The sequence below is a fragment of the Ixodes scapularis genome, unplaced genomic scaffold, assembly GCF_016920785.2.
Source record: "Ixodes scapularis isolate PalLabHiFi unplaced genomic scaffold, ASM1692078v2 PGA_scaffold0__279_contigs__length_252992795, whole genome shotgun sequence".
Classification (NCBI taxonomy): domain Eukaryota; kingdom Metazoa; phylum Arthropoda; class Arachnida; order Ixodida; family Ixodidae; genus Ixodes; species Ixodes scapularis.
The window spans coordinates 245,028,533-245,100,621 of NW_024609835.1; the positions used below are offsets into that span (position 1 = coordinate 245,028,533).

The following is a 72,089-nucleotide window of genomic DNA, read 5'->3' on the forward strand; positions in this document are numbered from 1 at the left end:
TTTTGCCTTTATGTCTTCCACGTCCTTATTTATGAAATTCATCCCCTCGTTAATTTCTTTTAGCTCTTTGTTTATCTCACGTAGTTCATTTCGGAAGTCCCTCTCTAATGACTTGAACTCTTTTTTTATTTCGTCTTTTAGTTCGAGGATTAGCTTAGTCATATCCTTCGACATTCTCAAAAAGAAGAAAAAGAAAAAGAAAAACACAACTATATTACGAAAAACAGCAGCAGCAGCAGCGGTGGCGGTACTAGCAAAAAAGGGAGAAACCAAAAATGTTCAGTGAATAACCTGCAGTGAATGCTCAAGTCGATTACGAAGATGCTCGTGCCACCACCGCTGCCGCCAAGTAAGACGTTGATGGTGAATGTCCGTGCTTTTGTAGCTTTACAATCGATGACGTGTACGGTGGCAGGCCAACCAGGTGGGCGAATGCTGTCTCTGATGTCGTGGGCGTTGTTTCAGCAGGCTCCTATCTTGGTTGCGGGGTGGTATTGTCAGCACTTTTCAGCGCAGCCAAGCGTTGTTGACTTCCGTAGACTCGATCGTGATCGACCACAAACCAAGGAACCTGCAGTGAATGCACAAGTCGATTACGAAGATGCTCGTGCCACCACCGCTGCCGCCAAGTAAGCTCTTAACGCCGAAGCTGAAGCGTCCTTCTGAATGTTTTTTTCTTTCTAATATTCAATTTATTTTTCACTTTAAGGGGACACTGACAGCGTACTAATGCTCGCCGAGGTTTTTAGTTGTACGTGACATATGAGAGCCCAACTACTCAAAACGAATTTGCTGCTCGAAATTTGGTTTATTTCCGCCCAAAAACCGCAGATCGATAACTGACCGGTTTAAGTCACGCTCACTCTTCTCCGCGGTAACGGGCCGTTTTCTAAGGTTTAGACACAACCACCAAATATAATCGAAGTCGTGGGTCATCAAAGGCACGCGCACAATATTAAAAATAGAAAAGAAATATGATACCCATCTTTTCTGGCTTTTAAAAAGCTGCAAGTGCGTTGTTTAGGGGGAAAAGGTATCACAGCCACGTGACTTTCGCGAACTCTCTCCGCCTCTAAATGTCCTCTTCCTCCCCAGTCCAGTTTCGGTTTCGGTTTCGAGCAGTTGCGTTTTTCTGTACTTTATTAAAATATATATGACGCTGTAGCAAAATATTGATTGGGTAGTCTTCTGACACCGTAAGAAATCGCCTGGCAAAAAATAACAAAAAAAGGATGGCAGGATCACTGAATCCGTTTTTGCTCTCCATTCAGGCGCTGCTCCTGTCCTGTTCGGCACAAGCACAGGTTGAAGTCGGATGTCCTACAGTGCTACGGGCATCATCTGCTTCGACGGCGCGAAGCCTTCGGACCAAAGTGCGGCATTCCATTTCGTGCTGCGAGGTTCCGAAACCAGGCTTGCTATTGCCGACTGGAATTCCTTACCCGCTCACATCGTCCGTGAAACTGATACCAATAAATTTTGCGACATTTGTAATTCCCATTTGTAAAGTGTGATCAGTGAACGTTTCTTTTTTTGTTGTCTTGCTGTTGACCTTTTATTTTCGCGCATTGAATGATGTATTTACCCCCCCTATGTAATGTATCCTAGTTGGGATACCTTTGAGGAAATAAAATCTGGTCTTATCTGATCTGATGAAAAAAAGTGGAACCCGTTTACAACTCCCTGTAACGCCGAATTTCTGCGCAGCTCTTGAGGAGGAGTAGGGAAGGGTACTAAGGGGGGGTCACGTGACCCCTTAGAGAAATTTTTAAGGTAGATTTAGCGGGAAAATTTTTCGGCTACATTTAGCGGCAAAAAGTTTCCGCTGAATCTAGTGGGGGAAATTTTTCCGCTAGATTTAGTGGGAAAACGTTTCCGCTAGATTTAGCGGGGAAATTTACCCATTATTCACCGCGCGGTTACGCCGACGGCGACGGGGACGCCGACAGCGACGCCGCTCAAGCCGGAAACGGGCGCGTAAAAGCTGCGCTCTAAAAAACCTTTTCGTAAAAAATATTTCAGGGCACGGCTACGGGCAGTGCGCGCAAAAGGCGATAATGTTTCTTAAGAAATTGGAGATAGTCAAGAGCAATGTCTGAGACGTTTGACATGAAATGACTCAGAACTGTTTTTGAAATAAATTCGCTTCGCCGAGCGAATAAGCGCATTGACTTTGTTGTGAAGGGCCCTAAATTCTGGTTGTAAGATTTGGTATTGTAGTGGGTGGCGGCGACTATGCCATGCCAACTCCTTAGATCTAATGGCAGAGAGTATGTCAATATTTAACCAACCTAGGTTTGTTTTGTGCTGCTTTAAGTATGTACATATTTGAGGCGTTACAAAACTGTGTCCGGAGACAAACAAGGGAATGGTAGATCTGGGAAGGACAAATCGAGACTTGAAAAGTGGCGCATTCGTAATTGGCTATGCAATTTTATGAAGTACGTTGGACAACTATCTGAATACGTGGATGTTAGTAATAGCGTCAACAGAAGTCGAGCCAGAAAATTCTAAATGGCAAGTCACGAAGTAATTGTCTGATATCTCTTGGGTTATAATTGCCGAGCTTGTTGTTTCTGATGGGACCCTTAAGTTTGTGTGGTTAATTGACGAACTTGAAAGCTTTTCGTTTAGGAATTCTTCGCTTGTAGGAGTGAGAATGGTGGCTTTGAATCCTTAAATTCGTAATCTGATAGCAAAGCGAGGTACTCACAGACGAGTGATTTCAAGGGCTTCATTGGGTATATGTTTATGTCATCTGAAAGACAAAAGATTGCATTTAATGGAAGAGACTGTAAAGAATATTGTAACTCGTTGAGAAAAACCAAATTCTTTCGAAAAGTGGGCGATAATTAGCCAGTAAGTAGATGTCTTATACGAAGTTAAATATACGCAGTGCTAATGATTCAGAAGACGTGAATGAAACTGTTATTTTGGAGTAGAATAATGAAGTTTTAGAGTATACCTCAATTCCATATCCGCGTTCGTTATCACGAGTGTAGAAGGAGCTGCTAAACGCGCGTCATAAAAAAAAAAAAAAAATCAACCTCTTTGTTACTAAAATTAGTTTTGGTAAGAACAAATACGTCTGCTGATGGAAGAACGAAGTTTACTGATAATTTATATTGGTCCCAGTGTTACCGAAGGCTTATTATATTATTATGAAATAAAGTGATTGGGGTATCCTGACTAGGTTGGAAGCTTTGAGAATATGAGTGGAACTCAGAGTAAGTAACCTTCCAAGCCTATACCATTTAGTCCAAAGCAGCAGCGTTGGTCGTGCGGTGCACTGCAGAATTTCGGTTATGCTTTGCGAAAAGCTGACCATGTCCATCCCACACAAATTTTCATCCCTTTTCTTTTCCTTTGCTTCGCGCCACCAGAAGTGTTTTTGTTGGCATCTGTGAGATGGCCCTTAAAGTGAATTCTAGGCTGAGATTCTTCATGAGGAAGAAATCTCAAGCGGCTGCGACAGGTCTGTGACAAGCATGTAGCGCCCTCTCCCGTCCGGCCGTCGATGGCCGCCTGGCTCGACGGGCAACATTGGTCACCGCACCAATAAACACCGTGGAGCGTACGTCGCTCCGGTCAGTCATCGTTTACCCCAACAACCAGGCTGCGTGTCGTCTCTTCTCGGCAGGTGCTTCGGCCCCCTTCGTCCACGTTCGAGAAGGATCGTGACACTGGCGACGAGGAACCGTGGCACTGGAGGCCACCAACGTGCACGGTTCGGCCCACGCCGCCGAGAGAGTCGGAACACCACCCCCCGCTGTACGGGAGGCTCGAGCCGTTCGAGGGAGATGGGTCCGCCTGGCCAGTCTGCGAAGAACAGGTCCACGTGTTCTTCCGGGCGAACGACACGCCCGAGGCGAAGCAACGGGACATCTTCTTGGCCAGCTGCGAGACCCGCGTATTAGCCTCCTGCTCGACCACCTCAAGCCGGCCACGCCACACGTCAAAACGCTGGGTGAGCTGCTCGCTACACTGCGCTCGCACTTCATCCCAGCGCCGTCCACGGTGATGGAGCGGTTCCGCTTCAACAACCGGAGCCGCCGGGACGGGGAGACCCTCGGGCTGTTCGTCGCTGCGCTACGAGTGTTAGCGAACACCTGCGCCTTCGGCGTCCAGTTGGACTCGCTACTCTGGGACCGGTTCGTCTGCGGCATCAACAATCCCGCCATGCAGACGCGACTCCTGGAACTCCCCGACCCCTCGCTGGACGACGCGGTGAAGGCAGCGCTGGCGATGGAAGCAGCAGCTAAGGACGCCAGCGAAATAGCGCGTGCGGCCGGCTCCCCGTCGACGTAAGCGGCGGTGAACAAGATGGCGGCAAGGAGCGGTGCCTGCAGCCGCTGCGGTGCTGCCCACTCCCCCTCACAGTACCAGTTCGTCCAAGCACAGTGCTTCACGTGCGGGAGAACTGGGCACCTCGCACGTGTCTGCCGAGGGGGGAGGACGAGCGGCGGCCAGCGGCAGCAGCAGCAGCCTGGTTCAAGCCCGGGTTCCAGCTAAGCCCGCGGCCAGGGTGGCCGTCGCAAGAAAACGCGGAGGGGACGAGCGGCAGCAGGCCCGGGTTCGTCTCCAGCCATGGTCCACGTCGTGGCCGAGGAACCGCAGATTTTCGACGTGTGGCACGCCAATAGACTTTCATCGTCTGTGCCCCCTTACTTGGTGTCAGTCGAAGTCTGCGGGCACCCCATCACCATGGAGCTGGACACGGGGGCCAGCGTGTTGGTCATGCCCGGAAAGCTGTTCAAGCGGACCTTCCCTGGCGTGTCCATCGAGGCGTCGGACGTCATGCTGCGCAACTACTCTGGGCAGGTTTCCCAGGTCCAGGGTTGGCCCAAGTCAGCGTTCGCCTTGGCGACAGGGAGGCAATCCTTCCCCTTTATTTAACCAAGGGGTCGTCGCCGACGCTGCTGAGCCGGAACTGGATTCACGCACTGGGTGTTCGGCTGTCGGAGTACCAAGAAGCTGCGCTGAACCTGGTGAAAGACGTCCCGAGCCTCCTGACCGACTTCCAGTCCCTGTTCCAGCCAGGGGTGCGCACCTTCGCCGGCACAACGGTCGGCATCCGAGAGAGCCCGGCCTCGGTTTTTCAAGCCGCGTCCGCTGCCGCTCGCCCTGAAGGACGGGGTTACCCAGGAGCTGCAACGGCTTCATCGAGAGGGGATCCTGGTGCCCGTTAAGACCTCCGAGTGGGCCGCACCAATTGTCCCAGGCCTCAAGCGAGACGGCCGCGTCAGGATCTGCGGGGACTTCAAGCTCACCATCAACCCCGTCGCTACCGTCGAGAAGTACCCGCTGCCTCGGATAGAAGATCTCTGGTCGGCTCTATCCAGGGGACAGAAGTTCTCCAAGCACGACCTTCGAGATGCCTATCAGCAGCTGGTGCTCCAGGATGCCGCCCGTAAGTATGTCACCATTTCGACTACCATGGGACTCTTCCTGTACACGCGCCTACCGTTCGGCGTGGCCTTAGCCCCAGCCATCTTCCAGAGGGAGATGGACAACCTCTTCAGGGGCATGAGGCACGTGGCGGTGTACTTGGACGACATCCTGGTTACCGGTACCGACTACGGGGACCACCTGCAGAACCTGCGCGAAGTCCTGACACGATTGCAGGACGCCGGTCTCAAGCTGAGGCTGGACAAGTGCGTGTTCCTGACCCCCAATGTGGACTACCTGGGACACATCATCTCCCAGGCTGCCCTGGCCCCGGCACCCCGCAAGATCGAGGCCGTGCTCAAGACGCCGAAGCCCAAGAGCAAGAAGGAGCTTCAGAGCTACCTCGGCCTCATCAACTTCTACAGGAGGTTCCTGCCCGACCTGTCGACGCATCTAGAGCCGCTGCATCGCCTGCTTCGTGACGGTCAGCAGTGGGCCTGGAAGAAGGAACAGGACTTGGCCTTCCAGCACAGCAAGAGTTGGTCCTCAAGGCTCCAGTGCTGGTGCACTTCGATCCGGCCAAGCCTGTGGTCCTCACCGTAGATGCGTCGCCGTACGGGGTAGGAGCCGTCCTGTCGCACCGGGGTCAGGATGGTCGGGAACACCCTGTGACGTTTGCTTCTCGTCGGCTTCATGCGGCGGAGCAGCGTTACAGCCAGCTCGACAAGGAAGGCTTGGCCCTCATGTCCGGGGTCCAACGCTTCCACCAGTACCTGTGGGGCCGGAAATTCAAGGCGGTTACGGACCACAAGCCGCTGCTGGGGCTGCTGGGACCTGACAATGCCGTTCCAGTGCAGGCCTCCCCTCGTGTGGTACGCTGGGCCTTGACACTGGCGGCCTACAGCTACAAGCTGGTCTACCGCCCTCGGAAGGACCTCGGACCTGCCGACGCCCTGAGCCGCCTGCCCCTGCCGGAGGTACCTGCTGCTGTTCCAGAGCCAGCTGACGTGTTCCCGCTGGAGCGGGCTTACCCGGGGGTGCTTACCAGGACTGCGGTGGCGCAGGCGACTAGCCGGGACCCGGTCCTGTCTCAGGTGGTGGAAGCGGTTGCCCAAGGGGAGGAGCTGCGTCACCAGGCGTACAGCCACAAGACCGCCGAGCTGAGCTTGGAGCAGGGCTGCCTGCTGTGGGGTTCCAGGGTGGTGATTCCACAGTCTCCGGGCCAAGGTCCTGCAGTTGCTGCATGCGGGGCATCCTGGCATTGAGAAGACCAAAATGGTGGCACGGTCGCACGTTTGGTGGCCTGGCTTGGACCAGGACATCGTGCACCAGGTGCAAGGCTGCCAGGTCTGCCAGGAGAGCCAGCGAGCCTCGCGCCACGTGGAGGTCACCCCCTGGCCGTTCCCACAGAGGCCTTGGTCCCGCTTGCACGTGGATTATGCGGGACCCTTCAAGGGCCACTACTTCGTGGTGGTAGTGGATGCCTTCTCGAAGTGGGTGGAGGCACTGCCAGTAACCAGTCCATTGGCAAGCTCGACCATTGCGGCGCTGCGGCAAGTCTTCGCGGCGCAGGGATTGCCGGACATTATTGTGTCCGACAATGGTCCCGCTTTCGCCAGCGCCGAGTACCTGGACTGGCTGCAGAAGAATGGAATCCGCCGGATACTGGTTCCGCCGTATCATCCTGCTTCCATACTGGTTCCGCTGTATCACCCTGCTTCCAATGGGGCAGCCTAGCGGGTGGTCTAGACCATCAAGGACAAGCTCAAGAAGAGCCAGCCCGGGGATTTCCGGACGCAGGTGGCCCGGGTACTGTTCCAGTACCGGACCACACCCATGAGGTCACTGGCCGTGCCCCCTGCGAGCTCCTGCTGGGCCGGATGGTCAAGACCTCCAGGACGTCTTGCATCCAGACCTCCGGTCCACGGCGCTCCTGAAGCAGCTGAAGCAGAGGCTGGCTGCTGAGCGAGGGTGCCGTCCCGGACCTTTGCCGGAGCCGGGAGCGTCGGTCTACGCCAGGAACTTCCGTCCTGGCCCACCCTGGTCTTCCGGATATGTGGTTTCACCAGCGAGTGCCTCGTCGCTGCTCGTCCGCATGCCCGACAGGACCACCTGACACCGGCACGCCGACCATGTCAGGCCTCGCTCCGGGACCTGGCTTGCCCCCTCGGCCGTCGCTTCAGAGGACCAGTCCGCAGGGGGACCAGCGACAGCACCAGTTGCGGCCAGTGGAGCGCCAACCAGCACGGAGGCGACAAGCGTCGCTACTCCTGTGGCACCAGTTGGACCGGTGCCACACGCAAATCCGCTCCCTGCAGCTCCACCGGGTGGAGCGCGACCGGTTCAAGCAGCGCTCGGCGTTGCCACACCCGGCCCGTCGACACCAGTACCCAGGCGGAGTACGAGGCAGCGAAGGCCACCTGACCGTTACTCGCCGGAGTAATCTTCGTCATCGACCGGCTAGGACTTGGAACGACCAGACGCCGAGTTGGTTTTGGCCGTGCGTGTTGTTTATTTGTTTATTTTGTTTTAGGAAAAACAAACTGGGGGGGAGGTCTGTGACAAGCATGTGGCGCCCTCTCCCGTCCACCCGTCGATGGCCGCCAGGCTCGACGGGCAACATTGGTCACCGCACCAATAAACTCCGTGGAGCGTATGTCGCCCCGGTCAGTCATCGTTCACCCCCACAACCAGGCTGCGTGTCGTCTCTTCTCGGCGGGTGCTTCGGCCCCCTTCGTCCACGTTCGAGAAGGATCGTGACAAGGTCATCCAAAGTTCTTTGATGGGAACCGAAAAAAAAAATTAACTAAAATCGGGGGAATGGCAAATTTCCTAGCAGACAGGCGGTGTGCAGCCTCTACATGAGTTTGCTGAAAGCTTTTAGGGTTCGATTGACCCGCTAAGTCGCTTTCAGTTGTTGAACTTTTAGCGCTTTATGTGTGCCACGCAGAGCAGCCCAGGCCGCTGCCAAGATTGCCATCTGCCGTACACGGGGGCCCATCGCGAACGTAGGCAAGGTGGTTCGCGCATGCGGCACGGCGGTAGAAGTAGGCGACGGAGCAGCGACCCTCACTGCTCCTGTAATGCTTAACGCGCATGGGGTGAGGGCGCGCGCAACATTCCAAAAACGTTCATTATCCACAAACCTAACAATAGTCCCCGTCAATGTGGGTTACGTATACATGCTTTATTTTATTTCACTTATTCAGCTCAAGGACAGTGTTGCGGATGCATTGCATGAGCGGGGATTTGTACAAGAAAGTATACATGCACAATAAAATAACAAAGAGAAAATATAAAAGTTAGGTTGACTAATGTTAAAATGGTATGCATATTGTTGCGCACACCCAGCCACAATCAAATCTACCCATTCTGCTTTGATTTGGCAAAAAGTCCACATTTACTCGTAAATAGCAGCTCATCTCGTTCAGTTCTCATGGGGCTAGGAGAGGATACCTGTCGGAAATACATACGAGTAACGGCGATGAGGAAAACGGATTAGTACTAAATGTAAAAGGTTGGAATGTCTATTGGTTTTCGATTCTTGGTAATATACGCGCTGCAGCTATGCATAATGACTGTTGGAAGGCAGAGTCCCGAGATAAATAGTATAAAAAAACGCTAGAGAAGTCAAGCCCAGACTTCGTTTTAAAGACGTCACACTTGTTTCATACGAGTGGTTCTCATGAATAAAACGGGCGGATTTATTTCAAACAGGTTTCAGACACTTGACTAGCTAACCTTGGTGCGGATTTTCGATTATATCTGCGGATTCCAGTTTTGGAAAAATGCGAGCTTAGTAGGCATGTAGACGCGCACTCAAGGAGGTGGGACACAGTGTACATTTTTCCAAAAAAGTTTTATAGTTGCGTTCATTATGACACGATCAATGTGGGCGCACCAGGTTAAGATCCGCGTAAATTAAGCGGCTAAGTCTTTGTATTGTGTCCTTATTTCTAGTTCGAGAGGTAGAAGGTTAATTGTATTGGTCTGATTGCAGGCTTGTATTTTTGTAACTTTCATTTGCCAGAATTCACTAGTGTTAAGAGAGTTTTAGTAGACTTTTTTTGCTTTCACGCTCCGCTCTATGGAAAGCGGAGTAGTCATCGCGCATGCGCGACCCGCTCTGGGAGTTGAGCGTGAGGCGTCAGCTCCGGTTTCCTCGCCATTTTAGGAAGCGTGTTCCACTCATATTAAAGCTTCAGTAGATGGTGTTTTTCTTGTATTTTAAATACAAGTATTTGAAATACGTATTTCAAATACTTTGTGTATTTTGCATTTGTATTTAATTACAAATTGGGTAATGTATTTGACGTGCGTATTTAAATACTAAAACATGGGTATTTCAAATACAATTGTAATTAAATACAATTTTGTGGGCGAAAATACATCCTTCAAATTTATTGTCACGGTCCAGAGCAGTAAGAAAGCTACGCTCCGCACCGAATGCAGTGTATCTCAATCAAGCACAAGCGTTTAGTGACCTTGTGATTACGGTGCTAGTCCAGGGTAAGAATACTGACGAAATCGACATTCACAGGCAGACTGGCTAAATAATTGCCTGTGACAACTTGTGATGCTTTCCAGCCTGATTTCCATCCATATTTTTGCCTGGAACATTCTAAATGCGCGGGTCGTCCAGATTTTCGTTACTGATGCGAGTTGCATGCAATACAAAATTCCATAGCTAGTGCTGCGCGTCTTGGTCGTCTCGGTTCTTTGTTGGACTGTACCAAAATGTAATCGACAAAAAAAGCTGCTTGAAGCTCTTTACATTTCCACCTATTACGTCCAAGCTGATAACATTTTTTTGTGATTATATTGTTATTACGTTACTCGAGCCTCGCACACTAACTCCCGAGTGTGCGATGCAAAATTAAAATGAGATACCCAGAAACCTTTTGCAGATGCCCTGAAGTCGCTGACGCAAATTTTGAAGAATGTACGTGGAAAAGTAGTTGGAGGAGACCAAATACATTTGGTTGTGTTTGTATCTTGTATTTAATTGCTTTTTTTGGAAAAGTAATTAGATTTGTAATTAAATACATTTTTGACGAAGTATTTTGTATTTGTATTACGATACATATTTGCATGTATTTGGCCCATCCCTGCTTTGGATTTATGTACACTGCGCCACACCATTAGCGGGAACAATCAATGTCCTGTTTTTTTTATTTTAACCTGAAATTGGAGGGGATCGTATCAACCTATTGGTGTGGAATAAAGCGCTGGTTTGGGGCATTAATCTGAGCGACAAAATTTCTGCTCTCTCAATAGCTGTCAAAGAAATAAACTGCAAATAAAAGCAATTTTATCGTGTTTGTATTAACTTTGGAGCGCAGTGTATGTATCTCCCTTGGGGGATGACATGAAACCATATTGCTTGGCTACACTTTTTTTTTACTAGTTTTGTGTGTCTTTGAAAGTGCGCGTTTATCGGCTTGAGCTCCTGCCTAGTTTCAGCCTCACTTGTGCTACGGTCTCTTCTTGCAATAGAAAGCCACGCAACACAGGCTACTTTTACAATGCTGAATTCAACAGTAACACTGTAATTTGGTTAGATGCAATATTCACACGCACATCTGAGAAGTTAAATGACAATCGTTAGTAAATGTTGTTTTATTAAAATATTTCTAGATGGCTCTCAGCCCAGCTGGACAAATATTTCGCTCAGTACAAAAGTTTGGATATGATTCACTGTGAACAGTTTACACATTCTAATATTGAGCAAAACAAAACAAAACGAAAGGGAAATGCATGTATGAGCGCCTGCATCACGCCCATGGTCTTCGTAGGGTTCGTCCAGCTGATATATTATGCCGTCTGCGCACATCTCTGCTTGGTACTTCACGACGAGCACCCTCTTGTGATTAGAAAAGTATGGTTTCTGATTTTTTGATGGACGGCATATGGGCGTGCTCTGCGGTCAACGAAACCCCAACAGTTGTCCGGCTGTGCCCCCTTGTTTTTGACGGCCTAATAAAAAGAGCAAAAAGGCACTCTTACAACACGGAAGTGTTTAAACACTACCAAGACATGTGATATGGGATTTGTTATTCATATAAGATAAAGCGCATTTCCGTGGTAGCGTTGTAAAAAAAAAATGAGTATAGTAAATTAAAAAAAAAAAGATTTAGTTGTTCCTTAATTCCGCTAAGCTCTGAGGCCGTCAAACTGTCCATGCGAGGCCCGCTACGCCGGTATTCAAAACGAAACTTCTGAGAAGCGTTTTAACTTCAGGTTATTGTGTTAAAGTCCAGCGTTCCGTTTTTTTCTTTTAATTTTGCATTGTTTATGACTGTCTGCTTTTCACCAGAAAAAAAACTTGACGTGAAATATTCTTTGGACCGTTTTTCGTAACTCTTTTCAAAAAACCACCGGGTAACATATTCGGCCGCCATTATTTAAGCATCGCTTTTAGTGCGAGACTTGTGACTAGAACCGAGTTCATATTTAGCATTCTATCTAGGAGCGAAGAGCTCGTGCCCAGGTCGTGCTAGGCGAGGTTCAATTTCTTTGTTTTGCTGTGTAAGTAAACACCGGGTTGTGTAGACAACAAGCTCGATAAGGCGCCCCCTATCGTTGGATCTCCTGCCCAATAGCCACAGAAGGTCCACAAAAACGCGACGACTTTACCGAAACCGTACTGGTTGCAAAGTGATACTCGTTGACTTTGTTTGATTATAATCTTTTGTTGCACTATTGGCGACGTACGCGGTCGAAAGCATCGCGATGGTCGGCCTTCCACGATTGGCTGAATGCTGATTATGACGTCAGCAAAGGAGTTCTCATGGACGGAAATAAGAGGAACGTGAGGACTTCAATTTTGACGGTGTTGACAGTGTTGGTTCAAGAACACAATGATTTCAAGCTTCCGCCATTCTAATTACAGACACCATCGAACTTGTTCGCAAGGTAATGACGTCACGAAAGGTAACCCTACGAGGGCGCCACCTAAACATCCCGCCGCTAATAGAACTCGAATGAAATGGTTTACTTTTCACGCGTGGGGCCTTCGCTTTACGTCTTAATTCGGCCTTTTTCAGGCTGAGGTCACGGTGAAAAACATCGACGGGTATTGAGTAAGAGCAGCCATTTTGAGATCTAAGCGATCACGCTAAGGACGCTGAGGGCAGTCCGCTTTGCAACTTGTGAAGCGGAGCGAACGCTCAGTCTGCTAACTAAACGCTCCAACTCAGAGCGGGCCCTATGCGCTGCGGACGATCCTTCTTGCGGAGCGTAAAGTAAAGCATAGAGGGTCATAAAAGTGGCCCACTAAAACTCAGACTGCAAACGCGCTCGTCGTGACTTGCCCTGACACTGCCCATGTACACCTTGTTTTTTCGTGCCGAAACAAATTTAAAGAATTGAAATATTGGCGTATCAAAAAGAGTAACTTTTCACCAGACAGGGCAGCTGGGCTAGAAACAAAGGAAACGCGAAAATTACGCAAACCATGCAGGGTCTAACTTGTGGGCAGAGCTCCAGTTTCGTGAGAGTCAACCACCTATGTTTGTTCATGTCAGCTAGCAGGTGGCTGAACCTCTCGTTGATGCGACCCACGATGAGGTTCACAATACTGGAGAAAACCGACGAGTTACGTCCAAACGCTCATTCAAGTTCGAACAGACGGTTGGGATAGGCCAGTCGACAGAGAGCCATGCAAAGCGTCTCGCCAGATCGGCAGCACAGTGCGCCGTTCTGACGGGTGCTGGGATTTGGAGGCCCGCTTGCAGGGCAGCCAGGTCCTTCTGCAAGCGGGATTGATTCCTAAAGGATTTCTACGCTGGCAATGTTCAGCAGACCGCGTTCGGAAAGGAGGCTTCGGCGCTTCATGGCATGAGCGATACAAATCATAGATTCAATGTCTCGTCAGCTTAATCTTGTTAGTAGAAGTCTTCTTGCTTGAGAACAGCGGGTATTCGTCGTGCAGGTGCCTTGCTAGCCTTGTGCAACAATGTACTCGTACTACGCAAAAGGCTGTACTCGCAATGCACAAACTTCGTCATTTTATTTTATTTTTCTGCTTGAAATACCTAAATCCGTTTCATTTTTAATTCGAGTAGAGCAGAAGCTAAATAAAAATTTAAAAAGAAAAATGGGTTGTGTTAATGTTTATATAGCCTTGAACTTGTTCTGCCTCAACGGGCGACGAGTCTTCCAGCTGTAGATGAGCAATTTAGCCAGTGCAGTACAACCGCTAGCCTGGGGTTTGTAATGTGTTCCACGCAGCAGTGATACACGACCGCACGCCAGTACGATGCTCATCCAGATCAAAACGGGCAGGGGTGGGGATTGAACGCAGGATCCCTGGGTTCTGCAGCGCGAGCTTTCGCTGCACGTGTCTCCGAGCTGGTGTGTGCTAGCCCACTCGGCCACCGATCCTTTTTTTTTTTCTTTATTGCCGGATTTTTGGCATTGTCAAATAGGCAGGCATATCGCTCAGAACATAGGAAACAGGGCAAGGCTAAACTAAACCAGTCCGAAGTGACTGGCGTCGGGAGCTAAGATTGTTTCATGAACAAAAGTGCCTCAATGCGCGGAAGCCCCTCAGGCTCGCACTTCTGTGCTCTGTTGACTTCAACTAACAAAGATACACCTTCACGAAAATATTCCCGCGCTTCCCGTATATTATTGGCAGCGTTTTGTACAGCCTTCGGGACTTCCAAATAATGTGCAGACCTAACAGCATAACCAGGTCAAAGGGAAAACCTTCCTCGTTTTTAACCGATAGATAACGATTTCCATGTGCATCTAGGGGGAGGCCCTTTTTCAGGCTACGTTGGAGGACGTCCCAGAAGATGACCCCATCCCAGCACTCAAGAAACACGTGTTCGACCGTCTCTGGCTTCTTCCATAAAAAGCAGTGATCCCCCCACGGTACAAAAAGTCCCCTCTCGTTTAGCCACGTCTTAACCGGCAGTGTTCCTGAATGTAATTTAAAGAAGAAAGTCTTCGTGCCTGCGGGCACCACCATACTCTTAACGCGCTTCAAGACATCTTGCCCTGGGCCCGCACAGTATAAGGCTCTGTATAGAGAACCTTATCCAATGTTTTTCGAGGAACCTCACTCAAATACTCAACTAAAAAAAGTGAAAGCCGTTTACAACTCCCTGTAACGCCGAATTTGAGCGCAGCTCTTGAGGAGGAGGAGGGAAGGGTACTGGGGGGGGGGGGGTCACGTAACCTTGGGGTTCACATGACGATTCCGGTGACGTCATAAGTGACGTCACTGATGACGTCATCAGCGATGATGACGATGACGATGCGGATGCCGGTAACGTCACCAGTGACGTCACTGATGATGTCATCTGTGACGATGACGTCATCGCATCGTCATCAGTGATGATGACGATGACGATGCGGTTAACATGACGTCATCAGTGACGATGACGTCATCGGGGGGGTCACGTGACCTTGGGGAGGGGGCCACGTGACCTAGGGGGAGGGGTTCGCGTGACCCTGAGGGGGGTCACGTGACCTCGGAGTGGTCACGTGACCTCGGGGTGGTCACGTGACCTCGGGGCGGTCACGTGACCTTGGGAGGGGTCACGTGACCCCGAGAGGGTAACGTGAATTGGAGTTACGTGACTTTGGATGTCACGTGATCTTGGGGGTCACGTGACCTCTGGGGGTCACGTGACCTTGGGGTGACTTTGGGGTCACGTGACGTTGGGATGACCTTGGTGGTCACGTGACCGTGCGGTGACCTTGGGGGTCACGTGACCTTGGGTGACCTCGGTTACGCCGACGCCGACGGCGGCACTGCTCAAGCCGGGAATGGGCCCCTAAGAGCTGCGCTCTAAAACGAGATAACACAAATTTACATGAGGCAACGACTTCCTTTAAATATCCATGAATCCCGATATCGAAGACGTGGAAACAATCAACTCATTCAACCTGCTTGCAAATCTCACTTGACAAACGGCGCGCAAAAAGAGGTCACTTTTGTCCCGAAAATACATGAACCGATTAACAACCTGGCGTAAAAACAAATGCATCAAACTAAGCCCTCCATTGCGTACGCGCCGGAAAAGATTCGTCCCACTTGATCGCTCCCACGTGGAGCCCCAGATAAACACTGCAAATACCCGATGCAATTTCTGCACATTTACCCGGGAGCAATGCAAGACTTGTAGAACGTACCACAGTTTGCTGACAAAAATAAATAGCAAGCTGTGGCCCGTGAAAAAATAGACAGATCATACCTCCGACTTTTTTCTACTCTTTCGCGAAGCTCCAACACATGCCGGCGCCAATAGGGTTCGCTGTCGCGATAATTTTCTAGAGGCACTCCCAAATATTTTATGGGGGTGGTCACCCTCTGAATGTTGGCAAACGAACAAGGAGTAGAGCTCCACTCCTTGCGGAGCTCTACTCCTTGCTCTACTCCCAGGCACTTGGCCCAGTTAACAGAGCTGCCACTGACTTCGCAAAAACGTTTCAGCGTGTGAACGACTTGAACAATACTCTCGCGGTTAGAGCAAAACACTGCAACATCATCAGCATACGCTAACACTTTAACTTCGGTCGCATGAAGCTAAAAACCACTGATAGTGCTTTTTTTGAAAATACTAATGCAAAGGGATTCTATGTAAATGCAAAAAAGAGGTGGTGACAAAGGACACCTTTGGCGGAGGGATCGATTCACTTTTATACGTTTTCCAACCGACTTGTTCACTATAAGTCTCGTGGAGCAACCATTGTACGCCATGCTGACACCTTCGCGGATAACAGCACCAACGTTTACACGATCGAGAATGGTTAAAAGCCGGTCGTGAGGCACGCGGTCAAAGGCCTTTTCCAAATGTACCTGGAGCATCGCAACGCAAGTACGCATTGCGTTGCAACACTCCAGAACACTGCATACTTTATGGATATTGGCGAAAATAGTCCTTCCTTTTATGCCGCATGTTTGATGGGGCCCCAATATTTCTGGTATTATAGATTGCAATCTCCTTGCTAAGATCTTCATTAACATTTTGTAGGCGACATTAGTCAGAAATATCGGCCGATACGCTGTGGCTTGCTGCAACTTAACCGCGTCATCTGTTTTGGGGATTTACACTGTGTGCGACGACATAGAAGATGGAGGCAACATACTCAAATCATATGCTTCATTGAATAATTTAGCTAGGACTGCGGCAATCTCTTGTTTCTGAGATTTATAAAAGGCTGCACTTAGGCCGTCTGGGCCAGGGGACTTTTCCGGGTTTAGGACTTCTATTCCAAAATCCACTTCCTCTACGCTGATGGTCGATTCTAGTAATTCTTTCGTTTCGTCAACTATGCGCGGCTTGAAACCCGAAAATTCATCTTTAAAAAGCTGGTCATCTACTGGACAGGACGCAAATAGTCCACTGTAATATTAAAAAAATGCGAGTTCGATTTCTTCCTTATCGCTCGTAACTGATCCGTTCCTCTCTACCCCCGTTATCTCGCTACGCCGAGCATATCTTTTCTCAAGGCTCAGCGCACGCTTGGTTGGCGCTTCGCCTGTTGACCATCTTTTGGCTGTGGCTCTAACAATCGCCCCACAATATCGTTTCCGATCTAGAATCTTGAGCTTATCTTTCGCAAAAGAAATATCGTCTTTGAATGCCCCAGGCATTTTAGTCTCTTCTTTCAGCAGTATCCGCAAATTATTACGTGGTAACATTTCGTTGCTTCTCTCAGTGCTTTTAAGTTCGCCTGCCCGCTCTAACGCTTTCATTTTTATTTCCTGCTTAAAAAGCTGCCATGTCACACCATACCCTAATTTTTTCTGGCTCTCCACTGTGTTAACCGCGGCCTGCACTTGGGGAGTGAAAACGACATCCTCCAATAGTTTCGCGTTCAATTTCCATAATTCCCAGCTGAAGACTTTCCTGGCTTGGGATTTACTACGCATGAAAAAGGAAAGTAGACAATGATCACTAGAGGAAACAGGGTGCTCCCGATATTCAAAACATAATGGTATCAAATCTAAAGAAACGTACGTTCGATCTAGACGGGCGTGACTCGACCATTGGAAATGGGTGTACTGGATTTCGCGGCCGTTCTTCAAGCATTCCCCAACGTCATCTAAGCCGGACTCGTTGATTAAACTAAGAAGGCTTTCGGTGCGCGATAGGGCGTTGAACTGTGTAGTGGGCGGGTTCGAGCCGAGGCGGCTGAGGTGACGGCCAGAGCCGAGGGCCGCGGAGGAAAGAGTGACACAGCTGACGCTCCGAGTGCTCGGACGGAAAAAACCCCTGTTTATTCATGCACACCCTTTTTACGTACACCCTAGAGGGCGCCCCGTAGCTCACTGCGCCTACACGCCCTCTACATCCCCCCTTTAGGGAAAACAAATGAGAGTCACACTTAGCTCCTAAGGAACGTAATGAATGACCAAAGCCAAATGGTGCGCTACAAGTTCAGCTGCACCGGCGGCCTAACGCAGTGTCCAGACCTAGTGCGCACACCCGACGCAGGCAGTCTTGAGGGAGCAGCAGGGGACCCCTGTGGCGATGCAACTGGTAGAGGACTAGCTGTCCTGGGTGTGTGACTGCTACACGCAGGCTCTGGACGAAGTGGAGACCGTGGTGGACCTTGGGATTCCTGCGGCCCTGGACCAGAGCTGCTGAGTTCGCCGCCACCCGTTGATGGAGACTGCTGCTGTACCAGATGTCCTCGGTTCCGGACGAGGGCACCTGCATCCGTCTGGACCACGTAGGAGCGTGGGCGCTGTGCTGGGCTAAGGAGTGTGCCAGCACAATTTGCGTCACGTATCCACCCTCTCTCCCCCTCCCCCAGGGGACGCAAAGCATGCGCAGCATGCCGGCGGTCGAAATCCTCACGCTGGCGACGTCGTTGGGCAGTGTCGCGCCTGTGGAAATCAGCCGCGACAAGTGATCATGGAACCGACATGGTGGTTGGGACTGGGAGCCGGGTCCGGAGGCTGCGCCCCATGAGCAGCTGAGCGGGGCTGTACCCAGTCACCCCCGGTGTGTTACGGTAGGACAAGAGGGCCAAGGGCCAGTCGACTTCTTGAAAAGTTCCTTGACAGTCGGCACCATCCGCTCGACTTCACCATTGGACTGGGGATACCTGGGACTGCTGGTGACGTGGGAGAAGCCGTAGCTCTGGGAGAAGGCACGGAACTCTGCTGATGAAAACTGAGGTCCATTATCGCTGACAAGGGTCTCCGGGATACCATGTATTGTGAAGACACTTTTGATAAAGGAGATCACTGCCGTGGATGTCGTCGTGCGGAGAGAGAGCACTTCTGGGTACCTCGAGTAGTAATCAACGAGGAGAAGGTAGTCTGTACCTTCATGATGTAAAATGTCCACACCAACTCTCTCCCAGGGGCGGCTAGGCGTCACTGTAGGGTGCAGTGGCTCTGCTCGCTGGACCCGCGTGTTGGCGCAGTTGGGACAGTTCTCCACCACTGCCTTTATCTGGCTCCCCATGGTCGGCCACCAGACAGCCTCTCTGGCGATGGCACGGCAGCGGTTCACTCCCAGGTGTCCGTCGTGGATGAGGGATAGGACGTGTTTCCGCAGAGAAGCAGGCACCAGTAGACGTCCCCCGCAGAAGGAGGAGATCGTCGCCGACACTGAGTTCAGCGCGGTGGCCCCAAAACTGAGCCATGCTGACAGGCAGACTTTCTTTCGAGGCCACCCTTGCTCGCAGTACGCCCTCAGCTGAGCGCACTCCCAATCCGCAGCCTGGTGGGCACGGAAGTCGTCGAGGGGGACCGCAAACGAAGGAGGGATAGCTCGGAGCGCTTCCTGGACGTACAGCTCAACATCGTCGAGTCGCTGGCAGCTGGTCGACCGGGTCCCGCGAGAGTGCATCTGCGATAGCCAACTGTTTCCCAGGCACATACTTGACATCAAACTGGTACTGGAGGAGACGGATACAAAAGCGCTGGATCCGGGGTGGCATGAGGTCAAGGTCCGCGGTTCCAAGAACCTTGACCAACGGCTGATGGTCCGTCTCCAGGGTGAAACGAAGGCCCCGCAGAAACTCGTCGAAGCGGTTAATGGCCCAGGTGGCAGCCAGTGCCTCTTTTTCGATCTGGCTGTACCTTTGTTCCGTTTCTGTCAGTGCACGGGAGGCGTATGCAACTGGTCTGCGCTCCCCTGATGGCTGGTCTTGAAGAAGCACTGTACCTAGCCCGAAGGAACTGGCATCTGCGGAGACGGTCGTCGGGAGTGCAGGGTTGTACCTTGCGAGGCAGATGTCTGAGGACAGCATAGTCTTAAGCTTCTCAAACGCTGAGGCTTGCGCTGGTCCCCACGTCCAGGCTGCAGTCTTGTTCAGGAGGCTTCGGATCGGTGCAGTCGTCTGAAAGAGATCCGGGAGGAAGCGACCGATATGGTTGAGCATACCCAGAAAGCGTTGGACACCATGAAAGTCCCGAGGAGCTGGCATACACTGAATGGCCGCCACCTTGTCTGGATCAGGAGCAATGCCGTTGGCTCCGACGACGACACCGAGGAACTTCACGCTTGACACGCCGAAACTGCACTTGGCGGCGTTGAGGGTGACCCCCACTTGTTGGAGGCGACCGAGGACTGCTTGGATGCGCTGGTCGTGCTCTTCCGTGGTGCGACCAAACACGAGGATGTCGTCCATGAGGTTAACGACGCCGGCCAACCCTTCCAGCAGGCGAGACATCTGACACTGCAAATATTCCGGTGCCGACGTAATGCCGAATGGGAGGCAGCAATAGCAGTACCTGCCAAACGGAGTGATGAAGGTCGTATACTTCTGGGAGTCCCGGGCCAAACGTACTTAATGGAAGCCTGCAGTTGCGTCAAACTTCGAAAAAACGCAGGCATCGCCGAGAGGTTTGAGGGTTTGGTCGACGGTCGGGAGTACGTGGCGCTCACGCAGAGCAACTTGGTTGAGCTTGGTCAAGTCGACGCAAAGGCGGTAACCCCCCGCTGGCTTCGGTACGACGACAAGGCCGGCACACCAGTCCGTCGGTTCGTCGACGCGCCGGATCACGCCCTCCTGCTCCATCTTGTCGAGCTCCTTCTTGACTACGTCTCGTAGGGGTATCGGGATACGCCGGGCTGTGCTGAGGGAATACGGTACCGCGTCCGGCTTGATGCGGATCGTGTACTCGTCCGGAAACGTGCCCAGGCCGGCGAAAAGGGCTGGAGGGTTTTTCCGAGGTGGTGTGTCCGGGAGAGCAGCGGTCCGGGCCGCTGTGACTGAGCCGACAAACTTGACAACGCCAAGGGCGACAATAGCATGATAGCCGAGAAGGGGCAGCTCCTGTCCAGCAACGACGTAGAGGCGCTCGTTGACGTGTCTGCCTCGCCAAGACAGCGCCGCAGATAAGGTACCGAGAACCTTCAGGGGTTGTTTTCCCGGTCCGAAAAGTTCCTCGCCACGTGGCTTGTCGAGGACAACTAAGCAGCCAGGAAACGAGCTCGGAACCACCGCAACGTCGGCGCCAGAGTCCACCTTGAAGACGAGAGGGCGCCCGTTGACCTGGACCTCAACGTACCGCCCGTTCTGAGTTACCGCCGCAACGGAGTGGAGCTCCACGGAACCGAAGCGCTACTTTGAGCGACACACTGACGAAAAGTAGCCTCGCTTCTTGCAGTGGTTACAGACCGCTTTCGCAGCTGGGTAGTCTGACCGTCGGTGATACTCCTGACCGCAGAAGAAGCACTGCGCACTTCGGCTGCTTCTAGAAGCTTCTCGAACATTGCTGGTTCGAGAACTTTCGGGCCTGTCACGTGACGCAGAGGTGTCAGAGCCCCGTCTGAGGTCGCATCCGTGTGCGCGCTGCACGGGCTTACGCGAAGTCGCCGCGTCCACGTGCGCTGTCGGTTGACGAGCTGTGAGGGACAGGCGTTGCTTCTCTCGCTCAGCGTCTTCGTGCTGACGGGCTTGCACCAGTGCGTCGTCCAGGGAGAGGCTCGGTGTGCGGCACAGCTTGTCCGAGAGACGAGAATCCGCCAAACCCACGACGAAACGGTCGCGAACAAGACGGTCTTCAACGGCTGGTGACGGATAGTTACACTTGCGCACCATGTTCCGAAGGGCCATGAAGAAGCTATCGACGGTCTCGCCTGGCTGTTGCGTCCGCTTGTAGAACCGGGAGCTCTCGTACACCTCGTTTATACGTTTATGGGGTGCACAAAGTAGCTGGTGAGCCGGCGGGTGAGTTCTGCGTAGGAGTGGTAGGCCTCTTCGTCGGACATCAGCGAACTGAGGACGATGCGTGCCCGTGGACCCATGCAATGGAGGAGGGTCCTGACTCGTGTCTCGTCCGGCGCCACGTGCATGCCGGTGGCGAAGGCGTAGTTTTCGAATTGCTGCAACCACGGAAGCCATTCGCCGGCATCGTCGAAGGAGAACGGGGCCGGACTCCGGAGACTGGCGGCAGCAAGGGCAGGAACCGGAGCATCCTTAACAGCCATGTCGAACCGCGGCAACAGGGCATCTCACTTCTGACACCATGTAGTGGGCGGGTTCGAGCCGAGGCGGCCGAGGTGACGGCCAGAGCCAAGGGCCGCGGAGGAAAGAGTGACACAGCTGACACTCCGAGTGCTCGGACGGAAAAAGCCCCTGTTTATTAATGCACACCCTTTTTACGTACACCCCGTAGCTCACTGCGCCTACACGCCCTCTACAAACTGGACTTGTCTCCAGCAGAGCAGATGCGATTAAAATCGCCAAGAAAAATAATAAGGCAATCAGTTTCAACAAAGCACCCGCCGCTCATTAACCCTATTGGAGGGGTACACACAAATGACCCTCCACTCATACGATGAAAGAGAAAAATCACATACAACGAAGCGCCCTGACGCACACGTCGTCACCGCCTCGACTGTCGCACCCAAATTCTGTCGCACTAACAACAAACAGCCCGCCGACGACCCACCGTGTGACTAACACACACTTCGTAACTCGCCGTAAAAGGTCTAACCATAAAACTGGTCTGGTCCTCGCTCTCGACCTTGGTCTCCTGCACAGCGACGATGTCAAGGTCCTGCTCGAGTGCTAGACGGTAGAGTTGCCTCTGCCTCCTGCGATCTGAGAAGCCTCGGACAGTAAGCGTCGCTATTCGGACAGGACTTTGTAAGGAGACATGGGTTAGTGAGGATCAACCCGCCTGCACCGCCGTTCACCGCGACAGTTTTTCGCGTGATCCTCGGCGGTCTGCGCCGGACCGCTGGTGGCCATCCACTTCGCTCCCGCCCGACACCGTCCTCCACCTGCGCTCGCGCTGGCGCAGCCGAAGTTCCTGACCAGTCGTGTCCGTGACGTCTTCGAACCTACGCTTCGCAGAGCCCAGCTCGACGTCCATCTCTGGTGGGATGGAGACCTCGTCTGACAATGGCGAAGCACCAGCTGCGCCGCTGGCGCTCCCTGGTGGAGGTACCGTCGAGCGCTCGACCTCAGGTGTATCTGCAGGAGCCGCAGTCGACGGCTTGTACGGCAGCACGGGTCTGCTCACTTCGGGGGAGGTGCCGGAAGCATCGTCGCTCTTGGCTTGCTCGGCCTTGGTATTCACTGGCGCGGCCGCTATTTACGAATCTTCCTCGTCCCTCATGTCTTCGACGTGGTCTTCGTTGACTCCTCGTCCCAAGGCTCGGGCGTAGGAGCGGACACAGTCGTCACGCTCGTGGCCATAGGCGCAGGACTCGGAGCACCTGGGAACCCAGCAGTCTCGACGGATATGCCCCGTCCTACGACACCGGAGGCATACTGGGGCCCTCCCAGGCAAGACGACCAATACCAAGCCGCCTCCGAAGCGCAGCTGATGGGGGACGCGGTCAAGGTTGACACCCTCCCGGAGTACCAGCCGCACTCTCCGGGTGGTAGACTCGGCTCCCTCAAAGCCCGGCACCTTCCAGTGGTCGGACGCAACGCCCTTCACCTCGCCGTACTCCGAGAAAGCCTTGCGAATGGTGTCGTTCGACACGCCTAACGCCACCCAGTGCAACTTGATGCGCACTTCTTGCCTGGAGGGTTCCACGACGATGCAGGTGCGTCCTTTGACAGCGAGCCGCCCTGAGTTCACAAGCTTGAGCTTGGCCGCGTCGGTCCTCAGGTCAAGCAGCCAGACATGGGACATCTGATACGCCCCAATTCCGGCGGCCTTCCTGAAGACCACCAGTTTGTCGAGCGGTTGCCTGAAATCCTCAATCCTGTATGGCCCTCTGGCCATGTCGCAGTGAAAGACGACCGCTTTCTAAATTGAATCACCTGATGAAAGCTGGGGCAACAAAACCTGTAATCACTTGAGCCCGGAAAAACAGTATCACCGCGGCCGGCGAGGGCCGTTATCGCCGCTGCTTCGGAGTTCATGATTCCACCTCTGCGCGCTCGTGCGTTCGAAAATGGAATGACCGGCCACCGATCCCTCGAGCAGAAGCTACAAGAGCGAAGGCCTGCCTTTCAGCGTCCTTGACCAGCACGTGCGCTCGTGCTGAGCAAGTACCGCTAAGAACAACATGCTCATGCATAATTATACCTTCGGCTTTACTCGCATGCAAGGTGTAACGATTATATTTATATTTTATAGCGTAATATTCTTCGGAGGTATGCCCACTTTCTTGTGTTTATTATTCTCGCCTTCGTTTTTACTACCTCTACAAACCCGCTCCCTTTCACACTCTTGGTGTTAACTTTAATTTTTTTTTGTCATACTAGTAATATAAAAGTGTACTTGTGGTTCTAAAGAAAAGCGAATTTTTCGAGCGATCTCGAAATGCTCTTACGCTGAAGAAAAACGGTCTACTAAAACGCGTTTTTCGATCTCTGCTTTCCATTCCGGCGAAGCAGGCCGTGTATGCGCAGTTTGGCACCCTCGGAGCGGAGCGGAAATGGGAAACGGTATACTAAAGCTCTCTAATGTTGAGTTGCCATTTTATGCACCAGGTGCTAATTTTATCGCGATCAGTTTGTTAAGCGAGACTATCGTTTGTGGTACCTAATTACCACTATGTGACGCAGTCATCTGCAAACAACATGATTGTGGATGTCGTGGTGGACGGAAGATGGTTAATATATAGACGCTTTTACTAAAGGAAGGCAAGAGAAAGATGGGGAAAGGACTGCCGGTGCTTGTATTTTTTGTTGAGTGGTATGGAACGAGCAAAAACCCGAATAAACGCCTTGGACACCTGTGTCAGTTCAAACACTTCAAGCTCGGTGTATTTTTTCGCAATTTTTTCTCTATTTTATTTTACTTCTAAATGTAATAAGAGCTAGCGGAATCAATGACGACAATCCCCTGATTATTAGGTTCATCAACGTTTGGTAATAGGTTGCATGAGTAGTAAACGAAATCGCAGAATATTATAGGATGACATCTGTATCGTGCACGGGATCCGACAAGGCAACTGCGGCTATAATGTCTTCACACTTCATCGCTTTTCAACTGACCAAAACGTAAGGCGGCAGGGGGTTGCATCCATAACCAGAGAAGACTTTTCCCCGAAGCCATTCTATGGAGTGTGCTCAGAACATTTCGTGAATAGAACACACACCAAACTTACCGCTGTACCCTCGATGAACGTGGGCTACGCTCGAAAGGTGGGCGCAATCTTTCTCGTGAGAATCGCTGTTTCAGCTTTTCGTAACTTAATTTATCTTAATGCTTATCTTTTGCAGTGATAAAATTCGCTCGATTTTATAATCTACAACTCTTAGTTTAAAGTTCATTTCCGCCGCCGTGTTTGGCTGGAAATTGTTGTAAAGTTAATACCAACGGTTTTTCTTAATCGCGATCTCCTGCGCGATAGCAGAGATCCGTGAGCTCATGTTTACCATCGCAACGCGACTGGGTTCTTCGTATTTTGAAAATTAGTACATAACGTAGCTGAAAGGAAAACTTCAATTTGTATTGCTGAAACATGCGTATGCATCGATTTTGAATCGTTAAACCATTGATCGACTCGTTATAGCAATGGGCCCATCTCGATATCGATGTTTTTAGTTCTAGACAAAGGACGCGCCCATTCGATACGGAATCCTCAATTAAAACTTTTATAAACATCTACAAGCCAGAGGGAGCTTCGGTACGATGCCTTGCATCGCACCGAACGCGTACCGTAACGCGGTACCGAACGTGGTACCGCGTTCGGTACCGCGTTCGATACCGCATTCGGTACCGCGTTCGGTACCGCGGTCGGTACCGCGTTCGGTACCGCGTTCAGTGCCGCGTTCAGGGCTCCTTTCTGTGCCGCGTTCATTGCCGCGTTTACTGCTCATTCACATTGGAAGCGGATCCGCGTTCGCAAAGCGGTTGCGAACGCGGTTGTATAAAGATCCAGTACAATGGACCTTTTCCGAGAAGCGTTCTGCGCACGCGCGAGCGCCCGATGCCAAGCGGTGGAAGTCGGCACGAAAAAATCGAGGAAATTCGGAATGAGGCTGTAAATCGATGAGTAGAACACGTAATTGCAGCATATATATAATTGTGTTACACAAAAAAAGAAAGTGGACGGAAAGAAAAACCCGACGTTTGGGTGGACGCTACGGATTTCCTTCTTTAAAGTCGCGCTAGGCCTACCTCGTTGCGTTGGGCACGCGACGCTGCTCAGAGAGCGAAGCAACTGGTAACGTAGCTCCCATTATCGATGGTAGCGCAGGTAGGTCACTTCCTTGATTTTTAGTTCGTGCAGCCACCGCCTGGTGCCGTCGGTATTTGGAAAAGGTCCATTGCGCGTGCACTTGATGTCATCGAGTGCGCGCGCAATTGTACTGGATCTTTATACAACCGCGTTCGCAACCACTTTGCGAACGCGGATCCGCTTTCAGTGTGAATGAGCGGTTAGTGCCGCGTTGAATGCCCCGCTCTGTGCCGCGTTCATTGCCGCGTTCAGTGCCGCGTTCATTGCCCCGCTCTGCGCCGCGTTCATAGGCGCGTTCAGTGCCCCTTTCTGTGCCGCGTTCATTGCCGCGTTCAGTTCCGCGTTCAGTGCCCCTTTCTGTGCCGCGTTCAATGCTGCGTTCAGTGCCCCGCTCTGTGCCGCGTTCATTGCCGCGTTCAGTGCCGCGTTCAGTGCCCCTGTATGTGCCGCGTTCATTGCCGCGTTCAGGACCGCGTTCAGTGCCCATTTTTGTGCCGCGTTCAATGCCGCGTTCAGTGCCCCGCTCTGTGCCGCGTTCATTGCCGCGTTCAGTGCCGCGTTCAGTGCCCCTTTATGTGCCGCGTTCATTGCCGCGTTCAGTGCTGCGTTTAGTGCCCCTTTCTGTGCCGCGTTCATTGCCGCGTTCAGTGCCGCGCTCTGTGCCACGTTCATTGCCGCGATCAGTGACCCTTTATGTGCCGCGTTCATTGCCGCGTTCAGTGCCGCTTTCAGTGCCCCGCTCTGTGCCGCGTTCATTGCCGCGTTCAGTGCCGCGTTCATCGCCACGTTCCGTGCCACATTCAGTGCCGCGTTCAGTGCCGCGTTCAGTGCCGCGTTCAGTGCCGCTCTTCTCGGCATTGCCTCACAGGCGGATGCCATAATGCAGGGCCGAAACAGTTCCCAGTGAGTTGAAAAATACTATCCGTGGTACACAAGAGCGCGAGACGCTCCCTAAGTCCGCTACCCAGCACTTTGGAGCACTCAACTAGCCATCCAACGCGGAAGCAGTGCCCCGAAGAGCACTTTCGCCAACGTTTCTAGCCACTCAGCATGAACGCGAAACCTAACGCTCGCAAATGGCACCACGGTATTCAATTTGCGTTATCCATAATAAAATGGTCCATATGAGGAATAGTAATTGCCCAATCGATTCTCGAAAATTGAAGTCACCCGCTTAGATAAGATCACTTCAGTATGCTACCGTTAAGTGACCCATACAACTATACTTGGAGTCATGAGAATCGCTTGGATTTGAATTTGGTGATTGGTAAGAAACGCTATTTAATGTCCTACCACTACGGAACTGAAGACGTATCCACAATGTATCGAAAACAATCTCGCAAGGTAACACTGTACATTTGAGTTATTTTCATACAGCATTGTATAATCAAGCCGCCTCCCCATGCGTTGGGGCGGTCTTTCCGAGACGCATTAAATTATTTTTCTAATGCTGACTCTTCATTACCAACGCAAGGTGTACACGAAGTGTTTTTTACGGAGAGGTGGTACAGCTCTTAAGGTCATCGTGCTTTGAAAGTGGACTACGAAAATTCCCAACAAAAAAGTCGAAAACGTTGGTTCAGAAGAAGATTGGCGTACACATCGCGACACTGTTAGCGCGAACACGACGTCGGCGCATTTTCGCATTTTATTCCTAAATAGTATTAGCGAGCACGAAATGTTATCGCTTACATTATAGAACTTAATGAGCTCTTTCCATACCAATAATAACTTGGATGACATCCTTTGGTTTCAAAGAGAAACACTCGAAAAACCGGCGATCGCTTGTTCGCGCTAACAGTGTCGCGCTCTGTACATTGCTGTTCAGACAGTCGAATGTACTGACAACTTCACTGGCCATTAATACGTGTGACGGTTTTAATAGCGTCAACATACATGTACGTCTACCTGCCGGAACGCAATTTATCAAACGAAAGTTTGACAGTGCTGTGTCTGTGTCCCTTCTTCTGCTTGTTCTTGTGTTTGTTTGCGCTGTTTTATTGGTATGTTCAGAAAGTTTGTACCTTATGTTCTGATTCCTGAACTGAGCAGAGAACTCTAACTACCTTTTTCCTCTCGAAACGCACTTTTGGAGAAACATTGTTCGCAATCGGTGACCTCTGTTTCATTTCATTTCATTTATTGACCTCAAAAGCATATATTGATACATTACATGAGGGAAGAATAAGAAGAATGGGGGAGAAGTCATGACTGATACATATATGAGAAACTTTGAAAGAAACAAACCTATTCACCAATGTAGCAACAAAGACACCAAAGTGTACAAAATAGGAAAACGTGCAAAGAACTGCACACATATTGTGGAACTCCAACAGTACAAACACTGAAGTTAACAATAATACAGAAACGTCATAAACCTAGCAAATAAAAAAAAATAAAAACTCTTCACAATTTTGTTTAAACAATATCGGGTCAAATAAAACCACAACATCACTGGGGAGACTATTCCATTTCTTTATGGCTAAAGGCAGTGGTGAAAACATTAACAGGTTAGTGCGTGATCTAAGTGGCTCAATTTTGAAAGAATGATCAAATCTAGCAGATATGAACCGCGCCGGTGAGCAGAGAAATGTTTTGAATAATGGTCCGTCGTAATATATTTGATAAAAAAAACATAAACGAGCAATCTTCCGCCGAATCTCTAAAGGGTCCAAGCCCAAGCTTCTCTTTAAGTCTGTGACACTTGTGAAGGTGGAGTACTCGTGACAAATGAATCGCGTAGCTTCATTCTGCAGAGCTTCCAGTTTTAAAGTTAAATAGCTTTGGTGAGGATTCCATATAATACTGGCATATTCTAGTTTGGAAAGGATGATTTATTTATAAGCTAGTAGCTTCGTTGTTTGTGGAGCGTAATGAATGTTGCGTTCTAAGAAACAGCCTCTTAGATCCATTTGCGATTGTGCTCTCTATGTGCGCTTTCCAGGACAAGTTGCTGGTAAAATGAACCCCCAAGTACTTATACGATGGTGCATTTTCAATAGCCTAGTTTAAAATTGAATATTGGAAAGATGACAATGTTTTTTTGTTTGTAACTTTCAATACGTGGCATTTACTATAATTTTTTTTTTCATTTGCCACGTAACACACCACTCGCTAATTATGTTCAGGTCGTTTTGGAGAATCAGGTGATCGGCTGGGGAAGATATTTTTCGATAGATAGCACATGTTTCTGGGACATGTTTCTTAATTTGACATCATTACAAAGGTCATTATCTTAGGTAAGTAGAAAGTTTCTAAAAAGAAAAGTATTAAACGTAAGCTATACCGTGAACATCTAACTACTAGGAACGGTGAGGAGTTAAGGAAATGACAGGACTTAAAAGAAGTCAATTAACTAAAGTTCTTAGGCAAGTAAAAAAAACGTTTACCTGAATCATAAAAATAAAGAAACGATGTCGAAAGGTGACCAGAAATGAAATATAATGAACCAACTCTTAAATAGATTATTTGAAAACAACATCATTGGTGAAATGAAAATCGGTGATACAATATTTTGCGAAAAGAACCTCGCAAACATTTTTCTCAACTTGTTTGCAAACATAGTTTATAATTGTCACAACCCACTGTCTTGTTGATTTTATTTCACGTCAAATCAACTTCATTCATTTCTTTTCATTTTATTTCAATTCAATTCGTATCATTTCAATAAGCTATCTTTGCCATTCTAATGAAGATAGTGCGTTTTTTCACCCAACTAACGAATGTGAGGATTTGAACAAATATATTACGATGCGAAATAGGAAATGCAGGGACACCAAAAGGTATTCAAAATAAGACCATTAAACACCTTTTCGACATTTTAGCGCCTGTATTTCCCACATATATAACCGTTCAATCAACAGGGGGACTTTTCAACTCTAAATGCACACTGCCAAGAAGGATTTTTTTTTTAATGTAGGGACAAACATGGACATTCAGATTACATGTGTCTTCTATTACACGTGGTTTTTAAGTGTCTAAAAAAATTCCTAAATGTAACAATCCCTTTTTTTGCAATTATCGTTTCTTACCCAAACACAATATGATTTTCGTAAGAGACAATATGCTGAACTTCCGTTACTAACACAGAAAGAAATAATCTTGAAATCACTCGAAAGAAGTATACGACTCCTCGATTGTATTAATCATACCACTTTTCTTTAAAAAAATCCCTATTTAGGGTTTTCGTGGTGTAACAATTGAATGGAATTTCGTTAGCAGTCTGTCATCATCAGTAGTTAGTGTTCCTGCTTGAATTCACGGCCGGTGTTCCTTAGTAAAATATTTTGGTCCATTTATTTTTATATTTATATCAATGACATTCTAAAAATTAGTAAAGACGCAAATTTCGTAATCTATACTGTTGACACCATTTCTGTTTGCAGCCAATAACGAAACGCTGGCTCAGGTCGTAAATCGCACGTTAGATTCACTTTACACATGGACTAAATATAACTGATGGAGTTACTATAACAAACTTTAAAAAAAAACTTACATCGACACCAACGTTTTTAAGATTTCGAACGTTGTTTGTGTTATCAGAAAGCTTCCATTCAACCCTCTTATTAACGTTAAACTACTAATTTATAGCTATTTATTTGATTTCCATCTTATTTATTGCGACTTCGTTTGGAAAACCACAGCAGCCACTAATAAAAACAAACTTCACGCCCTTAAATAAAGTTGGAAGTATCAGCAATGAGCAGTACCGCATACGAACAGATCCTATATTTAAAACACTTCCTTCGATTCATGTCCCACATTCTTATGATTATACCTTAACCCAAAGATGCATAACAAGCAGAAAATTGACGAGATAGCCGACTTACCACGAAATTCAAACTTGCACATTGTTCGTTTCAGAGTTGTCTGCAAAATATCATTCAGCAGAACGAACTACAGAACCCAGATGCTAAACCATAAACTCTTATCAGTAATAAATAATTGCATTTAGAAGCAATCTCCCTGTTGAAACTCTCACACGACGTTCCATCAAAAGTCGGTTTATGTAATTTGTTGATCTTTACTAGATGTCTATCATTAAATTATGAAGTGTTTTACATTGCTTAGTTTCGTACTATGTTTTTGTTGCACAAATGAATTTGCTTCTAACTTCAATATTATCGTCGGTCTGCCTTTGCTAAAAAAAAACGTGGTTGGGCGGAGTCAAGCTAACACATGGCTTTTTGCCCATGCCGCCGTTGTCTGTACGTATGTAGGCACAAAGTAAGTTGAGTTTGAATTTCAATGTTTAAAACTGGGAAACCTTACGGTTTTCAGACGGTTTGGACCAGGACGTTATGTTCTAGTTTGATCGGCTCTTTCGGTTTCGCCAGCGTCGGGCGTAAGCTATTCACACTACAAAAAAAAGGATATTTTTTTACACCCGTTGTCACAAATAATGCACCCAAAACTTGAGTTGGACGTACAGCGCACTGACGTTGAACCGACGGTATCAACATTTACGGGCGGCTAGATGGCCGAGTTTTATAACTTGATCAAACAGCTACGTAAGTGGGACTGACTGCAAAAAAAAGTAGTTCTTTTTGGCCCTACTCGAAAAACTTGGTGTTTTTTTTTGTATTCTTTGAGTCATACTCTGACTGTTGCATATGTTTGATCCCTCCCTCATCATGCCTCGTCAAAGTTGAGGCCGTTAGTTCAACGTCAGTGCGTTGAACGTCGAACTGAAGTTTTGGGGTGTCTTATTTGTGACAAGGGGTGTAATGGATGCACCCTTTTGTTTTTTAAAGTGTGCTTCGATGAATTTCGTTATGCCCAAGTTACTTTCATTTAGCTTGTAAATGGGAACTTTTAGCACCTGTTCCGCGTACCTCACTACCGGAGCATTTGAAGATCGCTCTTAAGCGCGCTCTCCGCGGTGACGGTATCACCCAAGCGCGCTTAAAAGCGTGATAAAAGGGCTCCGGCAGTGTAATATGCAGAAGACGGTAACGGTTTGCTAAAAGTTCGTAATGCTACGGCTCGCGAGTCGCATGCGGCTTTTCAAGTGTTAAAGTGTGGCTCGCGGCTCTCCTCCACTACCTCCCCTCCCCCCCCCCCCCCCCACCGCTACTCCACTCCCCCGCCTCCCTCCGGTCACACGAGGACTTCCCGAAAAAGATAAATGGAACGCGTTTTAAATCGAAAGACAGGTTGCGATTTGGTAATCTTGTGCTACTGCTACCTTACGTACACTTGGACTGCTTTTAACTCGAATAGATCGCAAGTAGTTCAAATTTAGTTTATTGCTCCGAACAAAATCCCCCCCTTCCCCCGCGGCTCTTGGAAGTTTCGTGGATTTCTTTGCGGCTCTTAGGCAGAATCAGCCTGGCCACTCCAGTGCTGGGGGGACAGATAAAATCATTCAATATCGATAAGCCTCGTGAACGTACAGGATGCATGCGACGGTATATTTGGAGGGCTTATAATCACTCGTGCTTACTTCGCCAGCACGAAGATACCGCAAGTCTGCCAAAAGCGCATTCGCGTGCATGCTGCACGTACGCGAGGCTTGTAGGTGTCGGTTGTTTTTGCTTTTCATTCCAGTCAAAGAAGGGCGTTACAAGCTGCTCAGTGTAATCCCAGGTTTCATTTTCACATTCCGGTAAGCCACCACAGATCGGATTGTTCCTGCCCATATGAACATTCAGGTCGTCCAAGCCGCCCCTTAGTACAAGCAGTTTATGCGCAGTAGCAGGCTCTTGCATCACAAATTCAATTGTTGCAGTGATGTTAGCCATTTTTCGTTTAATTGCCCGATTTCTGTTATTTTGGTTTCTAGGCTAGACATACGAGTATCCAGGTTGGCACTTCCCTCGTTGATTTAATTTAGCTCCTCGATGCTTTCCTTGCTGGCCTCTATTCTACTATCAATAGCATGTTGCGGTTTGTCCATTTTTAGTGCTTGTTCGGCCTGTGTTTATCTCGACGTAATCAGCTGACGCAAATAGCAGGAAAAGAACGGTAGGGACTTCATACAGTTTAATATATGCAGACACTCAAGAAGCAGAAATATTTATGATGGGTCAGCTTGAATTTACAAAAACAGACGTTGGGACAAGACAGAATAGCCGACTAATAAATTTGCTTTTGTAGGTATGTGCGATCGCCTTTTCGCAAGCTGTTAATATATAAACAAAATAACTATTAGCTCCAAAAAATATTTACTGCAGGAAATGAGGAACTAGTAGGAGTTCCAGAGAACTCCTACGAGTTCTCTGGGCAAGACACATCGCAAAGACTGTTTTTCTTTAATGTGAATAATGATGGCCGAGTTATCTCGTCGTGGCACACCGTAAAAAACAATAATATTATTAACAAAATAAAAATATAATCATACTTATTTTTTATATATAATATTAGAATCATACATATTTTCAAGGCAAAATTGCAAAAGGACGCTTAAGTTTTGCTTTAAGTCTGGAACGACTTACGCAAATATAAATCCCCGTTTGCACCCAAGCGGTTCAAGCACGCGAAGGCCAAACTCGTCAACAAAGTTGAACTCCGCGTAAAGGGACGCAGGTGCTTGATAATGGACCCGGACACCAGAGACGTAAAACTGAAGCTATTATGGCTTCCTGTCCACATGAAAAGTCAGCGCATCGAGGAAGCGCCGGCACCATTTGGTACAGTTCGTTCCATCGTAAAGGAAAAGTGGAGATGCGTCGGACGGGAACAGATGGAGACGCTCAACAAAGAAGTGACCTTGACGCTTCGGGAAGGGATGAACGCGAGCCAACTTTCACGGCAGCTCACAGACTTTGGCTGCCGAAGCTTGGTGTTCGTGCTGGGCCGTCCCCCTTTATGCCTTCAATGCTATCGCATAGGTCACATCCGTGGTGAGTGTAGAACACCACAATGCGGGGAGTGCCGTCGTTGTGGCCACGCTACGAGTGAGTGTGTGGCAACCTACGCAGACAAGCTTAGCCAATCGGAAGCACAACTGACGACATTATCCAGGAACACCTCATGGACATCAGCGATGTTGTCGACGCAACGCGAGAGGTGATCGCTTCCACTTCCTCGATAGCGAAAACTGAGCTGGAAACTTCGACACAGGAGCCACAGTCCGATAGGCGCTGAGATGAGGACACCTAACGCAGGGACAGAAACGATAATACAAGGAAACATAATTACTCAACAAGGAAATATTGGCCCGATAGCGAACTCCTTCCCTTAGATACGACTCCGGGGCTTTCTTTCCAACAGCTGTTACCTCATACATGGGTAAATTACTTTCAAAATGTAATTTAATTACAATTACAATTACTACTCCGTGAAAAGTAATTAGTTACAATTACAAATTACTTTTAAAAACTAATGCAATTACTTTACCATCACTTATTTCTCAGCGCGACCCGACTTGGGCCATATAACTTTAAACGAGTTGTATAGAATGAAACATATTTGTTATTCCTGCCCAATGTTCAAATCAAATCAAATCAAATCAGCTTTTATTTTCCATCACATGATGGGGGATACCAAGAGAAAAAGCTGCTTATATGCAGCTTGACGATCCCCTGGTACCCCTACATGGCAGACAACGCAACAAGAGATCATTTAATAAACAAATAAATCTAGAAAAACAATACAATGTGCATTTTTATACAATGTTAATAAATCATAGAATGTGCATTTTTTTATACAATGTTAACGATGCTATTTTCATTAAGTGAAGTGATATCAATTTCTAGCGATGTGACATGATTTAGTAAGTGAGGAAGTGCATGTTTAATTCTTTGATGTCCAAAGTTCGTACGTGATCATGGTATTTGCCATGGATGTATTTGACGGGTTTGATAAATCGGAATTTTCAAATGAAGGTCAGCGAGGTTCAGAAATGTTTCGGATTTACCTTTTAGGGCCGATTGGTACGTTAATATTAAGCGTTGACTGTAAAGTTTTGACACGTCGGTCATGGAAAATTTATCAAAGAGAGGCAATGATGGTGAGGTCGTAGGAACATTGGCTATTGCACGAAGAGCTTTTTTCTGCAGCACGCGGAGCAAATTTAAGTTGGTTAAACCAGTGGATCCCCATATCAGATGCGCGTATCCTAAGACGGGGAAAAATAATGATTTAAAAATTTGAAGTTTGATATTGGTAGGTAAAATGTTTCTATATTTGTTTATTACTCCAACTATTTTTGAAAGTTTAGTACGAACATATTTAACATGTTCAGACCAGGACATGTTAAAGGAAAAAAATACACCCAGAGTTTTGACATTTTCAACACAATGAATAATATCAGAACCATATTTGAAAGGAAGGAATAAATTTGTTTGAGTTCTAGAATGTAGTTGAAATATTACAGCCTTGCTCTTATTAGTATTTATATGAAGGGAGTTAATTTCGCACCAACATTTTAATTTAGATAGAACAATATTTGCTCTGGTAACAAGATGTTCAGAATTTTTATCAGAAATGATTATACTCGTATCATCTGCGTAAATTATAAAATTTACATCAGGGTCAATAGTTACAATATCGTTAATATAAAAAAGAAATAGAAGTGGTCCCAGAATGCTTCCCTGGGGAACACCAGAATTAATACCTAGCAAAGAGGACATATGGTCATTGATTGATATTCTGATTCCATGGCGCGCCTCCGAGCGGCCACTCCTCAGGTAGCGAACGACTGGATGTCATAGAAAAACTGTACTTTTATATCCATAACAACCACCGTAAAAGACGGTGCTTCGTAGTAGCGCGTTACATGGTGATCCCAGATCGAACGAGTCCAAAACAAAAAAGGAAGAAAAACACACACGGCACAGACTGATGCCAACGCGATGCGGCTAACCCTAGCAAGTCCAAACTCAACTAGATTGCAGTAACACCACACTCCCCGTCTGGTATCACGAGATACCACTATGACACCATAACGCAAAGTTTACAAACTGGACACGCACTGAAGTTTTTGGATCAGTCTTCTTTTGAGATGAGAAGGACAGTCTCAGTGACTGGCCGTCGGAAAGTTTTTAGTTCTCCTCTGGTCGCCGCCTTGATCTCGACTTTCCGTACTTTTCCGTCCGCACTCGGGAAAGTGTTCACAATCACACCCATAGGCCACTCGTTGCGGTGAACCTGTTTGTCCCTTAGGAGCACAATGTCACCTTCCTTGAGGTCTCGACGGCTATCCTGCCACTTGCGACGGCTCTGAAGCGTTGTCAGGAACTCACGTCGCCAACGGTGCCAAAAGGAGTCTGCCAACCACTGCACTTGACGCCACTGACTTCTGTAGAGATCCTTGACGTTGAACTCGCCGGGTGGTAACGTGTCTCCACCAACCTTCTGGGTAAGGAGTGTAGACGGAGACAAGATGTCCCAGCATTCCGGATCCATCGAAACAGGAACAAGAGGTCTGGCATTTATGATTGCTGAAACTTCTGCCAAAAATGTCACCAGAACTTCATGGCTGAGACGGCTCGGTCCGTGTTCTAGCAACATGGAATCCAAAATACGACGTGCGATTCCGATCATCCGCTCCCAAGCTCCTCCAAAGTGGGAAGAATGAGGAGGGTTGAACACCCAACTGCAATTTTGGCTTGAAAGGAATGCTTGTACTTTGTCGTTGTCGAGACCACTAGTTCTCAGGTTGAGCTCTGAACATGCTCCGACGAAATTGGTTCCACAGTCGGATCGCAGCTGTTTCGCAGGTCCTCTGAGTGCGAAAAATCTCCTGAGAGCGTTAATAAAACTTGAAGCATCCATGGACTCTATGACTTCAATGTGGACCGCCCGAATGCTCATGCACGTAAACAGCACAGCCCAGCGTTTGCTGCTGGCTTCTCCACCTCTGGTTCGACGTGCAGTCACGTTCCATGGTCCAAAAACGTCAGCCCCCACATATGTGAATGCAGGTTCTGTACTGAGTCGATCAACTGGCAAGTCTGCCATCTTCTGGTCCAGCTGTCTTCCTCGCAGTCTGCAGCACATGACACACCCGTGTATGTACGACGCTATGCAGCGTTTTGCTCCGATGATCCAGAGACCTGCGGATCTGATTGCTCCCTCAGTAATGTGTCGACCTTGGTGCTTGATCTGCTCATGGTAGTACCTTACAAGCAGCAAGGTGACGTGGTGTTTACCAGGTATGATTAGAGGTCTCCGCTCCTCTTGACTCAGCTGTGCGTTGTTGAGGCGACCACCGACTCTCAGCAAGCCCTTGTCATCAATACGAGGATCCAGTTTCCAAAGTGGACTTGATTTCTGGACTCCTTTCCCCTGTGACAAACACTCGAGCTCATTTGCATATGCTTCTAGTTGGACGGAGCGAATGACGAGATTCTTTGCAAGAGACAAATGCTCGACAGATAGCTGTCCTGCTTGAAGGCAGCCACGTGGCAGGTCAGCTTCGTCGGCACGAGAAGGGCACCGAAAGTTGCCAGCAGCACGTATGAGGTATGCCACTGCACGCATCAGTCTAGGCCAGCTTGAAAAACGACTGAAACGATTAGTCCCGAGTCCATTTGTGGTCACACTAGTGGCTGAGACGCTTGCTTCGGGCCGGATTTCGGCATCAGTGTTTGGGTCTATCAGCTCAAACTCGTTCTGTAAGACGCATGAAGACTCCTCTTGACGATTTAAGAACTCTGGACCAGTCAGCCAAGCCGTCTCCTGTAGCCGGGCTGCGGGCACGAATCTTGTAGCAAGATCTGCAGGATTTGCATCGGTCCGAACGTAATGCCATTGTTCTGGTTGTGTAGATTTTCTGATGCGTTCGACCCTGTTGCCGACATACACGTAAAATCTTCTTGTTTGGTTGTGTATGTAGCCCAAAACCACCTTGCTGTCGGTGTAGAAGTGCACCACATCTAGTTGTGTGTCTATTTCTTTCTGAATGAGCTCTGCCAGCTGCACAGCCAGCACCGCACCGCACAGTTCGAGCCTTGGAATGGTGTGTTGTGGACGTGGTGCTAGCTTAGCCTTGCCCATTATAAAGCCGACATGACACGCACCATCCGAGTCTGTGGCTCTCAGATACGCCACAGCTGCTACAGCCTTGGTCGAGGCGTCTGAGAAGATGTGCACTTCCTTCTCCTGAGCCGTGCTAAGTGAAACGGCCGCATAAGTGCGAGGCACTTCTAGCTGCTCGAAAGCCTGAAGGGAATCCTTCCAGTTCTCCCACTCTTTCCTCTTGTTTTCAGGAAGTGGGGAATCCCACTCGCAGGTTTCTGTGACGAGTTCTCGTAGGAGAGACTTCCCTTGTATGGTAACTGGAGCCACGAGTCCAAATGGGTCGTACACGCTGTTCACCATTGACAAGACACCGCGCCGGGTGAATGGTGTGTCCTGAACTGGAACCCTGAAGGTGAAGACGTCCTTCTTTACGTCCCAGCAAATTCCAAGACTGCGTTGGATCGGTGGAATGTCGTGACTCAGGTCGAGTTCCCTTAGATCTTTTGTGTGGTCCTCCTTGGGGAAAGCTTCCATCACTCTACTGCTGTTTGATACTATCTTGTGAAGCCTTAGGTTACAAACTGCCAACATTTGTTGCGTGCGTTTCACCAGGTCGATGACACCATCTGCCGTAGGGAGAGACTTCAACCCGTCGTCTACGTAGAAGTTCTTTTCGACGAACTTCCTGGCATCTTTGCCGAATTCTTCCTCTCCTTCCTGTGCTGTCTTCCGGAGTCCATATGTAGCCACTGCTGGTGATGGACTGTTACCAAAGACATGCACTCTCATCCGATATTCCACCACTTTGTCGTGGATGTCATTGTTGCGAAACCACAAGAACCTCAGGTAGTTTCGGTGGTCTTCTCGTACCAGGAAGCAGTAGAACATCTGCTGAATGTCCACTGTGACAGCGAAGAGGTCTTTCCTAAAACGAATCAGGACGCCCAGCAGGCTGTTGGTCAAGTCTGGTCCTGTGAGAAGAACATTGTTCAGAGAAGTTCCCTTGAACTGAGCACTTGAGTCGAACACGACCCTGGTTTCGCCTGGTTTGCGTGGGTGATACACACCAAAGATTGGAAGATACCAGCATTCCTCTTCTTCTCTTAGCGGTGGGGCTTCTTCTGCGTGGCCATTCCTGAACATCTTGTTCATGAATGTCGCAAAATGCTCCTTCATCTCTGGTCTCTTCTGCAGTGTGCGTCGCAGTGATGCAAGACGAGACTGTGCAAGCTCCTTATTATTAGGAAGCCGAGGTCTTGGCACGCGGAAAGGGAGAGGGGCTACCCAACTGCATGACTCATCTTTGAAGACTTCATTGTTCATGATGTTTAGGAATTTTCTGTCCTCCACCGATGGAGCTGGTTGGTCGTCGTCCTTCGTCGTCTGGAACAACGTGTCTGTCGTTTCTTTGACAAAGTAGTCTTTGATGGGTACACCTTGGGTAGGTGGTACGTGCTGGGTTGGATTGACGGGACCAGTGAATTTTTCCTTGACGAGAAAATGGTTGCGGCATGGTTCAAAAAGGGAGGGTCGTCCATTTTCAAGCACATTTGTCTTGAAGTTGGTGACACAGTCCGGCTTGCGTGTGCGACCTAGGCAGACGTCTCCTATGATCACCCATCCTAGGTCTAGTCGTTGAGCGAAGGGCGCATCAGGAGGCCCATTGCACTGCTGACGCACCTTGTGGACTCTCAGGGTGTCTCTTCCCAGTAGAAGCAGAATCTGAGCTTCCGCATCCAATGGAGGTATGAGGCTCTCTATAGCCTTTAGATGTGGGTGATGACGTGCAGCGTCTGGTGTCGGAATCTCGTTCCTGTTGTGGATCATCTGATTGCATTCAATCAGGGTTGGGAGAGGTAGTTTCACGCTGCCATTAATATTTGCAACCAGAAACCCAGAGGCTCTCATTCCTGTCGTTTCTGCTGTTCCAGCACATGTATTGAGGGTATATGGCGAACTCTCTCCCTGGACATCAAAGAGGTTGAAGAATTCTGTCCTTGCCAGTGACCTATTGCTTTGGTCGTCCAAGATGGCATACATTCTCACAGCCTTTTGAGGTGTGCTTGAGTGACACACACTCACCAAACAAATCTTGGAACAGGACCTTCCACCGTAACCTTCTCCACACACCTCGGTGCACTTGGAAGATACGTCAGGTGATAGTCCGTGATGAATGGTGTCGTCTTCGGGATCCTGTCCGAGGCTCGAAGACAAAGGTTTGGAACTGTCCGGGTGAAGCGCTCTGGTATGTTCAGTGCTGTCACAGTCGTCACGCTTGATCACAACTTTACGGTCCCTTGCGAGGTGGTTTGTAGAGGAGCAACACCTGAAGCAGATCCCAAATTGTTTCAGCAGAGACTTGCGTTCTTGCAGTGGTTTCTCTCTGAACACACGGCACTTTCGTAGAGGGTGAGGTTTCTGTGAAGCGGGCACTGTCTGTTAGGGTCCTCCATCCTGTCGGCTGTGGCTGGCGAATAATGGTCGACGGCTTCTGGAGGAACGTCGGTCGCATGGACTGAAACGGGCGTGTTTCTGAAGCCTTCTCTTGCCGTGACCTTCTCATTCTTTGGGAACCTCGGAAAGGTGCTTCCCGTTGTGCCAAAAGCAAAGCTCGGGTCGTTCCGCATCCTGGCCTGGTCTCGGACGAACTTCGAGAAGAACGAGAAAGGGGGAAAAGAGACGTGATGATCTTCTTTGTACCTTGAGCCTTTCGAGATCCACATCTCTTGGAGACGGTGTGGCAACTTCTCCGCGATGGGGTTCACCCCTCTTGCCGTATCCAAATAGCTGAGTCCTGTCAAGTGGGGATCAGCTTTTGCGGCTTCCAGTTCCAGAAGCAGATCTCCCAGTTCCCGTAGTTTGTGAGTGTCTTTGTCGGAGAATTTAGGAAAGCTTCCAATCCTCTTGAAGAGCGCATCTTCTATTACTTCGGGTCGCCCGTAGCAGTCCTCCAGTCTTTCCCAGACTATCTCTAACCCCGCCGCGGGGTTGTCGACATGTACTGAACGCAGCCTCTTTGCATAGACAGAAGACTCACGGCCCAGCCAGTTCACGAGAAGATCTAACTCTTCATTTGCCGCAACTTCCAGAGTTTGCATCATACTTTTGAATGTGGCTTTCCATACTCTGTAATTCTCGGGGTGATCATCAAACTTGACGAGTCCTGTGCTGACCAAATCTCGACGGACCAGGTATTTCAGCACACCACTCAATTCTGGAGCAACCTGCTCAGCAGGCAGTACGTTTGAGCCATCGTGGACGGCCGCCTGGTTGTGCACATAGTCTACAGTGCGCTGAGCACGGACTTCTGATACATCTGAGATGGTTCGGTCAGAGTGATGCTCCCCGCCGTGCTGTTCTGCAGCCGCTTGCAGGATTTCTGCTTGAACTTCCATAGCAACCGCTTCCCTTTCCAACTGTAGGATCTGTAACTCAGCGTCTAGTTCTGCTTTTCTGCGCTCGTTAGCCGCAGCCGCACTCTTCTCCTTTTCTTCGAGCCTTGCTCTTTCGAGTTTCATGGCCATTTCCTTTCTGGTGAAAGAAGCACGAGTGCGCGCCGCTGCAGCCTCGGCGCGTGCCCTCGTTGCAGCCGTGCTTGTCGTGGTCGCAATCGAGTGTTCCGAACGCGTCGATCCTCCAGAACGTCTCGAGCCGTGAAGTCGTGGCCCGGCAGACTTCGACGAGTGCTCCGAGTTAGCGTGTTCCGAGTCCCGAGACTTCGTGGCGCGGTCGGGCGTCTTTCCGGTGTCCATCAAGGCGTTCTGAACCGCGCGAGCTCTGTCGCGATCCGTTGTCTTCTGTAGGGCTAGCTCTAGCTGGCTTTGTTCCGCGTTGACCCCCACAAGTAGGCCACGTAGCGTTCCGACAGCGCTTGGTAACGACCGTACTCTTTTCGGAGACGGCCCGTCGCTGCTTGCTGCGTTTCGGCGTTTGTAGCCTGTTCAACTTCCCGAAGATCGTTTGCGATGCGCTCCCAGACGCAATCGAGCTTTTGACGTTGCTCGTCCCGGTTCGCTTCGTAGTTAAGCAATCCTTCTGCGACAACGTTTTTTTTCTTCGCGGTCTCGAGTCTTGTGGCGGTTGATCCTTTATGGCGTCCTCACTCACGTGACCAGCCGCCGAGTCCCCGTCCGAAGGGTCCATCTCGTCCAAGCTTGCGTAGCGGCGTCCCGCGTTCGGGTTCGAGCTGAACCAAGGTGGCGAGGCCTAACGTTCCGACGCGCTCACTTGGCGTTCACCGTCTTTTACTATTCTGATTCCATGGTGCGCCTCCGAGCGGCCACTCCTCAGGTAGCGAACGACTGGATGTCATAGAAAAACTGTACTTTTATATCCATAACAACCACCGTAAAAGACGGTGCTTCGTAGTAGCGTTACATGGTGATCCCAGATCGAACGAGTCCAAAACGAAAAAGGAAGAAAAACACACACGGCACTGACTGATGCCAACGCGATGCGGCTAACCCTAGCAAGTCCAAACTCAACTAGATTGCAGTAACACCACAATTGAAACATATTGCCGACGACTTTGAAAATATGATTTTAACAAAGAAAAAGAAACACCCCGAAAACCATATAAAAATAATTTATCTAAAAGAATACCATGATCAAATCATGTCGTATTACACCTGAGACTGTGGTGGAAGAAATCGGAAGAACTTTCAGTAGAAGGAACAGACACAGAGAACGTGTCAAGTTCCTTCTACTGAAAGTTCTTCCGATTTCTTCCACCGCAGTCTCAGGTGTAATACGACATGATTAGCTACCACCAGCTCGCCTGCACTCTCACCGTCTTTTCACCATGATCAAGACAGTCGAACGCTTTACTGAAATCTAAGAATATACCGACTGTTGACAACTTTTCTTCTAAATTGTCCAGTATTATATCTTTTTGGTGTAAGAGTGCACACTCGGTTGACCTGAATTTCCTGAAACCAAATTGAGAGTCAGTTAGGAGTTTATGCTTATTTGAAAAATTTGTAATTCGCGTGTGCAGAATTTTTTCGAGGCCTTTTGAGAAAATGGGAAGCATAGAAATAGGTCGGTAGTTCCCTATGCAATTTCTATCTCCTTTCTTGAACAATACTATTACTTTCGCGGTCTGCATACCCTTGGGAAATATTCCTGATGTCAGAGCAATGTTGTAAATATGTGTTAAACAAGGCGCAATGATATTTATGACAATTTTAGCTGGTTTAATATTTATGTTATCAACATCGCAACTGTTGCTGTTGCGTAAATTGGCCATCGCCGCATAAACTTCGTGTTCATCGGCAGGATAAAAAAATATTGTCTCAGAAACTCTTGGTATATTATTTCCTGCGTCACTACACTAAGTTCCTGTCCCAACGTTTACAAAATAATGATTAAAAGCATCTGAAAGTGCAGAACCAGATTTTTCTATTCCATCAATACTTAAAGATTCTATTTTAGTACAATTTGTTTTTTTACCTAAGAGAGCACCAAGCCTCTTCCAAATTAAGTCCGAGTGTTTCATACATTCTGAGTCAAAAAGATTGTTGTAGTAGCTACGTTATCAACGCTTCAAATCTGCGTTCAGACGGTTTCTCAACGTCTTAAATTTTGCAAGCACAACTCAGTTTCGGGTCTTTAAAAAATCTTTATATAAGCAAGCTTTGATACGCATTGATTTTCAGTGATCCCCAGTGATCCATGGTTTGCGCGCACGTTTATTGTTCTTAAGTAGTTTTAATGGAAATGAAAGACTATAAATATTTTTAAAAACCTCGATAAATTTGTCGTAAGCTTGATTTACATCAGCTATGTCGAATATACTGCTCCAGTTTGTAGTCTCTATATTCCGTCTAAATGCCTGCAGTGTTTTTTCGTTGATATCTTGTAGATATTTCGGGGGAGGAGCCTTATTGGATTGAGTTTTTGATGACAGATTTTGTTTATGAATCAGCATAAATATAGGTAAATGATCACTTAGGTCCGAACACAGCACCCCAGCAGTAATATCAGAGCTTTCATGATTTGTGATAAACAAGTCGAGCATGGAAGGACATGATGTTGTGATACGTGTGGGATGAGATATTACATTATGAAGACTATTTGCGGACAACAATAATAAAAGTTCAGTCTGGTTGCACGATATATCAAGCATATCAATATTTAGATCACCGCCAAGGGTGAAATGGCACGTCACTTCAGTGATAGCGGTGAATAGCTTATCTAAAAATTCAAAAAACTGGGATACATTTCCCTTTGGTGGTCGGTAGATAACACAATACACTTCAAGGTTTTTGCGTATGCATAATGCTTCGTAGTCGTTTGTAATCATAGAAAATTCGGGTACAATCTCGAAACCAGTGTCCGCTATCAAAATGGACACACCACCGCCACGGTTTTGTTTGCGGTTCAAATAAAAATGGGCGTAACCTGGCAAAACAAAAAAAATCACTGTCATCGCTATACCAAGTTTCAGTGAGCATTATAATATTAAACAATGGTTGAAACCTGTTAAAAAACAAAGTTCATCAGTTTTGGATCGTGCTGACCTCACTTTTAGATGAAAGAGTGTAAGACACTTCTGTTTATTCTCACGAATCAACGCGTTAACTTCATGTGGTTCATAAAAATGGTCGTGCACAGCCATCTCAAAGAAAAAAAAGTAGCTGTCATCTACATATTCGGAATTAGTTCCTGATTTTTTTCTCGACATCGCTAAGGCACGAAACCTTAATTACATCTGAGTTTTCATCTTTACGCGCGAATATCTTCCCACCAGAACACCACACAAACTTCCACCCAACCTTTCGTTTCTGCGCGATGGCCGTTCCTAGCAGTTTCTTGTTCAGGCTCGTAAGGTGTTCATTTATATAAATCGGAGAAACGGTCCCGCCAAAATCGAGAGATTCCGTAGTGATTCGCTTTTTCTTAGCTTTTTGTAGGATTTTATTTCGTTTCGTGCGTTGGATGAAACGGACAATTATGTTCTTTTCATTTGGTTTAAATGTGGCGACGCGGTGGCAGATGTCAATATCTGCATCGTCCACGGGTTCTTCGAGAAGGGCACCGATCCTTTTGACAATATCATTCACATCTCCTTCGGCTGGTACCCCCTTGATCTCAAGATTGTTCGATCGCTGGTATTGTTCCAGTTCTTCTACTTTAGCGCCCAGTCGGCAGTTTTCTGCGTTTAGGTCCTGATTCCGTAATGTAAGCTCTAGGATTTCTTTTCGCAGTTCCTTTATGTCGTTTTTAATGGAAATTACTCCGTCGCACGTGTCGCTGCAGTACTTGACGCTCTCTTTCAAGCTCCTCAAGTCTGCCCGTAGCTCGCGACGTAGATCTTCTAGCGCTTTTTCCATGATAGTCTAAGCGAAAAGTTTGTAATATCAGAATAAATAGAAACCGAAGTAGGCACACAATTTCAACAAAGCGACTTGCAGGCAGCAGCGACAGCGCTTTTCAGAGCAATATTAACTGAGGAAAGAGTAGAAATATATGCACACCTGTAATATGGCAAGGCACGAAGTATGAAGGATGTGTCGATGCGGCGCTGCGCTGCTGCCAAGTGCCGGTGGCTTGTGGTGGTCCACTCTTGTAATCGTTGGTCCCTGGCGACGAACGAAGGCCGTACCAATCACCACTCAGAAGCCGATGACGTGGCTGTCTGATGCAGAGGCACGTGTGGACTTGAATGGTTTACTCGTGAGAGTGCAGTCCTCAAGGAGCAGGGGCCGCGGCGATCTGTAATATGGCAAGGCACGAAGTATGAACGATGTGTCGATGCGACGCTGCGCTGCTGCCAAGTGCCGGTGGCTTGTGGTGGTCCACTCTTGTAATCGTTGGTCCCTGGCGACGAACGAAGGCCGTACCAATCACCACTCAGAAGCCGATGACGTGGCTGTCTGATGCAGAGGCACGCGTGGACTTCAATGGTTTACTCGTGAGAGTGCAGTCTTCAAGGAGCAGGGGCCGCGGCGATCCGTAATATGGCAAGGCACGAAGTATGAACGATGTGTCGATGCGACGCTGCGCTGCTGCCAAGTGCCGGTGGCTTGTGGTGGTCCACTCTTGTAATCGTTGGTCCCTGGCGACGAACGAAGGCCGTACCAATCACCACTCAGAAGCCGATGACGTGGCTGTCTGATGCAGAGGCACGCGTGGACTTCAATGGTTTACTCGTGAGAGTGCAGTCCTCAAGGAGCAGGGGCCGCGGCGATCTGTAATATGGCAAGGCACGAAGTATGAACGATGTGTCGATGCGGCGCTGCGCTGCTGCCAAGTCAAGTCAAGTTTGAGGAGGCTTAGGCATCGCTGCACAAATGCCACGTATTGTACTTTCCTTTTATGAATTTTGTTAAATTCATGATAGAACTTAACAGTTTGGGGCAGTGTAGTACTGCGTTCTTATATTTTTACTAAATAATTATAAATTAGTTCCTATGCTGAAAGATGCCACACCGCTAAAGAAAGCATTGCGTTGACAGACTTTTGTCAACCAGGCAGATAAAATGCGACAATTAGTCATATAGGAATATTTTACCAGTATTAAAATAAAACTAAAATCCACAAGCGCTAATACAACCGCATTCGTATACAAACATCATGGTATTGCAAATATTTACATTGAGCTGAAATTACAATGGCTCAGAAATATATAAGAGACGAATCGGGGCTTCCGAATCATTGGTGCCAATATTCACAGGTTCGACGTCAGTCTCCGAAATGCTTATGCAAATAATATCCGATGTAAAACCAACAGGAAATAACCTTGAAAATAATACAAAGATACAGATATGCGACAGTACTGATAGAAGGACGTATAATACTGCAGAAAAGAAAAAAAAACAAACAAAAAACCATAGACAATTAAACTTCCCAAGCTCGGCTGAAAGCTGAAGCTAAATATTTCTCTCAATATATTGGCATGTTTATATTATTGTTTTCTGTTCGCTCCGGAGACGTCGGCACGTGGCGCCGTTAAGGTAGACTCCAAAGAGGGTAGTCTCTCAGCCCGCAGTTTAAGCAAAAAAAGAAGAAACAACGCAATACTATTTTTTTTTGTGCGCGTATTGTGCGTGCGTGTCTATGTGTGCGAGTGTGTCACCGAGCGCTAGGCCGCTTGTGCGAGCGCTGAGGCTTTCAGAAAAGTCCCGTCGGCTCCACAAAGTCTTGTAAAAGTAATTGTAATTGTGCCTGAAATTTTGCAATTACTGACGCCAAAAAGTAATTAAATGACAATTAGAATTACTTTTAGCCTAAAGTAAATATTTCAATAATAAATTACCGCAAAAAGTAATTAAATTGCAGTAATTTAATTAACTGAATTACTAGGCGAGAACAACCCACCCCGTAAAGCGGAGCACCCGTCAAGCGACCCGCTCCTTCTACAATGACTACGTCCCAGCCATCTACAACAGGTGCTTAGGAATACAAGAGCGACGAGAGAGGTGAAGTGAGACGCAAGCCGACCACGGTGCGGGAACACCCACACAGCAAGACCCCACAGTCCGACCACGCGGTAAAAGACGGCGAGGCACTGCCCCCCTAACTGTCTCAGGCATTTCCTCCCCTCAGCCTCGCTGCCATGAATGTCAGAGGACGAGACTGTGGTCACGTGCGCGGCAATCTTAATTGTATAGGCTCAATTATCAAAATAACAGATCATTTCTGTTGCCGTTCAGGAGACAAAGATATCATCTGATGAGGACACGGCTCGTACACTGAACCCTTTCTTGTCAAATTATGAGGTATGTGTTAGTCATGTTGATGGGTTGTCGGGAGGGTATCGTTTCATTTTAAGGTAGAGGCTAGGTTATACGGCACTCTTACATGCCGTTGTTGACGACGAAAGTTTAATACGTTGCCATTTTTGTTACCTGGTACATACTGGCGATTAATTTGTATCTATGCTCATAACGACGTTCGACAGCGATGCTAATTTTTTGAGAGCCTAGACCTAATTACTGCTTAGATAGCGAAAAACAAATTATTTTGTTCGGCGACTTTAATTGTGTTATAGTTAGTTATATAGTTATATATAATTTATATATATATTTATTATATATTTATATATTTATATAAATATATATAAATAAAAATATTTATATTATATATATATATATATATATGTATATATATAATATAGTTAGTATTGGTGGTTTAGTGGCGCAAAAGCGATTAAGGCCATACTGCGCCAAACAGATGTAATAATGTTGCTCAGAGTAATAGTCTTCGAAGGCTCACTGTGAAATCAGCTTTGCAACAAAAGTTTTGTTATTGGTATAAGATGAAAAAAGGGATATGGAAGTTAAAATCGACGTAAAAAACCACTTTTTTCTAAGTATGAAATTACGCGATTAAAGGGAATGATGGGATGCTCACCCACTAAGAGTGTAGGATGGAAAGGAATATTGTATGCGAAAAATTCCGGGAAGCAAGCACGTCGGTTCTCTTCAAGACCTGAACAGAGCCATAGAATATGAAGCACCGTTAGTGATTCGCTACAGTGTTCACAGACTGGAGCATCCCTTCCACAAAGGATATGCCCATGTGTCAAGAAGCTGTGTGCAATTCTAAGGCGGCAGTGGAGTACTTCTATGAAGCGATTCTCATGAGATGCACTCTCCCACAGTCCTGAACCTGGTTTTACCTCATGGAGCTTATTTTCACTTTCTTGGTCCCATTCAGACTGCCACGTTCGGAGGAGTGCTTTTTTAATGAGGGGCTTCACCTCTTGATAAGGTAGGCCAGTAGAGGTCACCGTGTGATTTTTTGTGGAGGTAGCCAACTAGTCTGCCTTTTCATTGCCCAAAAGTCCAACATGACTGGGGATCCAGCAAAACTTTATATCGTGGCCACGAACTAAGGAACTATTGATTTTGATTCGCACTAATTGGGCTAGCTTATTTTTTGTATCTTTTACTGAGCAGAGAGCTGAAACAACACTATGTGAGTCCACAAAGAGAACAGCTTTCATAGTTTCGCTTGCCATAATGTATTCAATAGCCATCAATACGGCATAGAGCTCTGCTGTGAAAATAATAGCCATGCTTTCGAGTCGTTGGGCCTTTGTAAATTCTTCAGAGTAAACGGCAGTTCCTACGGAGGAGGAGTTATTGGATCCATCAGTATAAAAGTGAACATAGTTGCTGTATTTCTTTTGTAGCTCAACAAATTCTTGCTGAATAATAAGTGGCGAAATACTATGTTTGCTGAACCGTGTAAACGTCCAGTCGTAAAAAATAGAAGCAGCTCCCAAAGTGCAATACGTAGAGGCTTCTTAAGGAGTTCTTTCCCATTAAGGTCGAGTTCAAGAAATTCCTGATCACTTCCCACACGAAAACTTATAGGTCTAACCGTCCTCGGCTTGTTCTCGCAAAGACGGGCGTGCCGAGATCGCTGCAGAGTAGTAAAGGTTGGATGGTCGAGGTCAGACATAATCCGGGAAGCATAACTCAGGCCTAAATACTGCCGTCGCTTGGCAAGGGACATCTGGTGAGATTCCACATACAAGCTAAGTACAGGAGACGTACGGAAGGCGCCTGTGCCGAGCCGCAAGCCAAGACGGTGCACAGGGTCCAGCATTTTCAGCGAGGATGGTCGCGCAGTGTTATAGACTATGGCATTGTAGTCAAGATGGGATCGCACCAAAGAGTTATACAAGCGTAACAAAACCTTTCTGTCTGAACCCCATGGTTTATGAGACAAAACTTTGAGAATGTTAAGGGATCTTAAGCATTTCTGTTTTAGTTGCTGTAAATGCGAGTTAAAATTTAACTTTTTGTCGAAAATAATGCCCAAGAACTTATGTTCAGGTTTAACAGCTATAGGAGTTCGGTTTATTTCTAAGCCGGGATCTAGTGATATCCCACGCCGGAGAGAGAAGGGTACGCAAACAGTTTTCTCAGCTGAAAACCAGAATCCATTTTCATCTGCCCATTTGCTGATTTTATTTATTGCTAGCTGCAGCTGGCGCTTACAACTAGAAGGATTGCAAGAGGAAGAAAAGATCTGCAGATCGTCGACATAGAGCGAATATGCAATGGAACGTGGTATCACTTTAGTCTGCTAATTGCTATTGCTAATCAATACGATTAGCAATCGTATTGATCTTTACGGCAAACAGTGTGACACTAAGGACGCCTCCCTGCGGGACCCCATTTTCTTGTACAAAGATATCGGACAGAGTGGCGCCTAACCTAACCTGAAAAGTTCGTCCCGTTAAGTAAGCTTTAATGCAACGGAGCATGCGACCTCGTCCTCCATAGGCAAGGTGATCCTGAAGAATGCCATGCCTCCAAGTAGTGTCGTATGCTTTCTCTAAATAAAAAAATACAGAAACGCAGTGCTGCCTGTTTACAAATGCTTCTCTAATTAAGGTTTCAAGGCGTACCAGGTGATCCAAAGTGGACCGACCCTATCGGAAAGCACACTGATACTTATCCAAAATATTGTTAGTTTCAAGAAAATATACAAGTCGCCTGTTAATGAGTCTTTCATATGTCTTACCCAGGCAGCTAGTGAGTGCAATTGGGCGGTACCTTGATGGACATGAGGGGCCCTTTCCTGGTTTTAGGAAGGGTATGACATGTGCACATTTCCTTGCGTCGGGAAAGTAGGAGTCTTCCCAGAGGCGGTTAAAGAATTTAAGCAACTGTTCAAACGATTCCAAGGAGAGTTGACGAAGCATTTAATAGTGGATATAATCGGGACCCGGTGAGGATTGTTTCTTGGTGTCAAGCGCCAGTCTTAGCTCACAAACCGTACAAAGGTTTGTTGTAAGGTTCAGAATCTGCACCTGATAACTTCAGTCGCTGACATTCTGCATTCCTCTTGAACAGCTTAAAAGCAGCATTGTAGTTATCACAGGAAGACACACCCTGAAAGTGCATGCCGAGGGCATTTCCTATATCCTTTAACGATCGAGGAGACGGGGTGAAGAGAGGGGGAACAATGAAGCCACGGTAGTCACCCCTAATTTTACGGTAGCGGTCCCACACCTCTTTTGCGGAGGCAGCGCTGCTCAGGGAAGAGAGATACTTCTTCCAGGACGTCCGTTTTGCCTGCTTTCGTGTCCACCGAGCCTTCGCCTTTCTTTTTCTAAAATCCACCAAGTTTCTGGGAATTGGATACCTTCGAAACGTGTCCCATGCCTTTTTCTGGTTTCGCCTAGTTGTGTTGCACTCCTGGGTCCATTACGGCTTGCACCGTTTTGGGGGGTTTGTGGATGTCTTGGGAATAGAGTGATGTGCCGCATTTAGGATTTGCTCGGTAATATATAAATTAGCCTCCTCTGGTGTCATACTCTCAAGAATTAACGGGTCAAGTGTTGCCTCCAGTTGAAACAGTCCCCATTCAGCCTCATCAAGTTTCCATCAGGGAATTTGCTTTAAAATAGTGGGTAATGGAATACGACTTTCTAAAACGATGGGAGAGTGATCACTGCCAAGAGGATCATCTAAAACCTTCCATGAAAAACAAGGAAATAATGTAGCTGATGATATAGACAAGTCTATACACGTAAAAGTGTTATGGCTCGCACTATAAAATGTTGGTTGTTTGCTGTTTAAAAGGCATCGTGAAGATGAAAGTAAAAAACGTTCAATGACCTTTCCACGATTGTCCAACCGAGCACTTCCCCATAAGGGGTTGCGTGCATTAAAATCCCCTAAGATTAAAAAAGGCTTCGGCAGCTGGTTCAGCAGGTCCTGCAAATTGTAAAAGTCAATCGGAACATCTGGAGGAAGGTAAAGAAAGACAAGAGTAATGAGACGATCTGCAAAAATACGCACTGCAACAGCCTCCAGGGGTGAGCGAAGAGGAACTGCCGTGCATGCAATATCGCCTCGTACCACAACAGCCACTCCACCCGAAGAATGAGATGATGTACGGTCTTTTCGAAAAACATGGTGACGACGAAACATGTTCATATGAGTGCTATTGAGATGAGTCTCCTCCAGAGCGACTGCTAGAGTTCGCAGCTCATCAAGAAAAAAGTGCACATCGTCAATGTTATGAAGCAATCCTCGGCAGTTCCATTGCATGAAACTGTAACTATTTATGGTGGATATGTTAAAAGGGGTTCCTGCCTAGGCGCCCTCAGGCGGCTTGGGCGGGGTTACCCGTGGTATCGGTTTCTTCTGGGATGACTTCTTTAGTTTTGAGTCATCAGGAGGAGCCAAACGGATGGGAGGAGACACACTCACATCCATCCGCTCCTCTTCAGGTGAGACGGTGGAGGCAGCAGGAGGACCTGCTGCTGCTTAGATGTGGACGGCTCCTCGAGAGGCTTGGGGCGAGGGGCTCGCTCCTTAATCCTAGGAGGAGACCGAGTAATCAGTGCCGGCATGTCGTTTGACAGCCTGTCCCTCTGAGTGGGAGGGGCACCAGTGCCATCTCCCTGAGGTGGAGGGCATGCCGCCACCTCTGGTTTCTTGGTAGGTGGGGGCTGAGCGACGGCCCCCCGGTTCCCAGACGGAACCAGGAAGGGTCGAGGCTCGGAAGGTGGTGCAAGCGCCCTATGCACCACCTCGAGGAAGCCCCCCTTTGCCAAGAAAGCATAGCGCTTCTTGGCCTCGGGGTAAGACAGGTTGTCCTTGGCTTTCAACGAAAGGATCTCTTTCTCCTGTTTCCATATGGGGCATGCGCGCGCGTAGGCGGGATGTGCACCATCGCAGTTAGCACACTTCACTTCACTCTCGCAGATATCAGCAACGTGATCAGTGCTTCCACACTTTGCGCAGATGTCCTTGCCTCGACAGCCCCGAGCGCCATGACCGAACCGCTGGCACCGAAAACACCACAGTGGATTAGGTACGTACGGTCGGACACGGCAGTGGAGGTATCCCGCCTTCACGAATGCTGGGAGAGTGTCTTTCGAACGTGAGAATAACATGCTTGCTTGGAGTTTCCACACCATCTCGTTTGAAAATGATCCGCTTTACAGCAACGACACCCGATGGTCGGAGGCCTTTGAGAATTTCCTCTTCACTAGAGTGTAGGAGATCGTCCTCGGAGAGCACCCCTCGAATGGTATTCAGTGTGCGGTGTGGGGCAGCTGCTACTCGGACATCTACGATGCGGGACAGTTTCTGGAGCGCCATGCTTTGATCTTTAGTGTTCACTTCGACGAGGAGATCACCGGAGTGCATCTTCTTTGCTTTGTAATTATACCCAATCAAATTCTCAAGAACTTTTGTCACAAAGAAAGGAGACATTTTTCCCACGGGGCGCTGTTCATCTTCAGAATGAATAACAAAGAATCTTGTGAAGGTTGCCGGTTCAACAACTTTTATTTTGGTTAGTTCAGGATAAGGCCGCTTGGACGCTTGTCCTGAAGAGGTTTTGGTAGAGGACGCCATAGAAGGCAGAGAAAATTCAGCACCCGTGGCGTACCACCCACCACGGAGCCCAACAGGGGGAGAGGCAGCACCTCATAACAGTCAGGGCTTGTCTGAGTATGTTGCTCTGCCAGTACTACCAAGACGCTATAACCAAGTGTGGTTCAAGGCAAGAGAATATATTGCCACCCAAGGTTAGCCCTTTCCGCCAAGGAAGTTGAAAAGGAAAAAAGAGAAATGAGAAGAGTGAAAAGAAGGAGAAGACAAAGGTGTAAGAAGGGAGGGGATAGTAGAAGGAGTGGCGACTAGACTGAATCATCCTGGCCAAACCTTACTAGGACTCCCGTCTATGAGAAGCAGGGACGAAGTGGTGTATTGCCTCGCCCGGGGGGCCCTGGAGGGTCCAAACCTACCCCACCCTGTTGGAAAATCTCGATGATGGAAAGATGACGGAAAAGGCTCATACAAGCGTAACCGCAATATGGGACATCCTATACAAGCGAAAAAGGCGGCTCCAGTATAGTGGAATAAGGCGGAACGATACAGGTGGGCGGAACCATACAAGCGTGTCGTATTATGGGACATCCTATACCAGCGTAGTGGATATAGGCGGACCCATGTAGGTGGACGGAACCATACATGCATAACGTAATATGGGACATCCTATACCAGAAAAAAGGCGATACCAGCATGGTGGAGCCATATGGCTCCAGCGTGTTGGTTTCGCCTTTTCACTGTTGTACAGGGCGATTTAGTTTTAAGCTTTACATATATGTTTAGAAAGGTCGCGAAAGCTATATTAATGCGGTTTGTGCAGGCGAGTTATACGGCCAGGCGTACGTAGTATAGGGACCTAGTCGTAACGATCAGTCAGATAATTAAATACAATTTGTTAATCAACTTTTTAATTAGTGAAAATGAAAATATGGTTTCAATTAGAAACTTGCTGAGTCATTGAAAACCACAAAATCAAGTTTTTTTTAGAAGGATATAATTCAGGGGTAGCGTTTTATGCATTCTGTAAAAAGCTTTATTTGGACGAGTTTCTAGGTTTCAGTTTCTTATCAGAGCTCATCTCTGCGCCCACGGTCCTGTTCCCCAGGGGCATAGACACGCAACACACATGCGCCTTGCTTCCCTTCATCCTACGAGGGAGGGGAGGGGGCGGCTTCGCACTGCGGTCACCGGGCAGCTGGACCGCAGGTGCAAAGATGCGCTCTGGTAAGAAACCGAAGTCTGGAAATGCGTCCAAATTGACCATTTTTTATAACGCCATAAAATGCTACTCGTCTTATATCTTTACAAAGAAAATTGATTTAGTGTGTTTTGATGATGCTTAGCAGGTTTCTAATTGGAACCATGGGTCTATTTTCACTGATTAAAAATTTCACGAACATACTATACTTAGAGAGAGGCTGAAGCAGTTTTGTATTTGAGAAAACACTTTTAAATCTCCTTCATTCGACCTCCAGAATCTCAAATATCAAAATTATTTGCTAATTTAATTAATCAAGGCTGCATAGTCATTTTTAAAGCGCTGTGAAAGCACCTCCCTAGAGAGCGACGTCACAACAGCAGCTTTCAAAATCTTTGTTCACGCATCTTCAGCGCCTATCAAAGCTATGCACGCACATGCTATTTTTTAAAAGGGCAGAAAAATGTGTCACGACTGGTGCCAGTGCCGGAGAATATACCTAGAAAACTTGCGATTGGACGCGTGGCCCTTAAGCGACACACGCTTGGCGGCCGAAAGGTCTTCTTACGATGTCACTGTTGGTGGGATGTTTTTTGTGTTTTCTCACGTTTAGTTATATCTTTGAGGAAAACGAACGGGATATTCAGATTCGCGGGATAAAACTACGCTAGAAGGAACCTCCATCTAGTTTTCTGAAAGAAGTCTGGCACATCTCTGTAATAAGCCGACGGATCATTACAAATTAGCCTTTTATACTATGCCGCCCTGGCCATACAACTCACGTGCACAGACCGCGTAAATGTAGCTTTTACGGCTTTTTTTAAAAAAATCTGTAAAACATAGAAAAAAAACTCTGTAGAATGTCCCCCAATACGATGCGATTGTATGGTTCCTTCCCCGCTTGCATTGTTCAAGAAAGACTTGTGGACATCCAGCGTTTCATTGGAATGCTGGATGTCAGCGAGTCTCTACATCAGTGAGTGGTTTCAAACAAGCATGGTGTTTGCACACCAGTAAGCTCTTATCCGAGGCTCACCAGGACCACTAAGAGCAGAGGCGAAATGTCGTGACCTGGTAAATTTGGTTGCAGGTATTTATTTTCACAAGAACTGCATGCAGCAAAGCTTAACTTTGCTTAAAAGAAGATTATTAAAAATTCAATACTGAACAATGGTGTCCCTCGAGCTGTCAGACCAAACTCCCACTCTTGCCACTCAGGAGTTCCTAACTTGTGCGTAGAGGATCAGCACAACCCAGATTTGTGCTGCGAGCGCACCTGCAATATAAAAGTTGAATAAACATGAGATGAAATATGAGACGTTTACAATTCTCTGTAACGTGAAATTAGAGCACAGATCTTGAAGAGGAGGATGGGAAGGTATGCCCCTCCTCCCCCTCCCCCCCCTCCTCTTCTGCTCCCTCCCATTTAGCAGGAAACTTCCCTGAATTTAGCGGGAAAATTTCCCCACTAAATTTAGCGGGAAAATTTCCCCACTAAATTTAGCTGGTTAAGTTTCCCACTAAATTTAGCGCAGAAATTGATGTCACATGACCTCAACACAAATGCAGTTTTTCCGCTAAAAGTAGCAGGGAAAATGACGTCGCATGACCGTGTCACGTCAGCCATAAAAAAATTCAGTTTCTCAGCTAGACTTAGCGGAAATATTAACGTCACATGACCACAACATTAATTCAATTTCCTGCCAAGTTTAGTTGGGCGGTTACGCCGACAGCGACGCCGCGAAACGCGGAAACGGGTGCTAAGAGCTGCGCTAAAAACTAAATGCATCAGGTGAAATAAAGTGAACATTAGAGATACTGTAAGAAAAAGAAGAGAATCTAAGATACCGTTCTCAGATCCTTCCTTTTGTCCGTTCTCAAATGTTTTGATTTCAAGAAATATTTATCTCTTTATTCATACCCAGAGAACCCCTCCCAGTTTCAGCATGAATGCAATAAATCAATGCAGACTAGACCTTATAAACTATAATCCACATGAAAATTAATGTTTGCCACATAGTCATGTATGAGTCAGTGGCTCAGATCTCTAAATACATTTGTATTGAGGAACATTCTTGAATAAAACTTCTGGGCTTCGAATTCAACAGTTTGTACTTCCATAAGGAACACTGTATGGCACTGATTTTTTTTTTTGTGACACATCAGAAACAGCACAGCACTGTCATCCTCGCATACCTAACAAGAATTTGTATTTTTTTTTTAGCATGGCATGTGCTATTCTAATGCCCATACAACATCCTTTAACAAAATTTCCTTTGTAGAGCTTTTTATTGGTTCTTATTTAGCTCGCACGACAGATTCGGTACCTTGAATTCTCACTCGGCATCAACAGTTTTATATATTAATGTAATAGCGAAAGACAAGATGTATGGACTTGAGTACGGCTCAGCAAGCACAGATGTTGAGAAAAGTACTGAAGAAAACTCAAATGTCAAAATAAAAATAAGCTGGAATGTGGAATTATGGACATGGACATGAATACAGTTAGCAGATTCAATATGAAGAATAAGTGTTAGACGCACGCTCAAAGAAACCTGTTGCATCTATATTCATTCAAATTACTTTGCAGAACCCAGCGCTGCAGTCTCAGGTGGGAGTTCGCTGAATGAGTCTACTGAAAATGAGTGTAGACGGAAAGAGCAGTTTGATCTGCGATAATGAACATTACATAAGTGACATGTCATTATTACTGTTACAGTGCCGAATGTTCCAAACTGTCAGTCGCATCATTCTGTGAGTTCCCTCCGTACATTACAGGGTTTGGCTCTCTCGAATGCTTTGCGAGAAAAATGATGAACTGGAAATATCTAGAGTAGTTCTAGAAAAACTATTTCCAGAATCTTATCTCAGCATCGCAAAGAATATAAAAAGTTTCTAAAGACAAGGTTAGTGCAGGAGTTGAATAAACTAAATACTTTGTTTTTCGAAACCATCTTGCCGTAGTAAACGTATGAAGTTCCCCTAGGTAGAGCTAGTCATTACGGATGATTGTGCCCATTGCGTATACCATAAAAATTTTATTTGCGACCTACACTATTTACAAACTCAATTAACTCTGAATAAGTGGACCACTTGGCATTAAAGATTGGCCTCACCATGACTGTCTGCCAACATCTACATAATAATTTCCATGAACCTATGTATTTCAAGAAAATATTTGGTGCGAGCTGCTTAAAACACAATAGCACTTTTTAGCAAGTGCTGATTGTTGGGCAAGTTGGTACGGTACGTTAGAAAACATGATTGTGCTTCGAAGACGGGGACATAGGAAGGACAGACACCACAGAGTGCTAACTTTCAACTGATTTAATTCAAGAACCTCGGCGTAGAAACACACTGCGTCACCGCACCACATCTCAACCAATCCGTGGCCCTGCCACGGACCGCAAGTACGCCAACTCCTTTTCCGCCAAGTCAATTGACGCCACACTGACACAACACGTGCCGGAACTATTTATAGCATCAGCCTCCATAATCTCTCTAACAGTCATATCTTTGTGCCTAGCAAGAACAGCAGACTGAGCAAATAATGGTTTGCACTCGCAGTCATGATCTGTCGTGTCACTGTCATGACTGCGGGTGCAAACCATCATTTGTTTCGTCTATTGTTCTTGAGAGGCACAAAGATAGGACTGTTAGCGAGATTATGGAGGCTGACACTATAAATAGTTCCGGCACAAGTTGTGTCGGTGTGGCGTCAATTGACTTGGCGGATAAGGATTTGGCGTACTTGCGGTCCGTGGCAGGGCCACGGATTGGTTGAGATGTGGTGCGGTGACACAGTCCGTTTCTACGCTGAGGTTCTTGAATTAAATCAGTTGAAAGTTAGCGCTCTGTTGTGTCTGTCCTTCCTATGTCCCCGTCTTCCAAGCGCAATCATATTTTCTACCGCACTTTTTAACACTAATAGAAAGCCTGTAGTGGGCCACAACTTAAGCAGTTTTCACTTCATTATAAAGAGCAATTACACATATGTGAACCATGAATATAGGCCTGCACTGAATTTTTTTCTTAAGCTGAACGTGCTATGCTCTGTTTACTATATAAATCTTTGCAGAGCTGACAATGTGCAAGTTCCTGTTTTTTTATATTTCACATGTCCCGACCGGTGAGTGTGGTAGGGACATAAGATTGATGACACCAACGAAACACAATGATTATTTTAAGAATTTGTTTGGGTATAGTACGAGCAAGGAGATCTGCGGGAAGTTATTTCTGTGACACCGTCGAACCTACATCCGCGGGCTTTAAGTTCACATGTTAATCATGTCTGCAGACTCCGTTTTGTAATTGGAATTTCATCCAACCCAAGATTTGAATATGTTTTTTTTTCATTTTAGGCTTAGTAGTGCTTTTGCTGTTCTATTAATAGGTAAGAAAAATGCGTATTTCAAGTGGCATACCTAACACCTGGTGGCACGAGGACTCCCCTGTCGTGACGCAGACCGAAAGTCACAGCCAGGGAGATACTGCGATGCTCTTGTTGCTGGGATTACCTCCCCCATGGTCCTGCCCAGACCACAGAAAAAGATTGAGTCCAAGCCTGTGGCCACTAGGATCTCCAGATCTTGAGGCACCCAAGTAGCTGAAGATAAAAACAAATCACAATCAAGTACTTGGCAGAGCTACATTAGAATGGCTAGCATATTCTTTCGTGATCAGCACATAGATCCTCTTATTTTAGTCATAGTCACCCCCCAGGACAAAGCTACGTAGGCGTTAAAATGATGGGTACCGAATTTAGGTGAATGATCAAATGCATTCATTTAACCCCCTTTCGCCCCAACCTGAGACTTCTGTCAAATATTCACATTCAACTGTAAAGACTACAAATAAAACTGCTACTGCAATGCAAAGCCGTATAGTGGGAGAGTTTAGCCAGCGGGTGTGGCAACGAAGGCGCCGGAGAGGAGGAAAGGGAGGAGAACGCCGAAGGAGGGAGAGAGAAGGCAGCAGAGAAACAAAGAGGAGACGACCACCATTTTGACGCAAAGCTGTCTGCACGGAGCACTGTTGAGGCTACGTGTCGTCTGCTACGGGCTTATTTATTTTTTTTGCCTAAATAAAAGTGCGTTCAAACATGGAGGAACTTCTTTCTTTAGGTTTTTAAGCCACCGAGGAATAACACTATATCATTTTATTGCCAGAGCCTGCCAAATAAAAGGAAAGAACCGAAATTTGAATATCGATCCCATGCCGGGCGAATGAATGAAAATGGCGGCCCTCCCCGCTCAGCTGGGAGCAGCCTAGAGTTCACGCGCATGCGCTCACGCCTCTTGCTCTGTGCCGCGGGCTGATCAGCTCACTCGGAAGGGAGACGTTACGGCAGCGAAATCATAGACTGCCAGACTCTCCCCATATATGGCTCTATTGCAATGGAAAGATTTTCCTACCCTCGTGCTCAGCGAGTGTCGACTGTGGATACAACTCCGGTTCATACACTCGCTGAACATGAGGGTAGAGTGTACCAGCAGAGGGCAGGTGTCTGTATACAAAGAGTTTAGTTGGCACACCAAGAGGCTAACGAATAAGAATGGGTACCACTCTGAGCAAAATGCCAAACAAGCGTGGATCTCGGCTTGACACGAACAGCGGCACACAGTATCTATTTTAGTGACAAAGGGGTACTAAATCATTATTTTCAGCTTCCTAACTAAACTAAATATTCTTCCCGGCTTGCTTTTTAGGAAAATCTCAAAATTTACAAGAACTACTAAGACAACGTCTAAAAAAAAAAAAAAGCAATGGCAAAACCAGCAATCGAATTCGCCTGCTCTCCAGTAGCACGACATCTATGGCAGGCAGACCTGCAGAATGAGCAAGCAGTTTAAGAAACAGAGTATGTCCTATGTATAATTTTTTTTTATGCTGCAAAGCAAGCGCTGGAAGGAGGTTTCACGACATTAACGAAATTTCTTGCAATCAGTTGAGAACAAATTAGAGCAGTGAACTTGTCCTTGCTTCTGGCATAACGTTTTAGTGTTGCCCATGGAAACTCACATAAATTTGAAAATAAAAACAAAAAAGACTAACCTTCATAAAAAAATCTAACTTTGGCAAAGAAAAGTTACCTTGGAAAAAATATGTACAATACAGTTGTACAGCGTGCATTTGTGTGCTTAACCAATTTTGAGGCAAATCGGCGACAATGAAAAGAAGACGTTTGAGTACAATTAAGGGAAAGACAGAAAGGATGCATACCTACAACAAAAACATTTAGAACGACCACGGGCAGGAAACTCTGGTGAGGCTCTCGGAGTGACTCCCTCATATGGGCCTGCGCAGACCACAGAACAAGATCGGTCAGAGCTTGCAGCCATAAGGTGCTTCATACCATGAAGTTACAGAAGCGGGTGCAATTGGAAGCAAAGTGCATTTCATTTCTCTGAAAAACGAAGAGTTTAATAGGTAGCTTGCATTCATAAGGTGATACAGTCATGAATGCACAGACTTTTCAATGCAGCGCTATATCACCAACTTGTTAACCATGCCGGGCAACACTAAAAACTGAGAGCATTATTTTAAACTATCTCAGCTTAAAGTTAACCACGACAAAAGCTTCAAGCCATCCTTGCAAATTCAGTGCACAAAGCAAGCCATGTGACCTTCTAGTTGGACGCCATGGTACGTCGAGCTTATAATCATGCGTCATGCTGTTTTTGCTGCAAAGGCTTGTAGTTTCAAAAGTGGTCCAGCTTAAAGAGACTAAAAGTATAGACGTTTATGAGTGGGGCCCTCATTTAGTCTGCAGCTACATTGCGAAATAGGACGTTCCAACCGGGATGTTTGCTGCCTGTAACCACACGACCAGCTTGTGCCCAGCGATTGTTCGAGCTAAATACATGTCCTCGACAGTGCCATTATTTGACAAGCATTTCTATGACTGTTAAACATGACTGACTTACAGAGAGACTCCACCTCAACGACTAATGACTTGGGATACCTAACTGAATACTGATATATCAACTAAATGCAAAACAATTACCTGGCAAGCATTAAATTTTTCAAGAGGCTGGGTCGACTCCGCATTAAGTTGTAGGAGTCGATGCGTAATAGGACAATACAAACAAAAATATGCCTTAGAATTCCTTTTGCACCCCCAAAATGATGTGTTTTTGAAGGTAAGGTACACAATGTTCTTGATTTAGAAAGTGCCTCAGCTGTACAAATGCATATGCAATAAGGGCACTTGCCAAGCCTATTCTACTCAGCTTTGTGCAGGTTAAGCTAAGTTAGAGTATAGAAGTACATGCTCACTGACACCATCAGAAAGGCAGGGAGAAGTCTCCGTTGTTCGACCTCCAGCCCGTCTGCTACCTTCGATGACGTTTCAGCGCCTGATGAGCCTGGAGCGAGCACATCTGTCTAAAGCGGGGTGAAAAGCACAAGCACGTGCTGGAGGACACCCAGCCATTCTCTTTTTGTCATCGGCTATACTACATATTTTTAGTAAGACATATTTTTAAGTGAGGAAAAGTACTGCAAATATGCAGTCCACCTTAAAGATAACAACAGTTGCCATTCACCATTTTCCAAATAAGTGCTCCCACGTACCGGAACATCTACACATGTGGTGCGTGAGTAGGTTCAGGACTGAGAGGCTAGAAAACGAAGCGCTCGCAAGGCTTGTCTGGCCCTTCCAACCATGCGGGTACATTCGTTGCAAGTTCCCGATTTGTAGACAAAATGATTTAAAATGAGCAAATCTTGTCTACGCCCGAGGTAGAACATTGAATTGCGATTCCCCCATATTGTGCGAACCATCCTTCAAACTGCGGTACCACCTGCAAATAAACTATGTTGTGCTGCGGCACGCGTCCATGCTGCCTGCTTCAGAGGAAAACCACTGCTCGTGTTGAAGACGACATCCCAGAGTGGACAGGCAACAATTTTTAACGAACAAAAACAAAATTGATATCATTCAATAAACACAGATAGGCTCACAAAGTGTCGGCACCATGATTGTTGTTGTTGGTTTTGCTCTTGCATACAAACAAAGGTGACTTCCTCTCTCCTCCGATGGACAGTAAAACCCCCTTATCTTGGTGGCCCCCATTTCTTCTCGAATCGGTCACAGAGGACATAATCGCAGTCACTGAATTCCGCAAAATTAAAGGCCGCGAAAATTAAAGGTTCGCCAACATTAAGGGGTTTACTGTTCTTCTGAGTGTCACATGATGTTAACATTTCAAGGAGGCTGAAGGTATTGGTTTAAAAAAAATTGACGTATGAAAAAAATGCCCTTCTCCAGGTTAGGCACGCGAGGTTCTTTTGCACTACCTATAAGGTGGCAAGTTAATTTCGGCAGAGCTTTTGGTAAAACGGAGTCACAAAAGTAGCTATACTTGGCGTCAACTATTTTGTGCTGCATTATAAAGCCAGAGTAGATTCCACAGTGCGTGCTTCAGCAGAGCACTGTTTGTTGCGAGAGCATATGTGGTTTAGTGTTGCATCCCATTTGCATAATCTAGAGAAACTAGCGCTGACAGAGTTGGAGCACTCCAAATATTAACAGCCGACTGTAGAAGCATTGAGAGATGCACACAAATGCAAAGGTGGGTTCGAGCAAAGGTAAAAACAATATCTATACTTACGGCGGCCATACTTGCCTTTCCCAAGCACGACCACTTTTCCCTCGTTAGCACCATCCAGTAAGAAGCACCAGCAACACGCCCATGAGACGCCGCCGCCTCCTGGATTGAATGACGACCCGCCTGAGGTCTTGGAAGGAGATCCGGAACACTGCTTTAGGCCAGATGTTGTATCTGGTGGGGCAGAGACTAAAAGCAAAAATTAACAAATTTATCTGAAGCGCTACATTCCTATAGGACAGCAGTATTTTTTTTAGGCCAGTGATTCGCTTTAATTAAACACAAATGGTTGGTTTATATGATGAACCATCAGCCCCTATTTTTCTTAAGTGTAACGCAGTGTCTAACGTTACGTCCGACGGAACCCGAAATAAAAATTAAAGTTATGCCCAACGTAACTGTCAAGCATTCGAGTTACGTCCGACGTAACCCAAAATAAAAATTAAAGTTACCGTATTTACTCGAAAATAGGTCGAACTCTATTTGTTGGACCCACCGAGAATAAAAAAAAAAAATTCAAATATAGGTCGACTTTTTTTTTTATTTTTAAGAACAGGGGAAATTTTGGGCAAAAGAAAGAAACCTTTATTTACATCACTTCACAGCTTGGTAGACATCCTCGCAAATCCGCCACAATACTTCACTGACACCGTTGTAAAATGACGACAAGAAACGAAAGAAGGTGCGAAGCGACGAAAGACAAACTACAAAGACGCAAACAAAGCCGCCGTGTCGCCATGAGCAACACGCGAGCCGAGCCGCCTCAAGCAACTAACAAAAGTAACATCTTTTTTTTTTTCTTTTTTTGTGCGCGTTTGCGAGGATGGAGGACAAAGTGCATGGCGCATCGCGTTCCTCTCCTTCCCCATTGCCCAGCAAGGGGAACGCTAGAGGTGCGATGGCGAAATCCAATGCCCCAAGAGGTGCGCGCGATAGCGGCATCGGCCACCGCTGTTGTTTTCGGTTGTTTAACAAAAGCTTTTGGAAACAAGAAGCGGCGCAGCTCTACGGCAACGCCGGCTCGGTGACTCGATAGCTTCATGCCTCCGGTACGGTCGCAAAATTTGGTCGCGAATGTAGGTCAAAAATCTTTAGTCACGATTTCCGAAAAAAAAAAAAAAATAAAAGAAAAGAAAAAAAAAAGGTCGACATATATTTGAATAAACACGGTAGTCAGCTGCGCGACGAGACACACATTATGAAAGCGATTGGTGCGAGCGATCAAGGTGATGAGCGACGTTTTCTAGAAGCCCAGGAACCGAGCGGCGCAAGCAGCGAGAGTGAGAAATCTTCGTCGCTCGGCGCCGGCACTCGTAGCTTCTCGTCGTCGCTCGTCTCGTTGATCACTATATTGCTTACATGCTGTTCAGAAAGGTGCTCTAAGTGGTTACCATTGCATTGGGACCAGCCTCGCATCCAACCGTAACCAGTCTTGACTTCTTTTTAAGCCGCCCAGGTAGAAGTTAACATCGTACATACATCGTTTTCAAGCATGGCTCCTCGTTCATTGCTCGATTTACTTTTTCGTAAATGACAAACCGCACAATTATTCTAGTTCAAAATTGTCACGAACACTTGGCACGCATGCTTACACTGTAGCGCACCTAACGTAATTTAAAAGTAGAACGAAAACGGGACGAGATTCGCTTACCGCTTCACGGAGACAGAGTCCTTCGGATCCTAGGCCTAACGGCCGAAATCGGGAGTCGCCTGCGGTCCGGCGATCGGACGAGTTGAGCCGGCCGCGCTGTGCTGACCCCGGCTGACCACGCCTGGTTGAACCATGAGAGGCGTCGTCGAGTTGAGAGCCAGAGACGCAGTAGAAACGGACCGTAAAACATCTGTCCCGTAAAACGCAGAAGGAGCTAGCGCCAAAACCGCTACGTCTGGCTGCGTCGCCATCTCCACGACGACCGGAAGCGTGTAAACCGGGACTGGCCGGGAAGTTAGAAAAGGCGCGGCAGCGGAAGCCACTGGGCGGAAGCTTTACGTTTCGGTTTCGCTTTTCTCCGACATCGGCCACGGTCGCGGGCTGGTATGTTTGCGGCTGGTTGCGACGACGCGAGGGGCCACGAAAAGACGCCGAGTTGGCCGAGTACGAGTCACGGCCCACGATACGAGCAACGGGCCATTTGCCCCTGTCGACCGGCGATGCGGTATCCGCGGCTTAGTGTCACGATCGGTTTGTTGCCGTGCACGTTGACTCAAAGATCGAAGTTATGCAGTTCCGTCAGTTCCGTTCCGGCACCAGCCGCACCACGTTTTCCGGTGCATCGCACGTGGAGGCCTTTCGACGCATTCAGTGAACGTAAAGATCGCGCCCGCTGTCTTCGGTGCTGTGGAAGAAGTTGGGAGACGGAAGAAGCATCAAAACCAAGGCGTTTAGGACTCCAGTCCGGGCCGCCGGTCCACTCTGAACGAGAGGCGACGTGTGTGTGCACGCTTTGAGGAAGCCTCCACGTTTCGCCGCGCCAGACCTCGCCGATCGCGACCAGACCCCGAGTCCGAGAGGCTCTTGCGCAGCCAGGAACGGCAGCGAGGTAGGAGCTGCTCGTTCTGCGCAACCATGCAGTGCTCTACAGCGATCGGAGCTCTCGGTGTCATGCGTGCTTGCACCGAAGCCTTTGTGACCCCTTCGGACGCGCAAGTCGTACTTCGCAAAGGTTTGGACGGGGCCGCCCTCACCGAGCAGCTCCGCTAAATTCCGCTTACTTATGATCGCAATAAAAGCTTGCGCTTGTTCTCGGGAAAAAAATTGCGGGACCGCTCTCCGCGCCGCCGACGAGGTTGGCCGCCACCATGTTCTCAGCTGTTCACTCGCTCCCGCAGCGAGCGCCTTCCGATAATCCTCCCCGTTCCAAAATGCGATGCGATCTTCGTTTACATGGGCTGAATGAATGCGCACTCGCCATCTCGATCCACCTCTGTCTAGCGACTTTAATGCGATGCGCTTTGCGCATTATGCCGTTTACATGACCGCATATTGAATGCGGCAACTGGATTCAATGCGACTAAGTCGCATTCATGTAAACGCGGCTTATGTTATTTTTCGACATGTATGATGTATGTAACGATACCGGTGGTAAACGATGGACGTTTTTGTTGGAAGATGGCGGTCGTCTTTCTGCATGTATGGTTTAGTTATACCGGTGGTCTTGTGGTATAGGCGTTTCGTTGGAAAGATGGCGGTCGCCTACGTCATCGGACGCAAAATCATACCAGCCACACCGAGTCATATCGGCGAGCAAACCGGCTGCCAGTATAGACAGACCCGGAGCCATAGCGGTGCCGGTATCTCCAGTTATGGAGAACGCAAAACCAAACTAGCTGCATGTATAATAACAATAAATTATGGTGGTGTCATACCAGGACTGTACAAGCAGCAGGTTTGTTTCTTGTACGTTTTTCCAATAGGGCAGGCTCGGCTCAACCACCAGGATGCCCTTTTCCCCAGACACGGGAAAGCCACGCACAGCCAGACGTGGGCGGGCGAACCGGCATGGCTCGGTGACCGTGGAGACGCCACTCTCCAAACACCTGCTTTCACAGGTGCCCCCTGCGGGGGGGGTGTCTAATATAAGCGATACATCAACACCCCCTTCTCAACATGACAGATGTGCTGACACATTCAAGATTCTCACATATGAATACAAGATCTCGGAGCTTCTCAAATGACTTCCTTTTGATAAACTCGCCTCCAAGCGTAATGCATTGCCATAGTTGATCGGATTTACGTTTCAAGTTTGCTCTTTTCACATATGTCTGCATATGACGTGAAGCCAGTTGCCCTTTGAGATCATTGCCTTGTAAGCGTCCGTATCAGAACAGACGCGTAACGGAAGCCAAAATCAAAATGGTCTTTGCGTAAATTTCACACGAGACTTTTAAAGGACACAGATTTTGAGGAGCGTATGCGCGAATGTTTCAACAATGCAACAAGTCATAAATTCGGCATTTCGGCATTTGGCATCGTTTCATGCAATAAAAGAAGAATCTACGCTTTTGAAAAATTTACACATTCTTTATGAGCTAGAGTGTGAAACACCCGGCGTGTTTCAGAAAGAAATTAAACACGTGAAATGTCAGATACACCGTTACGAACAAAACCGTTATTATGGTGCACTAGTACAGTCTAGGTGCAGACGATTTCTATCCTCTGAGACACCTTCGCGTCGCGCAATCGACGACGATATGCGAAATTAACTTCCAAAAGAAATTAAACTTTTGAATTGTATTGGGACACTCAACAGACGAAGACGATATTAGGGAGTTGTAAAATAGCGCGCGCTAAAGCTTTGCGTACGCAAAGAATAGCGTCGTCGCCACTGCGGATGCTCCGAACGCAAATCAGGTTTTTCGCTTTGCGTGCGCAATTTCAGCGTGCGCTATTTCTCGGAAATAGCGTGCGTACCAAAGAGTCTTTGCGCTTCTCCAAGGAGGATTCGTCATTACAAGTTGGCTAAATTCAAGACGAGCAGCGTTAAAAAAATGGCGGCTTCCAGGATTATGTCGGCGGCTGCTTTGGCGGCGCCATGAGTGCGACGTCGGCGGCATCCTCGCGACTGCGATTTTCAATACGGAACGACATTGCACTCAGTTTGGCAACGATCACCGGCAACTTGATGCTTGCGACGCGCGAACATTTCTCGGCGAAGGTACGATGTGCGAAGGTCAGCAGACGAGACCTCTCTTGGCGAGGCGACGCAAGCGGACACGACCGGTCAACCGCAGGAGTCTCTGTCTCATATTTGAACAAATCTAAAATGCTACTCTGGACCAAAAAACTTGTTTTTTTCTAAGTTACAGAAGTTTGTGTGTCAAATAAAAGTTGTGGCTGTATCGTGGTGGCGTCGCAAGCGCGAGATGGTTGGGCTTTCGCGTCGCGACGGAGAAACGCTAATTTTAAACTCTCTCCCGTCGCGTGCGCTAATACAAGCGCTAAATTTAGCGCTAGCGTGCGCTAAAATTGCGCACGTTATTCTAAAACTCCCTATTATGAAAACGTTTGAGTTTCATCACCAAAACCTTCTTAAGCACAAACAATTCGCGGACAATCAATTAGAAAAGCCCTTGGTCTCTTTGATGCCCCCAGTTGACCATCTTCAACGCGACCTGCTTTGCGGACCAATAACGATTGAAGAGGTCCGATGGGCGGTAGACCAGCTAGCGAACTCTAAACCACCAGGACCTGATGAACTCCCATCCGAATTTTACAAGTACAAAGAGCAGCTGTGCCCTTTTCTGCTCAAGGTCTTCTTGGGGGCTTATAGGTGGGAGCCATGCCGCCTACATTTCATAACAGTCACAGGGTCTTAACAAAAAAAAATTGTAAAGATCCTGACAAACTCAAACACACTGAAAGCAATTACTTTATGCAATATGGACTATAAGATATTCGCTGAAATTCTGACAATAAAACAGTTTCTTACGCCCACTGTTGTTTATGACCACCAGACCTGTGAAATTATAAGGCGATACATACAAACCAACACACGCGTAGCACGTGCAGTAAAAGAAACCTGCGTTCTACAGGCTGGACAAGTTATCCCGGTACAAGTAGACTTGGCGAGGGCATTCAACCGGGAGTCCCACGTCCTCCTCTTCGCAATTTTTTGTTTTTACGTAAACCCAAGATCCACAATTGTGAAGGGTATTGAGATGTGTTACTGTGGCCACGACAAGGCTTATAATCAATGGTTCGCTTTCTAATCTAATAATCATTGGTCAGACAAGAAAGCCCCCATTCTCTCCTTTAATTTCCTTTATCTGGAATCCCGGGGCTTAAGCATGCTCAGAAACCCTAAGGTGGAATGTTATAATTTTTACTACACAGAGGTTAGGGTGTTAGCACACGCTGATGATATTGCATTTGTTTGTGTTGATAAGCGAAGCATAGACAATGTATTCACTTTAAGTAAAAAAGCCTGTGATGCTACCGGTACTCTATTAATAAGATAAAATGCATTGGCTTCTGGTACGGGCAATGGGCCACAACACCAAACGAATATGCTGGCATATCGTGAACCTGCATTGCTCCCCAGTACTAAGAAATGCACCTCGATTTTATTTTTAAGAATGGCCACTACCGGACAAAACGAGTGACAAAAATCAAACGCAAGCTAACATTATGAAAAGATATCGGTGGTCTGTTTTGGGCGAGCGAAACCGCTTAATATATATATATATATATATAACTTTGTAATATCCTTCAGGTTATTTTCTGCGCCAGAACCTGCATTAAAATATCTTACAGTCTTTGGCGACTCTCGTGTGGAACTCTACCTGGGAAGCTATGCGACGAGACAATTTTTTTCGCCCGGTTGATGTCGGTGGTATCGGACTATTACATATCTTTATAAAACAAGTAATAACTCGATTGATGTTCTTCAGAACAACATCACATCATTTCCTTCGTACTTACCTACAGAGATAACTCTCAGGTGCTTTACCTCATTAAGTGGTTTCATTGGTATTGTCGGGCACATCACGTTCCTTGGGATACCTCAGAGAAGTAGTAAACTAAATAAAGTTTTTAAGAGCCCTTTTTTTAAAATATTTATTTACAATTTCACGCAAAATTTATATGCCGATCTTCTTGGCGTAACTTTCCCTGTACACTTGTGTCAAAGCATACACAATCATGAACCAGGACAAATTGTTCTTACGGGTGTCCGAAACTTGCGTCTCACCTAACATAATTTTACTTTTTTTCTTTTAAACTCCACGCTTCAACGTTGCCTGTGAAGCCCTGGTTTTACGAACGAGGAATGTTTGTACCATGCATAAAAACTGCCGTTTTTATAACCAGTCAGAAACAACAGAACATTGTTTTGTTCTCTGCACTGACGCCTGCCTGTTGTGGGACGTCTTACAGAGAACACTGAAAAAGGACTTGGACGTCAACTCACACAAAATCTGGTTTTTACCTTACAACTTAGCGATAGTGTTCTTTATGGTTTGTTCGCACTGATGGGTTTGCGTAGTCTCTGGAAGACGAGAATGATCGACAGATATGCCGATCCACTCCGGACAACAAAATCAAACTTTATGTAAACTGCATCTCACGTGATAAATGTGTTGGATCATCTTAAGGAACGCCCAGACTGGTATGCTCTCATTGATAGATGTCTCCATCTTCCCGATATTTAGCTATATAATTCATATTGACTTCTTTCCTCGTTTCCCTAGCGTTAACCGATAACAATATTTTGATGCGATCAGGAACCGAATTATTGTTTTTATTGTTATTCTTATAAGTGATAACTTTTCGAACTGTATACGAAAACTCTAAAAAATAAGACATCAAGGGCGAGGACGGAAAACATGACTTTTTTCAATAAGCCACAGAACATAGAATGGCACAACCCATAAATCCGCCCCCAAAAAGCTTCATCGTTTTCATCGGGGGGGGGGGGGGGGGGGGGTTTATGGTTTGTGCGATTTTATGTTCTGATGCTCATTGAAAGAAGCCCCGTTTTTAATCCTCATCCTCGATGTTTTATTCTTCCAAGTTTTCGTATCAATTTAACAACATGCTCATTTTCACATATTATCGAACTGTATGCTTGACGTTAAGTCCTGTCAGCTTTCCATGCAAGAAATGCACAAAAATGTGAGTGTGTGTCCTAGACGTTGTTGTGTCTGGCTTGCAACCGAAAGGCTGTGGGTCAGAATCCCGCCTCCGTCTAAAAGTTTTCGAATATTTTGTTTTTGGCGCGAGTAAATCACTTTATAAAGTAAAATCATTCGAGGCACGCGGTGACTTTTAATTCACATTAAATGTCATATTTTAATCACTTTATTTCACGCGTGGCGTCACATTTCACGTGAGCGCTGTGGGTTGTTTGATAGCATCTTCGATCATTCGCACCGAAGCAACGAAATGCGCCCCGTCGTCTTCGATCAAGTTCACCGGTGCGCTCCGGACGTCCTCGATCAACGGACCGCACCCCCCGGGTGCAGCTTTTCGTGGCCCTAACACGCAGTCCCTTCAGGCGCTGCGGCCAGGAGTGGGAATCGAGGACGTGCAGACGTGCAGTCTATGGAGGTGGCGACTTCGCGAAAACGAACACGCTTCGCAGCGGCACTCGATGAATTCCTCGGCTTTTCTGACAGCGAAGACGATCAGCTCCTTCCCATTGCCGCAATTACCGTGATTGCTGCTGTGGCTAGGAGCGCCCAAGTGTTTCGAACTTCGTGGAAAATGTTGTGAAGCGTTTCGATGACACCTAAGGTACGATTATTGTCTGGCGGTACCGTTTTTTGAACCAACAATGATGGGGAAAACATACCCGTTGAATTGTCACCCGCTCCGTGATCCCATCGGCAATCACGTTCACAATGTTCGTTTGTGTGTGGTCGCTAAATCTGCGAGTAAAAACCCGGGAGAAATTGACAGTAGATGGGTGGCGCGCGCGGAGGTACGCAAGAAAAAACGAACAAAGCGCAAGGTGACGCATCGTGCCGGTCGCTGCCATGCATCTCCTCGCATGGCGCAGTCTGTCCTCAATATTGCACCGACCTCGCGCCGCACGGCCGAGGAGCGATATGCACTGTTCCGTTTTCAGGGCAGTGCCGTTGCGGGTAGACCGAAGATGCTTCGAAATTCCCGCCCGAGGTCATGCGGCTGTGACATCATGACCTTATCGACTGATAAGTATCTTCTCGCCCAGGCCACCGCCACCGACGTCGACGCCACTCTTTAAGTGAAACGAGCTTCTTACAGTTGTCGCTTTAAAGATGTGATCTGGGGTGGCGTGCAAGGCTGTGCAGAAAGGTCAGAACCCGTTCGCAGGTGCGCCTGCCAGGCGGGCAACCAGGATTTAAATGAGAAGAATATAACTAAGATTGTTTTTAAAAAGCACACAGCATGCACGTTGCTTTTTTTTTTTTTTGGTGTCGATTGTGACGGACACGGAGCTGACACATTTTTCCGCATGTTCTTTCATGACCAGTGGCCAGCATCTCGTGTGCAAAGGATTCCTGTTTGTTGCCCGAATGGTGATGTTGCTGAATGTGGCACTGCATTTGCATGTCTTACAATAAGCTGGTGAATGGTTTATGAAACATCTTGATTGTTTAACGTAGAATTTACCGC

At 47.4% G+C, this 72,089-nt stretch overlaps 1 protein-coding gene and 3 pseudogenes across 1 annotated transcript; all 4 read right to left on the reverse strand.

Moving 5' to 3' along the window:
• Positions 1–17,778: 17,778 nt before the first annotated feature.
• Positions 17,779–18,428, reverse strand: LOC121045524 (annotated as a pseudogene).
• A 2,352-nt stretch (positions 18,429–20,780) lies between these two features.
• Positions 20,781–26,744, reverse strand: LOC120842673 (annotated as a pseudogene).
• Positions 26,745–34,609: 7,865 nt separating this feature from the next.
• On the reverse strand, positions 34,610–35,287 carry LOC115308984 (annotated as a pseudogene).
• Positions 35,288–35,894: 607 nt separating this feature from the next.
• On the reverse strand, positions 35,895–39,779 carry LOC121838379. The gene has a single exon (XM_042294579.1). The coding sequence runs from the start codon at positions 39,777–39,779 to the stop codon at positions 35,895–35,897; it is 3,885 nt and encodes a 1,294-aa protein (XP_042150513.1).
• Between the last annotated feature and the right edge of the window lie 32,310 nt (positions 39,780–72,089).

What these genes read in the sequence shown, in the direction of transcription:
- LOC121838379 (XM_042294579.1), bottom strand. Translation starts at nt 39,779, where the DNA reads ATGAGAGCCTCTGGGTTTCTGGTTGCAAATATTAATGGCAGCGTGAAA.